General features: G+C 39.9%; 3 protein-coding genes across 5 annotated transcripts; 2 read left to right on the top strand and 1 right to left on the bottom strand.

The window, feature by feature from the left end:
• The first annotated feature begins 8397 nt into the window (after positions 1-8397).
• On the top strand, positions 8398-27991 carry LOC117152845. 3 transcript variants are annotated; one of them, XR_004463375.1, is made up of 4 exons: positions 8398-13209; positions 13961-14038; positions 24762-24815; positions 26376-26394. XR_004463375.1 is itself a non-coding variant. In XM_033325941.1 (3 exons), exons 1-3 carry the CDS (start codon positions 22936-22938, stop codon positions 26606-26608), a joined length of 525 nt encoding a protein of 174 aa, XP_033181832.1. In that variant the 5' UTR covers positions 22928-22935; the 3' UTR covers positions 26609-27991. The 3 variants fall into 3 exon arrangements, 1 of the variants encoding a protein (XP_033181832.1); XR_004463376.1 differs by lacking the exons at positions 24762-24815; positions 26376-26394 and adding an exon at positions 14782-15111; XM_033325941.1 differs by lacking the exons at positions 8398-13209; positions 13961-14038 and adding an exon at positions 22928-23173 and having other exon boundaries at positions 26376-27991.
• A 5835-nt stretch (positions 27992-33826) lies between these two features.
• Positions 33827-46462, top strand: rhpn1 (rhophilin, Rho GTPase binding protein 1). Its single transcript, XM_026346462.1, has 16 exons — positions 33827-34002; positions 34178-34271; positions 36381-36496; positions 40620-40748; positions 41386-41461; positions 41609-41686; positions 41875-41999; positions 42337-42503; positions 42687-42874; positions 42953-43109; positions 43652-43771; positions 43964-44158; positions 44241-44317; positions 44425-44571; positions 44859-45011; positions 45099-46462. Exons 1-16 carry the CDS (start codon positions 33983-33985, stop codon positions 45303-45305), a joined length of 2049 nt encoding a protein of 682 aa, XP_026202247.1. The 5' UTR covers positions 33827-33982; the 3' UTR covers positions 45306-46462.
• A 1510-nt stretch (positions 46463-47972) lies between these two features.
• Positions 47973-51078, bottom strand: atpaf1 (ATP synthase mitochondrial F1 complex assembly factor 1). Its single transcript, XM_026343630.1, has 9 exons — positions 50864-51078; positions 50100-50208; positions 49769-49831; positions 49565-49627; positions 49424-49474; positions 49182-49229; positions 48891-48986; positions 48501-48608; positions 47973-48411 (listed from the first exon to the last, which is right to left on the bottom strand). The coding sequence occupies exons 1-9, from the start codon at positions 51076-51078 to the stop codon at positions 48229-48231; spliced, it is 936 nt and encodes a 311-aa protein (XP_026199415.1). The 3' UTR covers positions 47973-48228.
• Between the last annotated feature and the right edge of the window lie 7645 nt (positions 51079-58723).

Below are 58723 nucleotides of genomic sequence, written 5' to 3'. Positions count from 1 at the left end.
TTTGAGAGCGACTCAGCGTCCCACTGAAGGAGGGATCAAGAGCTGCCGCCACGACCTCTGTTGGTGTCAGAGGGGAGAGCTGCCACTCAGACGGTTCCTCTCTGACAGCTGAGGAGAGCTCGGCCTTATCTCAGTCCTCAGACCCACCTTTCTGGGAAAACACCAGAAAAAGAAGTGAGTTTATCTTCTGTACTGATGACAGTCGTCCAGTTTAACAGCAGTGGTACAATATGGATCTGCTGGACTTTTGTTCTGACTTCAACATCCACTTTATTTCATACATTAAAAACTACATTTTTCATATGATTAAAATGGAAACTGGAAAGTGAAATAAATCACTGACGGATCAATGTGAAGCTGCATATTCCTCAATCATCTTTTACATAGATACGTAGATATATATAGCTGAGATTTAATCACTTAATTTAAGGTATATTTAAATATTCTACAGACTAATCTTTTACAGTAAAGGAAATGTGAGAGATAGGTTTAAACACTGAACACCTGGATTTAACTAAGCAGATAGGTAAGAGCCTCCCACTGGATAATTACTGTATGGATAATTAAGAACTGTCCAATGGAAGAAGGTCATGTTGAGAATAAATGATTGAAATGATGCCACAGTGAATGTTTGCTGTAATCAAAGCTAAAGTCTAAAGCTAATATTAGTTATTATTAGTATATAAAACAGTGTATTGAGGGAGTGGATATTTTTAAAGTTCTCTCTCTGGTATTTATCTGAGACCAAAGGACCCTTCACTTTCTTTATTTTCATCGAACATCTGCAACTGAGCTAGAAGTCAGCTTCTGCACGTGCTCGGCTTTCTTCACTTTTTTAATGGGAGATGAATCATTTATGTCAATTTAACTGGAGCAAAGTGATATTTAAATCATTTTAAGGTTTTAATTTACTAAAGAACCTGTTCTGTTGTCTTCAGCACTTCTGCAGGTCTGGGTGCAGCGAAGTGGTCTTTGGATGGATGTAAGACCTGGAGTGATCACCAGAGGGCGCTGTGACACAAATCCTGTCAGGGACCTGAGGAGAAACAGATAAGGGAAGAACACACAACATTTAGTACAAACAACAGTAGAACTGCAGTGTTTTAAATGGATTTAAGTGAAAGTACAGAAGTGTCAAAAAGTAAAACTAAATGCAAAATATTTGAATCATTCTTTGCCTATAAAAACACACTGGGGCAATTTTTTTTACATAGATTAGTGATTAGTTGAAATCACATAAGATAATAACAATTAAACAATTCTGTAAGAGGGAAACTTTCTTTTAAACCTCAGTGAGAATTTAGCATCATAGCTACTAATAAGAAAATGGAAATATAACTATATTAAAAGATTTGTGAAGACACTGAACAAATGTAGGGCATTACACATTTGATAATGTAAGGACTAACAGAGAAGGCTAATAAAATAAAAGAAAAGGAATAAAAGGTGTAAAATACAAAGAAGAAATCACCCAGCGAGTGCAGGGGATCCTCTGATCTGTACATTACGACGTCTTGAGGTTTCTGTATCTGGGTTTGTTTTCATACTCAGTCTTGTGGTTTCTCAATAAACTGCTTAACTTGTTTGCCGCCTATGATCTTGACAGCAAGTCTGGGCTTTGTATTTGTTCCAGATGTGTTTTTCTGAGCCATGATGTAGAGGATGTGATCAGGATTCCCTAGAGACACACAGACAAAGCAGCAGAGGCAGGAGACGCATCAATCACGCAGCTGATCGAGGGCTGCAGGAGTCAAGCCTTTATTAAACTCATAGACTTGTATCAGGAAAATCTGTTCTCACATGGAGCATTACAGCAAAGCACACGGAGCATTAAAATAGCTTCTCTTCACTTTCCTTATCACATCTCCCTGTAAAAACACCCTTTACTTACATATGGAACTCATCCGTTTGTACTCATTCCCAGTTTTCTGTGACCAACTGAATCCTGTCTCTTGTGTTGTGTCTTGCTTCCATTTAACATCATTTAACAGTATGTGTGCTCTGCATACGAGTCTGCTGCTATTATTCACAATGTGCATGAAAAAGCAGAGGGGAGAGGTAACCAGCAAGTAAAGGTGATAACACTGCTGGTGGTGATAGCGATGGTGTGTCTGACATCTATGACATCGGGATCCTTTGACTGATTATTTAAAGATTTCAAATTTATTAAATCATACCATCACTGTTACCATGGGGACACATTTAATGTACAGTTTTTGCACTTTATGATGGTTTGATTCCAACATAAGCAGCTGTAGACGCAGATAAACTGGGAGATCCGTCTTTAACTCGTTGTGCCACATTAATTTCTGCAGACGGTCACATGTCACTAATTCCCGATGTAAAACAGAAAAATGGGATATGGCTAAGATCAGCATGCTAACATTTACTAATTAGCTCTTAATACAAATCTAAGACTGAAAGAAATGTCACTGTTTTGCATATTAAGACTTTGACATGTTTGCAGCGACGGAGGAAAAACCAGAATTCCCCCTCTAAGAACTGAATAAATGAGATCATCTGATAGAATAAATATTTCATGTGCAGTGTGAAGGTCAATTACCAAAACCTTAGTTATGTATTTAAAGCTTGTTGGTCGATTTTAAGCCTCTGGAGGGCAGAAGAAGTCGTCACATACATCCTGAACATCTTGTTGTAGAGTTGCTATGTCTACAGTTTAGAGATTATCATTCACGCTAATGATTAGTGGTACAGTCCGTCCAGCATATTATTATTCCTTCCCACCTCTGTCCAGATGTCCAGCTCATTACTTTATATGGCTTTGGCTACCAATTATCACGGGAATCAACTGCTTGAAGTTAACTTTAAATTTGCAAGATCGTTAATTAAAAAGATTTTTCTAATTAAATTTCCAGGAGCGATAAGGAAACAGCTTTGATAAGAGGCGTTAGTGGAGATAGAGGGCCTAATTACATTAATTACTCTATACCTGGAGGAGAAATCTGAGTCAATAAGTTCTGCAGCCCTCTAATCTTTTCATAGAATAAAGCTGGAGGTGGACGCTGCCACGCTGCTGCCGCAGCTCAGCCTGTCTCTGTTTGATTTGCAGGAATGAAGTTATTAAACGGTCTTAATAACTGTGGAAATGGCTGCTCATTCTTCACAGCGTTGTCAGTCCCTTCACGTCACAGACCTCTTTAAATGTCTTGCTGCGGCTGAAGTGTGAAAGTCGAACACAACGTCCGGATCATTCTGATCAAACAAGCAGCAACAAAACAGCTGCAGGACGTTTGGTGCTATGAGGAGAGAGGCACTGACGCCAAACCGAGAGCCTGTTTACTGACAGAAGAATCCTCAAAGGCCCATCTGGTGCCTCTGTCAAGTTATGTCCAGTGTATCTGAGCTCACATGCTGCTCTGTATGAACTACAGTCCAGGAGAGAATCCCGGTCAATGTCTGGGAGCAACGAGCTACAGTTTGTAATTCTGCAGGTTCTTCAAGTTGTTGAATGAGACTTTGTATCAGGACGTGAATCCTTCATGTCTGTTTCATATTTTCTCTTAGGGTTTATTCATTGACAGACACCTTTTTGTTGTGATCACCAGTTTTTGTCAGTTTAGCGACATTAACAGTCGTGGTTTAGGTAATTACCCTTTGTTAGCTCCAGAAAACTGTATTTTCTGTAGATGTTGATTAAGTTTGCAAATGTTTGTTTGGTGTAAGTTAAGATGGACAATATGAGTCAGCTCTCAGTCTCTGACAGATCCCACTGCAGCCTCGGTTGTGCGCTTGGCTGAGAGTCTTTTTGCACACAGACCTTAATTGATTAGCAGCCCAATTAAAGAGCAGCGACAGAGGCGAAGGATGGAGGACGAGGTGGCAGAATCACGGCACTTTCCTCTCCTTCTCTTCTGAGTAATTCTTTTACTGAGGATCTAAATCAGGTTTGCCTCAGACTGATAATGAGTGTCTGGGCTATCTAAACATGCACTCAAAAGTCAGTTCAGTCCTTCAGCTGAGACAAAGCAGAGGAATTACACAAAACACATCCTGAAGAGTTTTATCAGGAGTTCTGGGCTGTTTGGATTTGTAGATGTGTGTCAGTGTTAAGAGTAAAGGTAAAGTCATCAGTACATTTAAGAATGATAAATTGATCCTTTAATGGGTCATCCCTGTCTCGTTAACCTTCGCCTGCGTGCAAATGATGTGTTGGATTAAACAGTGGGGTCTGAACATGGCAGGCACTACATCTCCTGACTGGCTGTGTGGATCGACACATTGATCAAAGCATCACGTCCAGGATCTCCGGCACTCCTGCCGGCTCCGAGCCATCCATCACGTGTCACTTCTCCGGTTCAGGTGGCAGAGTCGTCTAACATTTTTATAAATGGCTTCTGCTCCACATACCTGCACAGGAAATATGTGCCATTATAATGTCCTTCCAAAGTCAAATGGACACATGTGCAGGATGCCACAGGACAAAAACACTGGACGTCTGTAACCTGCCGTCCAAACTCCTGAGGCTGTAAAGTGTGCTACACTTGGAGAGATGGATAAAAGGACAACTCACTGTTTTCTGTGAAGTCTGTGCTGAGGGTGACACTAAAGTAATGTTCATGTCGTTACCTCAATCAAAGGGTTTACCTTCTGTTCAGCAGGCATCTCTGTCTCTGTCAGACTCCGCTCTAAGTCATGGGATGTTCATCAGAAGAACAGGAACTTTAGTCAGTTTGATGATGTCTAGAGGCTGAACTGAACGTTACATGGCTGCCGATCTAAACCTCCAACATTTGTCAGGAGGAGGAGGTTGGGATGGATGGATGGGACAACAAAGCACAGGACTTTCCTGCCGGACTCTGGAGTTTGAGTCCTTTATAGAAAAACTGTAGATGATTATGTTTCCAACAAAAATTGAGACGTGGTTGCAAGAGTAAAAACTGAGATTTATGCTTTTTAAAAAGTGATTTTTGTTTCCTAACATCGTGTTTAAGGATAAAACTGAGGTCACTTTATGTCACAAACTCTTATTATGTAGCATTAATTATGTTAGAACAGTAATCCTTAAACAAAAAACAAACTGAAATGAAAATAAACTGAGGAAATATGAAGTTAAGGTAAAAGTTGGAATAAATCAATAGTATCACAGTATTTGTGCAAAAAAACACCTTAGCAACACGTCCACAGATTGAAGTCAGACAGTACTGTGTGTACAACATTTATGAGGCACAAATACAACAGATTTGATAATAAACAGTATATTATTACAGTTTCCACACTGCTGATACTAAAAGGAACCATCCTGGACCTTCAGGGACTGTTACAGTTTAAAGTCTGGGAACTCTAAAGTTCTGGATTCCCAGCTGCAATAGAATGCACCATCCTTATTAAACATATATACTAGTTAAGCTTTGTCAACTTATGAAGCAACAGATGTTGCTCAGTTGTTTTTATCAATATAAACTTTTATTTTTATGACGGTGACTTTGAATCAACACATTGATGGTAGAACATAATCCAGACAGAGGAGTTTGTGTGAGACCTGATCAGTCACCTACTAACGGATGAGACGTGCGGGACATTGGTGACATCCAGCAGCCCTTGTAAATATCACAGGGGCCACGGTGGCATTTGGCAGGGAGGAGGTTGGGGTGGATGAGTGGGTGACAAAACACAGGACAGTTTGTGTTTGGTTGATATTGCTCCTCACTGTCGGGACTGTAGCCTGTGACTTTAATAAATGTTTTTTCTGAAATCTTCCACTCACAGCAGGAGTTCCTACAGCTGCACGTCCCGGAGGTCAAAGTGGAAATCTAGCCCCCTGCTATTCATAAAGTTTTGGTTTTCCTCTGACCTGTCGCTGCGTAGAGATGAACTGACCTCATGTTGAGGCAGAAAACTAAATATACAATGAGAGGTGATAATAATAAATCAAAGGCATGTATCAGTACAGGATTATAAATCTAGGCTGCAGCGTGGCCATGCCTCTCTATTAGGGAGGTGTCAGACGTGATAGGAGGGCTCTGCTCCGCCCTTCAGGGAGCTCGAGCAGCAGCAACACTCCACCCACACTGTTCCCTGTGTTAAAATGCAAATTGCTTTTTCCTGACCCCTATGCAGTGGACAGGGGGGGGGCTGTAGCGTTCAAAGTGACCTGCTGACAGGACGAGACAGCTTAGCAGATACGATCGGCCCTGGAAACAGAACAGCCGGCAAGAGAAAAACACCAACATGTACCCTGCCATAGCATGCAGTATGTTTAACCCTGAGCAGTCCAACTCAGCTGTGACCTAAATATTTTTAGAGGTTTTCATGCTGCTTTGAAAAACCTACTTCTGCTTCCTGGTGTTTGCAAAGATCTGTTCAAAGGTTGCTGTTCCAGTTATCTTCATTCTTTATGCACCGTTCACCATTTAATCAAAGGCATATACTACTATACAGTACTGCCCTAGTGGTTGTAGGTGGTATTGCAGCTGTTGTACATATCATTAAGCACTGATGACATCAACTCATCGCAGGCTGCATGAGGGAGATGACCACATAGTTAACAGCAAGTATATCCCCAGCCTCACATTTAATCTGTTGGTTTCCTAATGGCCTGACAATTGCTCACATCCAAGACCTAATCCAGATCAGAAGAAGTGCTGGAAGGTGAATTTTGTTTCCTTTAGACAGCCTAGCTGGTGGTTTCCCTGCGTTTCAGCTGGATGACTCACATTTACCTCAACAAACAAAACAGACGAGCTGTACTCATTTTTATCAAACTGCTCCATTAAATTTATGATGTTAAAGCCCAAATCACACTTTCATTTAATTAAATTTTTATTTAACAGCCAGTTTAAATAAATGTTGCGCTATTAAAACTCTAAATGTCCTTTTCACACAGTAAAATTATGACTTCATGGCCTTATCAGACTTTATAGTGCAGATAATTTCAGATCATTTGTATTTTTGACACATTTTTAAATAAAACCAGAACATGTTGCAGAGTTGCAGCATTTCACTATTAAAGCCAGCTTCCTCAGAGGGATACAGCCCAGATTGCACAATAAAATATTAAACTAACACAACATGTTAGTGGGGTGAGCCCGGAGGAAGGCTCCGGCTCACAGCAGACTGACGTAAATCTGTTCTAAATTTCTGGAGCTGACAATCATCTTCAGCAGAGGGCCTTTCTGGGCTGCTTCTGTCGCCTCTTATCTGTCTGCCCGAGGACACCCAGGAGACTGACACATATAATAAATGTGTGAGTGCAGAGTCTATGCGTGTATCCCCAGAGACTATTTCTGTGCAACTGCACAACAAAGCCGTCCTGTAAAATAAGAATGACGACAGTAAGAATACAATGGAATTAGGATGTGTGCACTTTTGCTGATGAAGTGTTCAAATTTATTTAAATCTCTCTGTTTGTAAAATGGTTTTAAAGTTATAAATTTGCCAATAGATTTGTTTATATGCTGCTTTAACCTAAAACACAGTTTACCTGTGTGCTAGGGTTGAAGATGCTGATCTGGCCATCAGGTTAATGAGAGGGTTACATGATGATGTCAGCCTTTGAGTTTAGTTTACGCTATGTGTAGCAGTCTGTATATAGACAACCTGGATTAGGAAAAACCTTCAAAACAAGAGGTTAATGCTCGTAGAACATGTTGTGATGGAAATGTGATCACATTTGTGAATTTATGGGTTTATAGTAATGAGTTGTAGCATCTAGCTGTTGCTGATGCTAAAAATCTAATTTGTAGGAGACAGAACTGGATGTTCTGCATCTATAGGATCAGTATTTACACATATATACGATAAGTCTAAGAAGATTAATGAAATGAATAAGTAAATAATTAACTCCTTTCTTTAGGTTGCTGCTGCAGAAACGCGTACTGAACTCATTGAAAGACATCAGTAGGATAAAAGTGTTTATTCATTTTTGGCCAGACTAGTATTGAACCACATTTGTTCTCCACTTTAAATTCCTCCACTACTGTATCTTCATGCTGCTTCCATGTGAGACTGGACACATATCGTTTTTTTCCAGGGCAGTCTTGAAATTAAGTTTCACACAAATACATGTTTACTTATGTATCATTTTGTATTAATCAATTAAAACCCTGGTTAGTCAGGTTAATTATAGTCATGGGCTGATTTTATAATATTAGAATCTACCTGTATTTTAAACATTTAGTATTGGAATAAAGAAATGCATGATAAACTGGACAGAGGGAACAGAGATACTTTAGTTTTGCTGTTCTGTTCTCTCTTCTCTTTTACTCACCCCAACCGGTCGAGGCAGATGGCCACCCATCCTGAGCCTGGTTCTGTTGAAGGTTTCTAGTTGTTGGGTTTTCTATATAATTCTGTGTACAGTTATATTTTATATGGTGTTAAACCTTAAACACTGTAAAGTGCCTTCAGATGACATCTGTTGTTATTTGGTGCTTTATAAACAAACTGAATTGAACTAAATACAGTTTTATTAACAGCGCTTTGTTAGCATTGTTTAGCGAGCGTGGCTTGTTGATCCTGTCTCAGCATCTTTTCTAACGTCAGGGAAAATGTGCTTCACCAGAAGATGATACTTCAAACTGTGCTTCGGTGAAATAGCAGTTCATCAGTGCAATGTGTGGATACAACTTTGGTTTTATTCAAAACTTAATCTGTAAGCATTTTATAATGAAGCAGGCTGAAGTTGATGTCTCCTCAGTCGTCATTTTATCTGAGTTTTACGCATAGACTAAACACATGCCTTAACACCATAGCGACAGCAGCCGTGTTTATTCAATAGTGGCAGATAAAACATTGTCTGACCTCGATGTGAAAGAACAAATCTTCACCTTCACAGTCAGACTGTAAACAAACTCAATTTCTTTTAGCAGTTCTTCACTCTGGACTTTAAATAATCACCAAATCCGTTTATTAGCTCCTTCTGTCCAATCAGCTCCAAGGAAGAAACTGCTCTAGAAGAGATTATTTATCTGCTGTCAGGACAGTTGTCAGGTGACAGGACAACAAACGGCGACCATGTGTACTCTGAGCGTCCAGCAGAACCTGCTGGTTTGTCTGAGGGGGAAAAGGTTAATAAGGACATTTCTTCTTCACGGGAGAGACGGTGCCGTCACTTTGCAAGTGAGGGAGCCTCAAACAGGTCTCTGCCACATGCAGCGAAGGAATATTTTAGAATATTAATTGCACACTTAGTATGCTGTTGTCATATGGCTTTTAGTAGTATTCCATCAACTCAATGAGGCGTGAAAGGGCCAGATGCTGTGTCCTCATCTATCCCACATCTCTTCTTGTCTTTTGTCAGTTATCAGTGCAGTGAGTGTCAGTGTGCTCATCACTTCAGTGATCTGGTGTCATGTATTTATTAATTGGACCAGTGAGTTTAAAAATGGATTAATAACACTCAGGTCTGATCTACACTATCAACGTGGGAGTGTAGAGTAAAGACACTGACAGTTCATACTCTTGACACAGTATTGTTGCACTTGTGAGGATATTGTTGAGACGTATGAATTATCTGCAGACTGATCCTTACATTACATCCTCTGTACCTAAACACAGATTTCACTCTGGCCATAGCCAGTGGAGCATTGCCTGGTTTAACCTGCTGCTGATCCAGGCACAAACATGGAATAGTGCCCACGCTTCAACAACAATATATCTGCTTTACAGTATGTGGTTCAGCGCCGCCGCCGTCCATCTGTCCGGGTGTACGGACACCCGAATGTTGTGAACCAATATCTAAAGTCAAGGGTCAAAGGTCAAGGTCGTAGTGACCTCACCTTCATCCAGTCCCTGTGAACTGATACATCAGGAATGCACTGAGGGTCTTTGTTTAACTTTGCCACAAATGTCCACTCGGACTCCATGATGAACTGTTTCTATTTTGGTCAAACGTGAATCTCACAGTTCCCCAGTTCTTGTTTTTCAGTTCTTGTGAGTGCAATATTTCAGGAATGGCTGCAGATAATTTCATTACATCTGACCCAGTTGTCCACTTAGAGTGATGGATAAACTAATTAGAATATGAATTGCATGTAAACAGCAACGTGACTGTTCAGTGGTAGAGCTGTAATTCTACTTCTTTATTAATGAGCCTATAATCTCACCCTGAATGCTGTGAGTGCCTCAACCCAACAATAAAAACATAAGTAAAGCTGTAATATATCAGTATGTGTGACAGTATGAAGTTGGCCTTTATTTTCAGCATATCGTTAAAGATTATTATTGATTTTAATAATCTACTTTGTAAAACATCCTCCTTTAAGCTGCTGCTGTACAATAAATGAACTCACATTTCCATTTTTGTTCAGCACTTTATTTCTTAGCTCCTTAAACCTCGTCTAAGTCACAATATATAATCTTTAATTGAGCTGGAGGAAAGAATCTCTTTGATTCCATTTTAGCTTTTATTTTTATAGAGCCAGTGAAGAGAGCGGCTGGATAGTGTTGTGGTAACGTCACCGCCCTCAGAGCAAGAATCTCTCCAGTAGAGGTCCTTAGGAAAGACCTCCTCACGCTTACACTGCCTGCTGTTGTACCGTCCCCTTGGATAAAAGCATTACGGGATGAAGAAGTCCATCATTCATGGCTTTTTGGGTTCAGTAATATTTCTCTTTTTTTATGTGATGACCTTTTTGTGCGTTGACGTCTTGTTTAATTACTATTTTCCTGGAGTTGACACTGTGTCTCTCTCCGGCCGTATAATTGGGTAAGAGAGACAACAAAGTTTTATTTTGTTCACTTGTGCACTTTGGAACTTAGTGATTTACCTCAGTTGAAGTGACTTTTACGACTGTACTGGAGGTGAGAGTCAATGAAGCACATGACTAGAGGTCTTCAATAACATTATAACTCTCTTTTACTGCACTCCAGAGCTGTGAGCTGGTGGCTGAGAGCCAGGCAGCGGGAGCAGCACCTCCCTTTCTCCTTCAACACTGTCACTATCACAAAAATGTTCACTTTCTCCAGAAGAACTGATAACCAATTTGATCTGGTCCTCCCTCTCTGATGCTCCATCTCATCATTTCTCTAAATGAATTAAGAAATGTGTTGGACTGTAAATGAAACAAGAGGTTTAGGTTTTAGATTTAGTTTTAATGGAATTACATGATTTTTAATAATATTAGATTTATTCTGGGAGTTGTTCATTACATTTTGAAGATATGTATGCAGGTTATTATAATAATAATATGATCTATTTTTATATCTATTTATAAGTCAAAAGTCATAATATTCAATTTACGATACCATGACACTACTCTGCTTTGCTGAGCCCCTCTCCCTGCTTCACTATGCTCTTCTACTATCTCGCCCTTCAAAGTCCTTCATGAATCAGTTCAAAATTACAATTAATAAGTAGCTGCAAAACTTCATAATCAAGCAGAACTTGTTGAAATCTGTGATTGTTCATAAGGGCGAGCAGTTTAGAAGTGAAGCCACTGTTCTGAGTTCGACTTCACAAAAGGCATCAAAGGTTCCTCCACATAAAAAATATTTTTATTGGAAGATATTTCAAATAATTTACAGGAACACAAACAAACTGTAGCTTTAAAACATTTGCTACCTTCCCTCTTTTATGTAATTTTGAACATCTGAAGACGTTTCCTTGAGCTCTTGAACATTTGATGAGGATATTTTTTCCTCTTTTTCATTTTATGCCATTTAAAATACTGCAGTGCAGTGATTTGAATAAAAACAGGAAAACTTCATCAGAATAATATGAAACATGCACATATAGTAGATTTATTGTCTTTACTCATCTGAACTGTTTCCAAGTGTTTTTTATTTTATTTCATATATTAACCCTTCCACAAACTCAGTGATGGTGGAAGTCCCTCAGTTCATTAGAGTCTAGATCGGAATCTGTGGTGGGTTTTTTGTGGTGCTGTACTTCAACCTCTGTAAGATTGGAGAAGAGGAAAATTGAAACCACAGGCTGTGTAAAAGCAGACATTTACGGCCTTGTCAGTGAGATAGGTGTCCCCGGCCTTGCCAAACCCTGATGGGCAATTCCATCACACACTGCACACCTCCCGTTTAAAACAAAAGGAGATGTGGAGAACAGATACCAGGGGAGGATCCTCTCAGACACAGCAGAGAGTGAGGCTGTTTTTTTTCTAAGTCTAGGTTGAGATCATTTTAGGCAGAAGGTTTTTCAGGCAGGTTGTTGCTGACACTTTTACAGCTGGGAAAAGCCTGGGAATAGTTCAGTCCACAGGCCGACTTGAAATAAAAACATTTCTACCTATAGCACTTTGTATTAATGTCCTCATTATGTCTATAGAAATCCTAATTGCACTTACTTTGCCCACACAAACATATTCGTGATGGCGGTTTAGTTGTATACAGGAGCTCAAACGAGCCTTTTTAGTGTCAAGGCCAAAGCAACTTTTTAAATTTGAAAATCGTATAATCTGGTGTCAGTGGAGCCCCAGAATAAAAAATAACCCCCAAATTAAGCATAATATGGCCACTAATTAAACTCATAGCCTGTCGGCCCTTCTATGACTGCCAACTGTCCATCAGCTCTGGCTCATGGTGCATCCTTAAAAAGGCATTTGGAGGTTTTCCGTGCGCAGAAGTCAAGGTGGATCCTTCTACTTCTGGCATGTGGCAGTCAATAATGTGATATTTTGTTATCACTAGTTACAGTTTGTCCTCTAAAAGCAATAATTAGAATAGAAGAATCCCAATGAATGACTGAACATGAGCTGTTCACTCAAGGTTTTATAAACAGGTTTTTTTTTTTTCCAAACTGGTTCGTTCCACTCAGCTAACTGAGATAATTTACACCTTTCAGCACATCATCTGCCCATTTTGGTGCATATCTCTGCATTACAAACACTGAACACAGCACATGCAGCTCACACGGCAATAAAATGACAATGTTAATGGTTGTTGGGTGGATCATAGCCATTTATGGCTGTGGCTCCAACACGGAGGCAGGGATCCAATTTTAGTTATATTCATGGTCACGAGGTCGGTGACAGTCTCATGCAGGCTGGAAGCTATTCCCATCAGTGTCACTGTAATAAAATTAAATTAATGTGATTGCTGCGAGTAAATCTATATTACTGAACATCATATTTTATTGTCCTGACATCCTGTTCTGTGTGTGCTTGCTGTTTCTGTCTTTCCCATCGTTTGCAGAGATGGAACATTAAATGACAGAAGTCAGAGGAGCGCGTTCACTGTTCACCTCCAGGAAATCCGGTCTGAATGACACGCAACAGCTATGATGACTGCAGGAAGGTCAAATGTTCATGCACATAAACACAAACTGCTGTGAGATCAAATTGATGCAATCACTGTGGTTACGTAACAGTTAGACAAACAACAATAACGTCCTTTTTCCTGCAGACATTGATGAATGGCATCATTATGGTGAATGAATTGAAGTTATATTATAAACAAAAAAAATAGAAAAAGATCTCCCAACTAATTGGAAGGGGACTGTCTGCTCCCTCCTTCAGCTTGCTGCTCTGCTCAGATCAAAAACGCTGTCCCATCGTTAAACATACTTTGCATTTGTTCATGTGCTATGTTCTACATTTTAATATCAGCATGCTAATGTGAACACTGTGACAATGCACGCGCGACACTAGATGAAAAGTTCTTGTTGTTTGTCAAAAACATCATGTCTGGACCATGAATGTGCACAGTTTTGCACTAACTTGTTTACTAGATGAATTATCAGTGGACTTTTTACCTGCTGATGGTGTAATCATTGGAATAATTCTTTGGCAAACATTATAAATAAATTCATTACAATCCATCCAGTAGCTGTTGAATTATGTGTCTATCTACTTGGCCAACAATGAATTGTTAGTGTATCTGGGAACTAACCAGAACCACACTATTTGGCACTTTTATCTAAAGCAAGGCACAAAGCAAAATGACTAAAGGAGATGAACTTTAAAGTAAAGTGCTCTAAAAACAGCTGCTTCAGTTACATTTGGTATAAGTGTGAATATGTATAATTATTATTATTTTTATTTTTTAGGTGCAGAGAAAGATTTGGAAGAGTTTGGTTTCCAGCAACTCTTTGAAAGATGAGACTGAGGCAGCTGAATGTGCAGAGGTGGGTACTGTCGGTTGAAAAGCTGAAAAGCTTTGTGTGTTGTGTGTAAAATGTTGTTTGTTTACAAAGTGTAGTGAGTGAGAGGGATTGTAGACCTGGATGAGGGGGTTCAGGTAGGTCGGTGCTGTTGAGTTATCACTTTGTAGGTAAGAGTCGGGGCTTTGAACTACTTTGAGTTGTGGTGTAACGTCGTTTTTACTGATTAAAAATGAGACGTGCTGCTGCGTTTTGGATCATCTGGAGGTTTGATGGTGCAGCTGGTGACACTGCAGTAGTCAAACTGAGATATGACCAGAGCCTGAACAATGAGTTGTGTTGTATAGTCTGAAAGGAGGTATGGTCTGATTTTTGTGGGTACTGAATAACAGATGGAACTAATGAGACTGCATCTTGAAACAAACAAAACACACTGATTTTTTAAGTCTTCAGGATTTTAAGACTTAAAATTAAGTAACTTTACTTATGATTCTACCTCATAGGATTATGCACAGCACTGGCCAATGTGGGCAGAGTACTACTCATCCCAGCCAACAGTTTGATCTACCATGAATCTTAATCATACGCTCAGTCTGCTGTTGGCAAACTGAGGTGGTTCAGTTTGCTGTCTGTGTGTTGGAATTGGGGGAATCTCCCTCTGTAACCCGACAGAGAGGCTGTGTCTGTGCAAGCCCTCACTCCTCCAGCGCACCATTTGTGATAATTAAATTTTCAGAGAGCAGATTTTGTCTTTCTGACACATTCAGGGGAAGCTGTGAAAAGACCATTTTCCCTGCGAGGACGTCTGAGGAGGGAAAACAGCAGAAACAAATGTGTTTCATCAGGGGAAAGACTGGGAGTCTGGACAGCTTATTCAAAACAAGCCTATTTGCCAGTGGTTTCCATTATCGCATCTGTGATAGAGGATACCAGGAGGGATGGGAGAGCACAAAATAAATCCAATCTAAAGCAAAACTGCATGAAGAAGAACAATATTGACATTTAACAGGCGAGAAAAGGGTTTTTATGGTCACTAATTTCTAGTTGTATAGACCCTCCTGGTTATAATTAGTCCACAGTATGTAAAGACTTTTCAAAGCAGCACCTGTGTGTCTAATTAGTGTGAATTAGATTTTTATATCTGCTGATGAATTTAGTTTCAAATGACCTGGAAATCACATATTTAGATTTTATTACATTTTGGAAAAAGTCCCAACAGGAACTTTCAGGGAAACCCCCCCAGCTTGTTTTTCCGATGCTGCAGCAGAAGAGATATCGACTGTTTAATGATTCATGACGGTAGCGACTGAAGAACCAGAGTGACTTTGCTGAACGGGCTGAGACATGTACCCTTGGAGACCACAGGAAGGAGAGAGCAGGAGGGGAATGCATTAATGTGGTATTGATCACAGTCACATGACTATCAGCTGAGATCAACAGAAAGGTGGCAGCCACTCACTCGAACATGTACAGTAGATCAGAACGGTTCAATTATGAGCTGAAGCCATTTCTGTCTCATCAGACAACGTGATTCTTGTTTAGCTCGTGTTCTCTGTGCGTTTCTCAGCCTGTTGTGACGTTGCCACCTGAGATCTTTCTTCCAACAAAATGTCTTTGCAGCTAAATGTTTGTTTTTATTTTTGTTTTTATTTAACTTTTAACAGATGCATGTGATTGAAGGGATCTACAGAATTGTCCAGACAGTATTAAGCACGTCACAGGTTGTGTTGTACAGGCTGTAAAAAAGACTTTGCAGTGTACAGTTTGGTCACTGAGTGGAATTATTATATATGAATATATTCAAACATAGTCTGGTGATGAGCTGGAGACACGGACAGAATATTTTTCTTATTCAGTCCTCGTGAGGTCCTGATCTCTGTCTCTTTAAAGTCTATAAAGTAGTGTCACTTGACATGTGAGACTTATGAAGCTATAATTGCTCATCCACTGCAGGTGTTGGAGATCAGTTGGTAAACAGACATGGTTCGGATCATTAGCTTGCTGAGGGGGACTCCCTGTGCCAGATGTGCTGGGCCTTTGGTTCAGCTGTGGGACAGACACATCTGAACATTAACTCACACACTGACAGCGACACTTTATTGCTCATCACTGAGAGTAATTACCTCTGCCGTCCTGTAAAACCCTCTGGGAGCACAGTTAGTAAAAGAGGTGAATCCCCACTAATGTTCAGGTAAAAACTTGTTTCTACCCCCCCCCCCCCCCCCCCACCACACACACACATTTGACATTTGAATGCTCGTGTTTATTCAAATGTTTCTTATTAGACAGAAACTAATAAATGCTAAATAAACAAACGAATTAATTTATCACACATTACATCACAGATATTAAAAGTTTAATGGCCGTTCTGTTCTCTCATTCTCTGCTCATCCGATCCTTCAGTGCACCGCCGCTGCAGCTGGCACGAGGTCGAAGGTGTTTGCAGTGATACAAAAGTTCAAAGGTGAACAGGGAGTTAGGTTTTTCCAAATGTCAGCTGGTTCCCTTCATGAAACGACCACCTGGCTTTAGTAAAAGGAGTCGCCCTCGGCAGTATAGAGCAGTAAACCAGGACTGTGTGATCTGAGTCTGATAAATACAGCAAACGGAGGTTTCATCTCAAAAAGAATTCACCTCCTAATTCATAATCACCTTTTTTCCATTTGGAATATTGAGACACAGGATAGAGCCGTGTCCATTTTTTAAATTACACTCCACCTGAAAAGGATTGTCTGCTCTGATGTTATTAAAGTAGTCGCTGCTCATCAGATCAGATCAGAACGATTGTGAGAGTTAAATCCAGATTTTCTGTCACCGGTAGCTTTTCAGAGTCGACATGTGCTCTCACAAAGACTAATATTCACTGTCATCATCAACAGTATGTACAGTAAATCACAGTATGTACAGTAAATCACAGTATGTACAGTAAATCACAGTATGTAGATCTGGAGAAACCTCACTGCTTTGACTTTCACACTTTTCTCCAATATAAACAGACTACTATACAAACAGCCAACTCTTTACTTCCTTTTTGACTATTAGTTGTTATTGACAGCAAACCGTTGACACCAGGGAACATTGCAATGATACATATCTGAGCCCCTGGAGTGCTGGGACAACCTCAGAGTCTGTATTTCTGCAGCTCGCACTGCCATGTGAAAGAAGCAAAGCACAGGTACCCAGAAAAAATAATGAAATGCATTAATGGATCTTAAGTTAGAGCTAGCATTGGTATGAGTCTGCTCTGTGCTCTCTACTGTGCTCTGCTACGCTCTGCCACACTGTGCCCACTGCTTCACGTAGTCAGAAAATGGGAATGCCCCAAAATTTACTAATCATGCTGACTGGTTGAAAAGTCTCACTCAAACATTTAGAAGTTCAGTGATTGAACGCTCCTGTCAATATGAAGAGAAGGTCTGCAGCATATGTCTATTTAAACCATGCTGTGTCTTTAGGATGTGTATTGTCGCAGTACTATTTACTGGTAATGGCGCCCTGTAATGCTGTTTCTTGCTGAAATGCCTCTTGACAGTCGTAGTTATAGCAGAGCATGTGCAGACTTAACACCTTCGACTTCGTAGAAAGAAGAATGTTTTCTAATGCTGTTCTTTAACGCCCATGCTGTCAACTGAACCTGTAACATTAAATGGGACTGACTGCAGATGGAAATATCTCCTCCCACAATGCAACTCTGCTACTACTTTTTTATACTACTGCACTTTCAATTTCAATGCAAATACTGCTCACATCAAGATCCCTGCAGCACACAAGAAGAAACTGACATTCAGAAGAAACCAAGCGATCGCCCACGAGCAAATTGAAGACTGTCATAACAGCTGACTGATATTACCAAGCACACAAACGCTGACCGGCCAGAGCTGAGTCATCTAATCACAATAAACCTATTAGCAAGAGCAGGGAAACCTCCGGAGCAGCCAAAGCAGGTAGGTCCCCCCCAGGGTAGAAGCAAACAGAAACCGCAGTAGTACAATCTGATTTTAGAGAAAAAGAACGACTGAAGAGCTGATGAGGTTTGATGTCATCTACATGGAACAAAACCTGCGTCACACTGCAGCATAGAAACACTTAAAAAGGTCACAGAGGGTGTTCTGCTTTGTTTCACTATTATTTTCTGTGTGTTCATACATTTTACTGGTCAAATTACAGAACAGGCTGCAGTGTAAGGAGACAAAAGTCCCTTTGACCTACAGTTTGGAGAAGATGCAGTGGATTTGATAGAGGGACTCAAAATACATTGAGCCAATTTCATTTCATTGGTGGAAAATCAATAAGGCCCAGTGTCCTATTTACCTGCAGAGTTTCCAGGAGGGATGGAGGAGTAGATGAAGGTTGGTTCTTTCCTGACATAATTACACAGATATCCTCCAGAAGACTCGACTGCGAGGCTCTTTGTAAAAATACAACTCTGAGAAGAGTTTTAAAATTTAAATGGTGTATGTGTGTTAATTTGGGGCTGAGCTGCAGATACTACAAATTAAATTTCTCTGCAGATCTGAAGCCAAGATATTGGTCTTGTTTGGGTTTCGGGAAACATGTCAGCATGAAGTCAAATTGCAAGAGGCAGTGTGACGAGTTGTATCTTTGTGCTTGTGTATCTTGTGTGTTGTCTGATTGATGCTTTGGCTTCTGTTACTTTGCTGTTGTAGCTGTAGTGAGTCATGTTTTGGTGAATCTGCTCGTCCAACTTCTCAGATGTGAATATTTTCTATATATAATACAGGCTTCCTATTGCTTAGACTAAAAAAGACATCTGAATATGTCTTGCTGGGCCTTGGGAAATTCACATTTTCTTAACAAAATGATTCATCATGAAGAAACTCAGATACTTAATAAAGCTGAGTTCAGTGAAAATGTCATGGAAAAGGGCAAATGGTTTGGCACGAGTATCCACAAGAATGTGCACTCAAGAGTGTAGAGTTCCTGAGACTGGGCTCACCTAAGGGTGGCTGAGGATTAGGATCTGTCATGAGACAGAGAGACAGTGACCTTGATGGTTTTCGGGAGACAGAATGACTTTTCGTCACCATGCTGCCTGTGAGGATGAGCTGCGATGAGTGACAAGAGAGCTTAATTCAGCCCGCAGGATGGAGGGAGGGGACAGAAGATACAGAAAATGGATGAGCGGAGAGGTGGAATCAAGCATTTGTCTGGCTCAGGTCATATCTGATTAAAGTATATGAGTCCAGTATGAGGGGTAATTTTCATCAAGCAGCCAGATAAGCCAGAGCCGCACAGATACTGAATCTTTGTTATTCACCAGGACTCGATCAAAGGCGTGTGTCCTCCGCTGCCGCCACAATCCCTGCTGATTAACACGGGAATAGGGAGGATGCTCTGTTCCTATTTCTCTTTCTTTACCCCCCTGCCCACCTCTCAGCCCCCTCAGCCCCTCTCTGGTTTCTAGTCTCCTGTCTGTCGTTCTTTATCGTGCGTCGTGTCAGGACAAAGGAATTCCCTCATACTAAAAGTAAATCTTTAAATTGATTCATGTGCCCAATCCATTTATTCCATTCTCTCAGTTCAGTTGACTCTGCCCTCGATTGACTCAATTATTTAGCTCCAATGATCAATTTGTATGGTTCCATCAAACGAGGCGTCTTCCAGACGTATACATGAACATATGGTTTCCTTCGACACTCTGCTTTTTGGTAGTTTGGATTTAATTTCTTCTGATTTTAGATTGAGAGGTGTGGATGAAGGTTCAGGTTTTCATCTATGAACATGAACCACTGTGGTTTATTCTGCTGTTAAAAAACCTTCAGTAAAACAGTCTTTGTCCTATAGTCCTGTTTGTTTCGCCTTTCTTGTGCAGCATTTTGTCGCCTTTCATGACAGAACTGAGAGGCTGCTCTGCTGCAGTGCTTTGTCTTGTTACTCTCCACAGTCTGTCTCTGCCATGTCGGAACAAACACACACAAAAGTGTGAAAAGCTCTTGTTCTAAATCAGACTTGTGCTTGATTACAGCTCCGGTTGGAGTGGATCATTTTTTTGGAAAATCAACTGGAAGTTTGTTGTAGATTATCATTTAAAACACTACATGAACCTGTGTACATACAAACAGAAATGCATAAAATATAACTACTATGAATATAAAATCTCCAGTGCACCTTATCTTAACTGTTCCTCAGGGACAAATTATGAAAGTTCTCGGTAGATTTATATTTTGCATAAACCATTTTCACATTCCCGGTGGAATCATCAGACTGAAATACCTTCAGAAACAACTACCTTGTAAATGAAGTGTGACAAGAAACCACAGTGTATGGATTTTTTAAAGGAGGAAGGAGTCAACACATGAGCGGTTTCATGGACGGCAGCTGTTTCTCATTATTATGAAGATGAATATGTGATCTGCAGGTCAATCCTGAAACACAGTGAATGTACAGTAAAGACTAACGCCACCATCCTACCTGCAGTCTACTCTCTTTGTCCTTAACAACTTTAAAAGAACTTCGAGTAGGAAGATGCCTACACACCAGAAACTAAAAACAGAGGTGCTAGCGTGCTGTAGACTTGTTTAAATTTGTCATCAGAACGTTTCTTAATAAATGTTTGGTGAGGATAAAAGCTGCTTCACTGCAGGTGGAAGCTAGAGAAAATGCTCACTGTGGCTAAATTTAATTGAGAGCTGTGCTTGTGATGCTAGTTTCTACATTTACTTTGATGTTTTCCTTTCAGAGCGTCCTGCTTTAGGACATGAGCAAATTTAATATTTCACCACTAAACAAGCAAAGCTGCAACAAGAAGACATCCATTTGAGGCTACTGACGCTCGATGTTGATCATTTAAAAAAATTCCCCTCGTCACTCCTGACAGATGAACCTCTAAAGGCAGCGTCCGCAGTGAATCACTGGACGCTATGATTGATTTAAGGGTCACTGAGTCCAATATATTTCCTCTGAGCCGAGCTTTGAACAGCTGATGTGATCTTAATTGAGTCTAGTTCATCTTCCCAGGAAAAAGAGGACGGGAGACTCACAGCCCTCAGATCCACAGAGGTCCAGGGAGTATCACAGAGATACCTGCACTCAGATCAAATCTTGAGCGTGTCCACATCCTGATGGTTTTTTGTCTAAACTCCAAATGAAAGAAGCAACATTATAGCTACACAGACGTCATCTGCTTCATCTCGTGGTTATTTACATACGTGTATCTACATACATGTGTTTTTATCCCGTGTTGGTGGGATGACAGTGTAGGTCAGTCAAGTATTTCAGCTGCTGTCATGGTCCAGAGAGGATGAATCCTACTTTCTTTAGCAGCGCCTGCAGGTCACAGGTTTCACTGCATCAGTTAAACATCTCCACGTGTACAAGATGAACTGGTAATGTTAATAATTCTAATGTTCGGACTTTTTCTCTGGTGCCATCGTCAGGTTGAAGTTTTATTTAGTCAAATACAAAGATGTAGAGTTTTTTTTTTTTTTCTGAAAGGTTTCAGATAAATCAGATAAATCAGAATAACATTATTTTTCCTTTGTGCTACTTATGTGAGATATTTTGGTTGCTGGCTTCATTTGAATCCTGAAATTAAGGCAGAACAAGCAACTGAATAGTTTCGAAACTGGATTTTAGAAGTCATGACTATGAATATCATCCAGGCCTCTCTTCTATAAAGAACATTTGAATTTCTACTCATTTCACAAAAGTTCATCTCAAGTTCCTGACCCCAACAAAGATACCTGGCCACTGGTCAGACCTTGACCATCTACGTGCACAAATTTGCTTCATACAGCAATTTCACATTCAATATGTTTTTTTACATTCTCATTCAGTCAATGGGCTGCTCAGTGCCATCTCACCAACAAACATATTTTTGATGCAGCACTGTTGCTTTAGGAGTATTTTTTTATTTTTTACTCTCTCAGGACATATTTAGCTTTTTCATGCATCTGCTTTTAAGCTTTATTTAAGTTCCTAATTAAACTGAGCTGTATTGAATCAGGAGGTCCTGTCCGACCACACAGCGCCATCTCACTCATCTTCTTCAAACAGGATTATTTTTAAATCACCTCAACACGAGTCGCCGTTGGATTTGTTCAGTAAAGTTTGAAACACTAACCTGAGGCAGAACAAAGACATGAACTCGCTTCACAAACTCACCGTGTGGAGGCGAACAAGTGGCTCCCAGGTTCTTCCACCAGCCGCACATTTCAGCTCTGGACCCCTCAGAGCAGCGGAGGAGGCATCGTGGCTGCTGCAGGACCACCACTCTGTCCGTGTTGCTTTCACCGGGAACAGGACGTCGCATTGTGTGTAATTATCATCTTCTCATCATCCCTGCATGTGATATCCGCGGCAACACCGGGTCTGCAGTCACAGACGCTTGTTTCCTCCATCCACCAGTTTGCGTTTTAGGGTCTGGAGGCAAATGATGGCACATTTTCTTTCTTTGGATTGTTCTTTAGGCTGATGTATTTTGGCACCGTATTGTTTTTATTCCATTCTTGGACGCACAAAATCGTTTCTTTCTTCGTGCGTAAAAGCCGCTCCGCCCGTCAAAGAACGACGCCGTGTGCGTGTCATTAGAGAAAGTGGGGTAAGTTTTTAGAAGCACTGATGAGTTCCTGTCGGATGGAGTCTTTGGTATCTGGAGGGACCTGTTGGATTATAAAAAACACACTCTGCCTTTTTCAAGGACGACAAGTTTGGAGAGTCTGGTGCATCTGATTGTGTTCAGCTGATATTTTGCGCCTTGGTGATCCAGTGAATTCGACCCTTTCTGTGGGGATTGCATTCTAGAAACAATGTTTTTATGTAACATGAGTTCCATTAAGGACTGGAGCTATTTTCTGTCTCAGATTTTGCCCTTGATGAATAAAACCACAGGGTTGGTCAATATCGACAAAGCGGAGGCTGTGACCACCACCATGGTGACAGCTCTGCAGCCGGACAGCGCCATGAGCGCCAGTAACCCGCCTCTCAACTCCAACCATACCTCGGGCATGGAGCACGTCTTTCAGTACTCTTACTCGGAGAGTGACCTGCTGTATACGGACAACCGAACACCTGCACGGGACACCTCCATCCCGCTGCCCAAGGCGGTGCTTTACCTGGTGATGGCAGCGCTGGTGGTGGTGGCTGTGGCGTATGCGATAGTCGGACACCTGGTCAAGGATGTGGTTAATGACTTTGTGGGTATGTGACCCCGTGTGTCTGTGTGTGTGTGTGTGTGTGTGTGCATATATATTCGCTGTTGGTTTAGGAACATTTGGAATGTGGTAAAAGTAAAGTAAAACCATTCAGTTAATTACTAATGTACAGTTTTGCTTTGGAGAAGTAAAATATAAGTAAAGACAATATTTTGTTTATTTTGCATTTGGACGCCTGGAACCTGTTCAATGCCTTTTCTCAAGGCTTAAAACGGAGCAATACGTGCTTGACACCATCAAAACAAAATCCAAACATCTTAATTAATAGATGAACAAGGTGATTTAGAGGCTCCCTGAAACAGCAACAGACATTCTTTATTAATTAAGGAGGAACAATGACAGTGGTTCAGGGAATGCAGCCAGTAAACAGGAGAGAGCGCCTCCTTCAAAACAACCAAACAAAAAACTCAAGGAATTCTAATTGCACAGTGGCTCTGAGCTCATATGGGCCAATGACCTTGTGAAGGAGACATCCTGCCAAGCTATCAGCAAGTGTCTGTATGAGAAATGAGGAGGTGGTCTATTGTTTTTCTATTTTTGAAGAGCTTCCTGTGCGTTCTACATAATGAATGAATGAAGGAAATAATGAGTCTATTTTAGGACAGGGTGTCTTCTCAAAGTGCTGACTTGACCTGATACTGAGCTTATTACAATGATTTAAAGCCAAATAGAAGGTTCCTCTCAGTAATGTCTCTGCAGGGACACATCAGGCCAGAGACCAACATCAAGATGCATGGAGCCTTTTGAAAAGGTGCTTCCATTTGACTCCTGGTTATTTTTCTCCTAAACTAATTTTAAACAATTAAAAATCTAAATGTTAGTTTAAGTATAACACAGCTGAGGCCTCTACAAAAAATTAACAACACATTGGATGCACTGTCATACATTTTGTGTTGATGACAACACGTTTTTATAACAGGGAACCTGCAGCATGTTTATTAAAAGAAAATGTGGGATGTTACATCACATTTATGGATCTGAGGGTAATATAACAGCATATTTGAAGGTTTTTACAGCAAAGATATGGTTTAGATTTGATTTGTGACATCTGGTGATTTCATGACATTTCTGGAGCCACAACTAATTCAATATGTGGGATGAGATTTATTCTTTTTCTGCAGTTATTGCTGATAGTTACACAAATAACAGTAGTTCAAGTGTCTTTAGATGAGCCTCCGCAGTTACTGTCTTTACCTACAGTTCCATAAAACAAGGAACATACAAGCTTGTATAATTCTGAAACAAACATTACTTTGGTTCAACCATCAACAGTGTTAGAACCAACCTAATGAGTTAAACCCATTACAGGCACAGTTTAAGAAATGGACCATATTTATAACTTCATATAACGTGTACATTGTTTTAATGTGTTTTAATTTAGTGAATGAAGGACTAAACGGTTCAGCCCACCCCGCTCCTGGGCATCTTCATCACTGAGTCTGAGTCATGTTATCACACCTGTCCACTTGTGTTCAAGCGACTTCTGTTGCTCTGTATTTATTATTTAACAAGTCACGGAGAGAGTCTGTGTGCAGTGTCTCAAACATGTATGTTCTCTTGCTCACTGCCTGCAGGTGGAGGCAGGTCGATTGTTGCTGAAAGTGACGGCGGAGAAACCAGTGAACCAGGTAAAAAAACAAAGCTCACGTGGGGCACAGTCTGCAGCACTTAGCTTTGCCACAGAGACGTGACCCCCTTCTTCCTCTGGTCAACTGTAAGAGCTCATCTGTCTACCTTCACCTCACCTGACCCCCCCACCTCTATATTAAAACTCTGACACACACACCGACACACAGTGTTTGGGCTCCTGGGCGCTTCTGCTGAGGTGTAAATGTGGAGGATGTGTGTTTTGCAAGTGGAAGGTTGAAAAGACGCTTGGACAAAGCAAGATGCTTCAGTCTTCTGACATGGTGCAACATCAGAAAAGTAAAACAGCATCGATGTAAGACAGAAGATAATTCAGTTTTATTAAAACATCAGTGTGTTTGACACTTTAAAACTTTTCTTTTATAAAATCACGTCCAGTCCCAACATCCAACAAACTCCTGAATCAGGTAAATCCTCCAGTAAATGTTTGTTGCTGTTGTTGTTGTTGTTTAAAGATTTAATCCCAGTAAATAACACCAAGCTCATTGTTCACAAAGAAAAACACCATCAGACTAGTTTATGTAGGATTCATTATTAGATTTCATTCACCAGTCAATAGATCCAAACGAGCACTTTGAAATGCAGCATTGTTGCTGTTTTACTCATTTTCCGCTCAGAGACTTCAGCCCCCTCCACACCAGAGCCTTCGATGCGCCGTTTGATGAGGGATGGCAGCGGCGGACATGGTCTGGTCATGTATCAGCTCTGTGGGTCTGAGGAACCCCGTTCTGTCTTCTGTCTGCTCTCCACACTCACGGCTGCCAGCATTTATCTCGGCTCTTCATCTGACAGAACAATGATTGATGTGTCCCAATTCAAAAAGGGCTCCACCACACATGATGGGGCTGCAGTGCAGCAGACATCTCCCCGAGAAACAATTTTATGGTGCTTTGCCTCTAATGGAATTACAGAGGCTGAACCCATCGTAACTTTCTGTCAGGGGAGCTTTGCAGCCTTGTTCTGTGCGTGTTCTAAACACTCAGCTTGCTTGTTTTTGCCTCACGTGTGAATGTTCTTTCATGTATGTGGTCACGCTTTATACTGTATTTCCACTTTCACCTCTTTTACCTAGTTTGACACCAGGTTTTAAAAGCAATGCATTAACAAGTGTGATGGAGAGTGAATAAAAAGTAAAATGAGTCATTAAGACAAATAATGTGAAGTAGGAAAGAGCGTTATCAGTGTTGACAGAGAAGTTATGGTACTTTTTGAGTAATATGATGCAGTGACATGTAGTGAATTAGATAAAACTGTTGTCTTCCTTATTTCCTTACACAAATGTTTTGTGATATTTAAATGAGTTATAACAGAAGCATCTCTAAATGAACAAATAGTACAACATTAAATCATTTTCTCTGCAGATCAGGAACAATTCTTGTTCAAACTAACTCATAAGCCTCCTGCAGTCTCTGTATTCCTATTAAATAAGTCGTCAAACCAACACAATGTGTTAAAAGAGGTTGGAAGGATCATAATATTATATAATATATATCGTAATAATGATCCCACATTAACACCCTTATTATCCTTTTGTCTCTCAGATTGGGTGTTTGGCTCTCGCCGAGTTCCCAACCGCAACAAGACAGAGATAAACTGCATCACCAGCGACGTGAACGAGATGAGCGAGTTGGGCGAGAGGCCGCGGCTGGTGGAGATGAACTACATATCTTTGAACCACACTAACTGTCTGAGCTCCAACAGGATGGAGGAGATCGTGGTCACTATAGACGAGACCCTACAGCAGCAGCCTCCAGACACTCACTCTGGGACTTAACAGTGAGATTCTGACAATTGCTGAGAGAAAAATGAAGCAGCGTTATTTGCTTGCGTTTCTTATTGAGGTGGATTTACAAGTGGGTTGTGAATTGAAGCTCTATCCACTGTTTCATCACATGCAGGTGTTCGTTAATACCTGACTAACGTTGGCGCTGAAGGGATTTTAATCGTGAACCAGTGCAGGACCATTGGAGGCATCCGATGCTGATGCTTCTATCTGGTTGCCCTCCTTCCTGTGGAGATGACTGGAAGAACAGCTGCAGCTTTTTTCTGGACATGCAGTCTGATCTTTTTGTTCAGCGTACAGCCCTCGTTTTTTTTTTTTATATGTGAACCCTGAAGCTTTAATGAGATGATATCACTCTGTTAATGTGACACCTGCAGTTCACTATAACCACAAAGAGCATGTAATCACTTTAAATATACCATAAATGTTGGTCACTGCTTCTTGTAAGACTGCTGCTACCCTTCGATTTTTCTTGATGCTATGAGACACTTAAAGTCTTTTTTGTAATGACAAGCACGTCAAATAAAACAGGTCGATGGTAAATGTTAACACCCTCCCTCTTTGTGCAATAATCCTGTATTAACTGGAAGCAAAAAAAAAAAATGTTCACTACGCGATGAGAAAATAAAAGTATTTGTAGTTTCATGTTATTAGCTTTAAGTGAAAAGTGCTAAATCACCTTTAAGAGCTCTGGTTACACCTGATAGCAAAAAAATTGAATCTAAAAATCTCAGCCATTGGTTTATGGTTGTTTTGGTGTTCACCTTTCTGGCCGTTAGTTTTAACATTTACACAGTTTCCTGTTCAACATTTCGTGTGAAGCTTTTTTTTTTTTTTGTTAGTTTGTTTTTGACCTTTATTACCTCACTGTTAAGGGCTACGTACCACTGCTGATGAGTGTGTGACAACTCATGGGGTTTGTTTTTCAGTGCATGCTATGATGATGATACTCTGCATACAACGTCTGGAAAGACTGAACTGAACTGAACAAGGACGCAGTGAAAGATTTCACTCTTTACCACAGTTGTAACAGAACAGCTTTGTCTCTTGTACCTGAAACTGTTCGTGTCTTAACCATAATTTAAAACATCATTCATGTTGTTATTTTTGGGAAACTGAACTGGAACATGAATGTAGTGGTTTTCAGGGCAGTAAATAAAGCAGGGTTGAACTTGAAAGCAGCTATTAGATTCAAGATTCAAAAAACGTTATTAATCCCAGAGGGAAACTGTTTATTACTTGTAAGTTCAGAGTCTGAACCTGTAAAAGACAAGCTCTCCTTTTCTTTATGCTGTCAATCACTGTTTTCCTTTCAAGTCGTCTAATAAAGACTCATGGTACAACGTGTTATTTTAATTTCATGTTTAATGTCATTTACCACACTGACTTTTATGTCTGGTTATGTGCACATTGTGTGTTTTAGTATTTTGACCCTTCAAATCTGTACAGGACACAGAGCATCTGTTAAAGGTCAGAAGGTGGTGTCTCACTCAAAGACCTTTCTGTGAGCTTTGACGGGAACATAAGTGAAAATAAAAGTCACACACTGGAGCTTTAAGACACAACTTTATAGTCATAGTTTTCTTCATTTGATTTAAAATTCACAGGAACAGTCAGGTGCAGTCTTAAATGTCTGTTTAAGGTCAAAGGACAACGGAATAGGAATTCTGTATCAGTTGTGTTTTCCTGAAGCAGTAAAGCATTTAAAATGATATTTTCATTTAGGAAACAGAGTACAGTACAGTACAGAGGAGAAAACCACTGACTTACAGCTCGGATGTTATTGTGAAGCCACAAAATCAGACAGAACTGGTGCGACGTGACCTTTACACATTCATCCCTCCGTCAGGAACTTCCTGTCTCGGAGATTCTTTAATGCAGAGACCAACTGCTGTGACGATGCAAGTGAAATACTAATAAGCACAAACCACACCGGAGGGGAAAGGACATCCTCACATCCTAACATGCTAAGCTAAGAAGGTGAACATGAGAAACAGCTTCATTTGAAAAAGGAGAGAACAAGACAACATGAACAGATGAATTTCATCTGAGAGACATGAAGTGAAGACTCTCACACCTGGGACAATTGAATCTGCAACCAGGCTAACGTGTCTCCGAAGAGGAAGTCTAGCACAAGATGTCATTAATTTGACCCCACATCACAATTAACCCTCATCCAAAACCTCCATCACCCTAATGCACCTTCTCAGGCTGAAGTATTCCTGCCTGCCTTTGTCTATTCTGAGGACAATTAGCATGTTAGCCACACCGCCAAGTGCTGCTGCTGCCTGTCACCTGCCCCTCCCGTTAAGGAAGTACATGACACAGGAGCTAATGAAGAGAAAGGGCAGCTGGGATTGCCCGCGGCCTGCCCATCCAGGTAACCATCTGTTCTAGAAGCCTTCCCCGTGCTCGCTCAGTGAGACCTCCTGTCACCTCAGCAGCTTCACCCCTAGAGCTGTCACCTTGCTCGACTAGTCCTGCTACCCAATGTCTGCCTCCAGCTTCCTCATCAGCATCCAACAGGTTCATCCATGGATGCTTACTGTGAGCATGAATCTAATAATTCATTCAGTATATGAGACTGGGGCTGGTTTGACACTGTGCATCCAATCTTTTCTTATTTACATCAAAATCACAAAAGTAGAAATTGCTGTTTGATTTTAACTCATTAACCTGAAAATACACCTTAATATACGATTATGTCTTTTCCTTAATAAACCTGTTTTTTTGTAAAATACAAAACTTTGTCAGAATTTTTTATCCAAGAATTTTGTGAAATTGGCAAGAATGTTTTATTAAGTTAACCTAAATATCAAAATTTTACATTCACAAGCTAAAATTTTTCATTTTATTGACAGAACTTAAAAACAGAGTTGTTGTGAGTTGAAGTCTTAACTCATAATTTATTATAATGAATGATGTGTTAAATAAATAAATTTCAAGTTCATGCTCTTCTTCTTACTTCTTTAAAGAAAATAGTCATGGTGAAACGGTTTCTTAAGTATATCAACCAGTTCTTTATATTATGTTAACTGCAGCACTGTGTGTTAGTTAGTAAAACAGAGTATTTTAAATATTAGAACAAACAAGACAAACAGGCAAGATGTTTAAGTCTGAACAACTACTCTTTGTACAAGTTAAATGAGAGGATAGATATTAGATTCAGAAGCCAAACACAGCATAAAAATTCACCCAGCGATTCTGAATATCCACCATAACAATCGGAGTCTTCTGGGGCTACAACTAATGCTTTATTGACTGTCCCTTTCCATGATGTCCTATTGTTCAACTATTACTAATACAACAACAAAACTGTCAATATGTCTGTGCATATTCTTCTTCATTTAGTGGACTTTTTTGATTAAAGTGACCTCCAAGTGATCCAGAAAATCTATTCCATCCTTTTCAGCCTCATTGTTCCCACCTGACTTTGAGGAAAGCTTTAACTAAACAGAGACATTTCTCACTGTGACAGCATGTCCTCCTGATTGTTTGTGCTGAAAGCGAGAGGAAAGCACACTAAATTATTGATTTTTGGAAAATGTCACACCGGCTCCTGTACTAGCGGGGCAGTGTGTTAGTGAGAGCAGCAAAAAGTTAGAGTCTGTAAGCTCTCTCAGTTCAAATGAAGTAAATGCCATGACTTTGTTTGACATCGATTTTTAGTGTGAACATGAAATGTTTTGGTTCACATCCATCAAATGTGGCTTTCACTCTGCTCTCTGTGACCTTCAGAGCAAACATGTTCACATATTCCTGGATTTTTCACATCTTGCAAAGTAAAACATTTAAACATCCAGCGATGGAGCTAATGATGCCAGCAGCAGAAACCAGTGTGGAACTGGCTGTGTGCAAGTGCCCTCAAGTGGCCAAACAGCAGAACGCTCCAGAAAAGTCATTGAGGTGAACCTATGGAACAGTTGGAACATTTACAAACATGCACTTCACTTAAAATAGTTTTTAAATTGAAACGTATAAATATAAAAATATTTAGTTTAAAAGAAATGGGCACGTGATAATAGGCACCAAACAAAAATATGATTTATATGAGCATGAAGATAAAGTCAGTATTATCCCGACAATACTTTAACTGCTAATAGAAAATGTGTTTTGTTAAATATATGAAGAACTAATACTTCTTTTACTTTTCCTCCACTACATTAACTGTTGTACGTTTTAAAATTCTTGAGTGTTATTATGGATGAAGCAGCTGTAAGTAGACACACACAGTATGTTAAAACCAGCTCCATGTTTACCTGTTGCTGTTTTGGTTCCACACAGATCCTTGTCCTTATTTTTTGACATTAGGAATTCTTCTTTGCCAAAGATTTTCACTTTTGAAAGTTTGTAAAACAGATTAGGACAAGACTGTGCTGTGCATTGTTTTCTTAGTGTCCTATTGTACATCCAGTAAAGTGAATTTAAAGCTTGTAGAACATGAACTTATAACACATTTGAAGTGGTACTTCTACTTGTATTAATTAATCAAAAACCACTTAGAACACTAAAATTATGTTAATGTCAGTATTAATAATCCAAATATTATGAAGTGTAAGTACTTAAAATTAAAATTGACACAAGCACATGATAATGTTGTCATGTCTGTCAGACAACAACAAGGAGCTCAGGTCACTTCACTGTGTTCACACCACCTTTGGTTTTGTCTCTTAAAATAAATTGGATCAGCATCATTTAGTACAGGAACCAAGTGAAAGGCTTTTAAACTGAAAGTGAGGAGACAGCATAGGATGATGACCAGATCACACAGAGAACAGGGTTGGGTGTAGAAATGTTTTAATGGGATGTTAAACTCAAATTTAAAAACCTTTTCACATATGATAAACTACTGTATGTGTTGTCTTTATATATAAAGAAGTACAAAGTGCCAAATATGCAGCAATGTGTATTGTAAACTATGACAAAAAACAAAAAAACATTATGGTAAAACATCTGGGGAAATGTGAAGATGACCTGCATCTGTATGGGCTAAATACTAAAAGACCAATATATCAAGCTAAAATACTAAAAGACCAATATATCAAGCCAAAATACTAAAATACCAATATATCAAGCTAAAATACTAAAATACTAATATATCAAGCTAAAACACTAAAATACTAATATATCAAGCTAAAACACTAAAATACCAATATATCAAGCTAAAACACTAAAATACCAATATATCAAGCTAAAATACTAAAATACCAATATATCAAGCTAAAATACTAAAAGACCAATAATATCAAGCTAAAATACTAAAATACCAAGATATCAAGCTAAAACACTAAATACTAATATATCAAGCTAAAATACTAAAATACCAATTTATCAAGCTAAAACACGAAATTCCATATATCAAGCTAAAATACTAAAATAACCAATATATCAAGCTAAAATACTAAAAGACAGACCAATATATCAAGCTAAAATACTAAAATACCAATATATCAAGCTAAAACACTAAATACCAATATATCAAGCTAAATACTAAAATACCAATATATCAAGCTAAAATACTAAAATACCAATATATCAAGCTAAAATACTAAATACAAGATATCAAGCTAAATACTAAAATCCATCAAGCTAAAATACTAAAAGACCAATATATCAAGCTAAAATACTAAAATACCAATATATCAAGCTAAAATACTAAAATACTAATATATCAAGCTAAAATACTAAAAGACCAATATATCAAGCTAAAATACTAAAATACTAATATATCAAGCTAAAACACTAAAATACCAATATATCAAGCTAAAATACTAAAATACCAATATATCAAGCCAAAACACTAAAAGACCAATATATCAAGCTAAAATACTAAATACCAATATATCAAGGTAAAATACTAAAAGACCAATATATCAAGCTAAAACACTAAAAGACCAATATATCAAGCTAAAACACTAAAAGACCAATATATCAAGCTAAAACACTAAAATACCAATATATCAAGCTAAAACACTAAAAGACCAATATATCAAGCTAAAATACTAAAATACCAATATATCAAGCTAAAATACTAAAAGACCAATATATCAAGCTAAAACACTAAAAGACCAATATATCAAGCTAAAACACTAAAATACCAATATATCAAGCTAAAATACTAAAATACCAATATATCAAGCTAAAACACTAAAATACCAATATATCAAGCTAAAATACTAAAATACCAATATATCAAGCTAAAATACTAAAATACCAATATATCAAGCTAAAATACTAAAATACCAATATATCAAGCTAAAATACTAAAATACCAATATATCAAGCTAAAATACTAAAATACCAATATATCAAGCTAAAATACTAAAATACTAATATATCAAGCTAAAACACTAAAAGACCAATATATCAAGCTAAAATACTAAAATACCAATATATCAAGCTAAAACACTAAAATACCAATATATCAAGCTAAAATACTAAAAGACCAATATATCAAGCTAAAATACTAAAATACCAATATATCAAGCTAAAATACTAAAAGACCAATATATCAAGCTAAAATACTAAAATACCAATATATCAAGCTAAAACACTAAAATACCAATATATCAAGCTAAAATACTAAAATACCAATATATCAAGCTAAAATACTAAAAGACCAATATATCAAGCTAAAATACTAAAATACCAATATATCAAGCTAAAATACTAAAATACTAATATATCAAGCTAAAATACTAAAATACTAATATATCAAGCTAAAATACTAAAATACTAATATATCAAGCTAAAATACTAAAATACTAATATGTCATCTCCACCAACACTGATCCATTAGAACCTGTAGACAGATTTCTGTAAACAACAACAACAACGACAAATAAAAAACAACAATTACACAACTAAATAGTCAGAACTAGTAGTAAAACATAATATATGTATTTTTTTAAATCACATGGTAAATTTCCTCCTTCTTATTATTAAATAATAATATTATTTATTCAAGTTTTAACCTTTTAATTCGTGTTCAGGATGAAACATGGCGCCTCTGAAGCCCTGGCGTTGCCATAGCAGCGGAGGGAGGGGGGGAGGCCCTTTAAACGACTCGTGATTGGTCACATTTGGCTGTCGCTCTGTCCTAATTTCCCTTCTGATTTGCTACATGTGCTGTCGCTCTTAAAAACCGTCACGTGATTGGCTCGTTTCCACAGTGAGGCCCGCCCCTGCGATAAGCCCCTGCAGCTGCACACAAGTTGAGAAGAAGAAAACGCGAGCGGAGGACGAGCTGGAGGAGTTAAAGTCGGTCCACACGCTGCTTCACCGGGGAGTTCACGTTTACTTGGAGTTATACAAAGCTGGGAGAAGATGTAGGAACTTTCTGTTCGCTGTTGTCGCCGTTTCACGATGGAGGAACCTGCTACAAGGCAAGTAGTTACCGTAACGTTAGCTAACTGAACGTAAAGTAACGTTCACTGTTAGCTGGGCCGCCTGAGAGCTGGACTTAAATACGACAGGCAGCTGTTTTAAAGCCCAGAGTGATGTCCGACAGGAACACCGACACTTTGGAGTGAACATACTAATGTTTACTGCCCTCCACAGAGAGTTTGACTTGTCCCTGTCGGACGGAGCCTCGGACGACGACATGCCCTTAACGTTACCCACAGAGAGCAGCCTCAGCGGGAGCATCCGAAAGGTGAGACCCGCACAAGTACTGATCCACCTACAGTCACCTCAGGTGTTACTGGAGGTCCCAGTAAGTAAAGTACAGACTGTGGAGTCCTCCCTCTTATACTGTCTCCATAAGCACATAGGGGGGTTTAATTAAAACATCAAATAGCTAAATATATATAAATATATCTCCGCAAAGCAGCATTAGATCTGAACTGTGATAATAACAACTGTCTACAAACAACAGCCCAGCTGATCAGATCAGCACATTTTTACTGAACTCTGCAGGTCTCTCATGCTAATATTATGAGTTTTGTTTGTGGATGAGCCTCTGAAATTTCTGCTGCTGTTCAATGAAGGTGATTCAGTTTCTGTATGTTTTGACTGCTTATCTCTCAAAGCTCTTCAGCATGGTAGATACAGGTAAAGCCTTCTGTGTGTAGATCAACAGAGATACTCTTTAATGTTGTATTATACTAGTTCACAGATTTGTGTGTTGTGTGCTGTTTCCATGTTATTTTGTTTTTCTTCTCTTTCATTTGATTTAGTTGTAAATAAGAGTTGGTGCCATGAATTGTGAGTGGGAAAATATGTAATTTGAGTCCACTAATCCTTTAATTACCTTGAGCTACTGTGAGTGGGTTGAATTACAGGCAACAGTGATGGGAATATATGGATAATGACTTTATCTTGAATTATTTGTACACCTGTGGGAATATTTTTGGTTTGAGAAAGAACATAGAACAGAATAAATGAATGATTACAGCCATGGGAGACTTTGAGTAAGGCATTTCATCAAGTGCTGCTGAACTGAGTCAGCTTCCAGGTTTGCATGCTTTATTCTGTCTTGGAGGTGAGCTGCTATGCTCAGGAAAAGTGACCTGCACAGGTTTTTGACACAGGCTTTGAGACTTTATCTGCACAGATGTCGAACATTCTCCATCCTCCTGCCCTCCTGATGCTAGAGCAGAAACGGGAGCTCGGCTAGAAGCCTAATCCACATAGGCGCTCTGAGGATTACTAGACATATGAATGCTAAACAAATACCTTTACTGGATGAGAGGGAAGAAGAAGGATTGGAAGACTGAGAAAAGAGATGTTTGTACAGTGTACAGTTTGGCTGTAGAAGGGATAGAGAAGGTGATGGAAGGAGCCAATGGGATAAGGCAAATGAGTATTTACAGTAGAGTGCTTACAGTACAGCCGCTCCATCTGTCATGTTGTTGTACATCTGTTTACCTTTTAAATGTGAAGCAGTGGTGGACTGTTTGAGAGAATGGTGATTTTAGTGAACAGACATTTAACAGTCAGCTGTGAGGACACTCCCTCTTTTGAGATGCACAGCTCTTAGATATTACCAGGTCCTTTTTTTATTAAACGTCCCGCTTGGAAGACTGTTCTACTACCCCACCAAATCATATTTTCCCCATCTAAAATGATCTCCTCTGTTCAGCAATTAGTTTCTCCACTTCTGTGACTCGCTGTTTGACACACCCTCAAGCATGCTGCTCTATCCAGCATGAACATCTTTCCCTGCATTTAGTCTCCCAGGCAGCTTTCTCACCAGCCTCTGCTATATTGTCACCAACAAGCTCAATATATGGTATGGATGGACAAAGTTCAGGTTAAGGTCATGGTATGGAATGTAAGTACAGTTACTTCTGAAATAGCTGGTGCTTATTCCTATCAGAGATGGAAAAATTGACTTTTAATTCCAAGTAAGAAAAGTTTCTCTGAAACCCCACTAACGCAGTTTTTACGGAGATCCTGCTATTCGCCTGTGTTTTCTTATTTAGGATTTCTTAAGAACAAAATCTGCACACTCAAGACCACTCTCCAGCAGATTTATTTGGCAGACTGTGTAAAGTGACAGTTGTTTTCCAAAGTACTCATAAGACCATATGGATATATTCATCAGTGTACCACGTTCCTCATGCACTTTCAACATTGGTTTCTGTCTTTGGCCTTTCTGAGTCCATGAATCTTTTCACAATATTATAACTGCAGATGATGAAAGACCTAAATAATTAACAATCTTTGATCTGATTGTGCCACATTTTGTCTGACTGTCAAAGTGGTGAACTATGTTAATTATGTTCTCTCTGTACCTTTTTATCTTCCACTTTTCTGTCAGGGATGTGATCCTTTTGCCCAGACTCAGCGGAGTAAACTTCAACACAGGCGAGCTCGCATCAACCAGCAGATTAACAAGGAGATGCGAATGAGAGCTGGAGCAGAGAACTTGTTCAGGTAAGGTGGAGAAGCCACTTCTCCTCTTTCTATTTATGGTAGTAGCCATTTTATGATGCACTTAGAACTTGCATTAAAGTATAAACCAAAGTATTTATGCAAAAAAATAAAGAAGTAGTCAGTAGTTGCAATGTTAACTAAATTGAAAATTGAAAACAAGTTGCATCACTTCATCACCAGGTTTCCTTTCAGATAACGTCCCCTGGTAGATTCACATTCTTCTAGTAAAAGTAAACCTTCAGGTGGCATTCATTTCAATTTGAAAGTAAAAATCCTCTCCTATATCATCTTCATAACCTCCAAACTTGGTGCTGGTCCAGAGTTGGTTCAAATTGCAAACTGTCTTAGAGCCAGTTGTGGTTGTAGTTCTTTAAAAGCGTTGCTTCTGACTTTGTGAAGCTTCTCTGACTTCTGAACTGTGCTGCTCTGATGCATATGTGCTGATGTGCTGCTTGTTTTGCTCAGTATGTTTTCGTTGTTGGTAAAACTCAATGTAGGATGTCAATCTTAGCTTTAGCCTTTAGCTAGCTAATTAGCATGAATTATAATTTTATCAATCCCAATACAGTTGACCAAATAAATAAATGGTACACTTATTTATATCTTAACAACCAAGCTTTTGTTGAATTTGTTGAAATCAGCTATCCCCTGATACAAGCGGTTGTTGATTCATGGTAAAGAGTTGGTTTCACCCTGGAACCAATTTTCTTGGTCAGAGCTGGAGAATTGTTTGACTGTCGAAGAACTGGTTCAAAATAAAGTTGAACAAAAATAAGGCACTGCCTCCAAACCCAGCCCTGGAACTGGACTGGTGGAAAAGGAGTTGAAGATGTAGTAATAAATACTCTGTGTTGGTTGCTCTTTGTGAATGTGTTGACTCCGTTACGTCTGTGGTACTGTCCAGTGATGGGAAGGTCAGAGATCACTTCTCTTCAAAACGCACACGTCAGCACCACCCAGTTTTATGGCTCTGTTTGTGTTCACCGTGTGTCAACATGCAGGATTATATGTCTGTCTCCTCTTCTTGTGTTTGTATCTCCTTTTCCTGTTTGTTACCATTAATATATTTTGTTTTTCATACTAGTCTAGAACATTGGCACCAACAGGTCTAATCAGCCATATGAGCTGACTTGGCTTTGTGTTTTTAAGCAGCCTGCTGTCATTCACACAGCTCAATAAAGTTTTACTAGTAAGGAAATTATGAAAGTAAAAAAAAAAAATGGTGGCATAGCATCAAAGTATTCTCTCTAAAAACATTAGCGTCATCTTTATCCTCCCCAGCTTCTCTCTCTTTGATTTCTCATACTTTTCCTCTCTATTTCTCAGGCTCTGAATGTTTATCCGTATAGACGGTAGATTACTAACGGGCAGAAATGACATATTTCATTTAGTTATACATTTGCTCTACGTTTTTGTTGTGGCACTTTTGAGAACATTTACAACATGAATAGCTCACTCTGTAAAATCTGAAAACACACTTGCTGTGGACTCCCTCATAAAGATTCATCATGGGAGGAGGAGGTGGAGGAGGAGGAGGAGACACTTAATTAAAGTAAGGGGCTACTTTCTGCCTTGTTAGTGGTGCGATGTTGGAATCTAATTAGATCAACACAACTACAGCTAGTTAAGTTTCAGAAAAGGGATAGATGGACTAAACATAGCACTAACTATTCTCAGTGTATTTTCTTTCTATTCTAAAAATGATCATGTAAAGTCGCTTTACCTTCACATTTTAAAAAGCTGGAATCTTAACATTTATCTTAACATATTTATTTAATAAATAAATGGCTACAATTAATTATCAGAGTAGTTTCTAAAAGTTATGTTTATTGATTAATTGACTAATTGCTTTTGGACAAGTGAGTGGACACACAGAGTAACTCATTCTTTGACTGGCTGTTATCCTGGACAGTGATGACTCAGTTTAGGGGAAATAAAACAAGTGCTCCTGCTCTGTGTGTTTGGATGGTGGGTCACAGAGACAAAGAGGACCCCCACACAGCCTGTCGGCCTGTAATCAGCTGGCTTTGTGTCTGCCTCCCGTCCTGTTCCCATGCAGAGATCCCCAACGGAGCCCTGGAAAGCTCATCCCCCACTTATTTGTCTGGCACCCACACATTTTTTTGTCCTGCCCTCCCCCTTTCAGGTCAGCTTCAGCACAAAATGTCTTGCTTTCACTTCACTCACTCTGAAACTGCTGTGGAACTGGGTCGTGTTATGAGTGCTAGTGGGTTGGATGTAATGAAGGGGGGTTAAGATGCTGATTAGTTGGAAAAATGGGTTGTAACTTATCAGGGCTTGTGATTGGCTGTTGAAGACATCATATTGTGTGCTGCCTACTGGGTGTTTTTCTCTGGGAATTCAGCTGACAGACTCTAACTAGTTTAATCATGGTCTTTATGGAAGCAACCAAATGTTACGTTATTGAAAAGAAGCATCTTATGTTTCAGCAAGTGCTTACACTGAGTAAGAGCTACAAAAGCTTCCTTCAAAAGCTACAGCCTGTTGTACGTGCAAGTGGGCATGTGTGAAGGGGAAATTTGGCAGCCTGTTTAAAACTGAATAATCAGATTACCTTTGGCTTGATCCTAGATATAGGTGTGTGTGAGAGAGAGATTTAGATTGGGAGTGACAGATGAAGAAAGAGGTGAAGGTAACATGGTCTAACTGGACAGATTAACATTATTTAAAAGGAGCTCAAAGGTGAGCTCCAGCTGAACGTCTGAGCCTCATTTGGTCATGTGTTAAATAGTCACATTTTTCAGTTTCTCCATTAGTCAATGATTGTCAAGATAGAGGAAAACAATAGCACACTGTTACTCCCCAACATGAAAAATACTGTTTCTGCATTATAAAGTCTATAATTTAGCATGTGATTTATTGTTTGTGTGTGTGTGTGTGTGTGTGTGTGTTTGTGTGTGTGTATAAAGGTAGGCCAGAGTGAGGTGGTTTGGACATGTTCAGAGGAGAGATTGTGAACATATCGGTAAACAGATGCTGCCGGAGGAGCTGCCTCCTCTCTAGAGGAGACCAAAGAGGAGATTTATGGATGTAGAGAGAGGACATGAAGGTAGTTGGTGTGAGAAAAGAGGATGCAGAGGACAGGGGTAAATGGAGGCAGATGATTTGCTGTAGTGACCCCTGATAGGAAATAATAGAAAGGAAAAGAAAAAGGTATAATCAGAATGATACTGTAAACAGATTCACTTTAGAAATGATCAGTGTTGAATTGTCTAGTTGGGCCATTTTCAGCTGTACCAGCTTGTGACTGAAGTGAAGTGTTTTAGCTGAAGTACATGATTTATCTATGACCCAAAAACATGACCAGTCATCAGTCTGTTAATCAGTCAGTAATTTGTCCTTGTCTGTTCCTTGTCTGTGCTTTAGACACACAAATGTTTTATCTGTGAATTTTATTGGTTGCATGAGCGAGGGGATTTCCTTACACTGAGTAAGCCAACAGCAGTCACAATGATGCCTCAGATTTCCAGGAACATTGACCCCCCCAGCCCCCTTGGTATTGTGAGCTGGTTTTACTCAGCACTAAGGCCCTCCCCTTGTGTTTAGAGGAGTCTTGGACTGAATGAAGACAGAATGGTGGAGAGAGAATAAAATAAAGGACTTTCTGTAAATGCAATCATCAAATTACATCAGCAACATGAACAACACGTCAAATGATGCATATAGATGTGGAACACTTGGTTTAAACTTTATAAAATGTCAGAAATTTGGAAACATCGCTTCTAATAATTTCCAAGAGCCCACTATGAAACCCAAACATATTAAAAATGAAAAGTGGCAAATCTTCACATTATACAAGTTGAAAATTTCTTGTTAAGTTATATATGTTATACACATTTTTGTTAATCGACTAATTAATGGGTCAAATAATCAGTAACACAATGCGTTCTTCTTTTATTACAGTATAATGATGATATTGTTCTCAGTATGTTTCTTTGTTAGGGAACCTTTATGGTTTTCCTTTGGAATTTGTTAATACTATTCTGACTATGCTGCTTCAAGTAAAGTAGAGTAGCTCAGCTTTATTGAAATCACTATATCATAGTTTAATTGTTGATAAGTTGATGATTGTGATCTGATGTGTGTGTGTTTTGCTCTTCAGGGCAACCACCAACAACAAGGTGAAGGAGACGGTGGCTCTTGAGCTCAGTTTTGTCAACTCCAACCTGCAGCTGCTCAAAGAAGAGCTGGAGGAACTCAACAGCAACATGGAGGTCTACCAGACAGACAGGTAGACTGCTCAGACACACAGACTGAGAAAAACATGGTTCATTTTATTTGTCACATGCATTCCAGGTCACACTCATTGGTCTAATGAGAATTATAATTGATGAAAACAAGCATCCGCTACACATACACTGTGCATACTTCTGTGTTTTAGACTTTGAGCAAAATAAGACTCAATTTCTTAAGTGATTAAAATACAGTCTGAGTGTTAAGAATAAGTTAATTTTAGAAATACTAAGGCATTGTGTCATAGACGGGTCCTTACAAGTGTAGAAGTACAAATGCGTGTGTTTAGCCTGCTGCAGCCTCGGGTCATGGTAGGGATAAATCCCCTGATTAGAGTGTTATTAATGACCCCGTGGCGTGTGTGCATGTTTGTGTTCATTGTGAATGGGAGGAGGTGACTGTGGGGGCTTTAAGGTTAATACTTGGCTTTAGCTTTGCTTATTAGCAGAGCTGGAGCCAAGTACTAAGCTGTACTACACTGAAGCATTGAACAGTGTGCCGTGTGCTGGGTTTGAAGACGAGCAGATGGTGAATTGATAGTTATTACCTGCACTGTGTTTGCATGTGTTTGTCTTCAGCGTAACATGTGAAAGATTACACAAAGACACACACAAGTTGTTTTTTTCTCTCTATAGTGAGGCTGTCAACGTTCCCCTGATCCCACTCGGCTTAAAAGAAACCAAAGAGATGGACTTTACTGTTGCTATCGAGGTGAACCTTCATTTACAGTTGCTATTTCAGCTTTCTTTTTAGCTTTGTACAAATACTTTTTTTTTTTTTTTTTTTTTTTAATTACATGCATACCACATTTATTTATTAGCTGAAAACAAATTTAATATCCATCTGTCTCCCCTTCAGGACTTCATATGTGAGCACTATGGAGAGGACAGCTCCCCCTACGACAAAGAGATCAAAGAGCTTATGGAGCTCAGACAGGTTAATAAACGTCATAAAATAACAAGAAAAAACATTCACCTGGTCCAGCAACATCTGTTTTTGTTAACTTTGTGGTAGAAATCAGTGTAACTCTGTCAGAAGTAGAAAATGAGGAGAAAGGGATCTTGAAATGTTCATATACTAACTTACATTCTAATGTGGGGAATATATCTCTCTGTTTGGACCAGGCCATGCGGACACCCAGTCGTAACCAGGCCGGTCTAGAGCTTCTTATGGAGTACTACAACCAGTTGTACTACCTGGACCAGCGCTTCTTCCCTCCTCACAGGAACCTGGGTGTGCACTTCCACTGGTAAGAGCAGGAGCATGTGTTTAGCACTTATTAGAGGAGCAGTCTATTTCTGTGGTCAGAAACGCTAAACTAACAGATCCATGAAGCAGCTTTAGGATGTCAGGAACACACAACACATCATCACAAATGGATCAATGATACTAAAGAGCAACACTCTGCACTCAAATACTGTCAGAGCTTGGACAAAAGAAACCAGTAATATTTATAATGTGCGAGCTCTGTGCTTCAGTGCTAAGGTTAACTGTTAATTTGATGGTACATTACTTTAGAAACTGTTGCCCTTTAATACAAACACCAATGTAATGCACAATTTCATCTCCTTTCACCTGTTCCTCAGGTACGATTCTCTAACCGGCGTCCCGTCGTCGCAGCGTGCGTTGGCCTTTGAGAAAGGAAGTGTGTTGTTCAACATCGGCGCTCTGTACACACAGATTGGAGCACGACAGGACCGCTCTGCAACAGCTGGCATAGACAGAGCTATAGATGCCTTTCAGCGGGCTGCAGGTACTGAACCAGCAAACACATACATGTGAATCCTCCAACAGCTCCAAATTACTTGTTTGTTGGATAAAACAATAAGGATGGTTCACACATACAAAAATAATACGATGTATAAGTTAAATCATATCATGTTGGATAAATATCCATATTATATCCTACATATGAACCATTTCCTTTTATGTTTAGGTGCATTTAATTACCTGAAGGAGAATTTCTCCAACGCTCCCAGTCTGGACATGAGCGGCCCATCACTCTGCATGTTGGTTCGACTGATGGTAGCCCAGGTGCAGGAGTGTGTGTTTGAGCGTGTGACACTCACCACACAGGACACAAGTTTCACCTCACAACTCTGCCTGGCACAAGAAGCTGCACGGGTGAGTGCACGTCTCCAGCTTAGCTGCTGCTTTGCTACTGATGTCCTGTGATTCTGACTCTGTATGTGTCTTTTGTAGGTGTCAGACGTCTACTTGTTAGTGCAGCAGACCATGACACAGCCACTGATGAAGGACTATGTGCCATTTTCATGGGTGTCCATGGTCCAGGTCAAATCGGAACACTTCCGTGCTCTCTCACACTACTACGCTGCTGTTGCACTGTGTGACCATGTGTGTAAGTAATAAAAACAAACAGTGCTTTCACACCATTTCACTAAAGAAGGAACAAAAGAAAATGTAGGGAGGTAATGAAGAGTTAAAGAAATGGAGTGGGAGACAGAAGGGGTTTTGGAATTTCTCCTCTGTACACCAGCACATTGAATTTGAAATTAAAAACTCAAGATGTGATCAAAGTCAAGACGTTCAGCTTAAATTTGAAGGGTCTAGCTTTTTTAATGTTAGATTGTTCCATCATTTAAGAGCCTCCAAAGTTGTAGGTGTGTGTATAAAACTTTCCCGAATGGTTAATGACACACCGTCATCAAACCTCTTGACTTAAATCTGGATGTTTGTTCACAGCTTGACTGTTAATTTTAAATTCAGTGCAATTGTTTAAAGAGGTGAAATTCCAGAACACGTATTCCAAAATTTATGGACCGAGGGTGAGGAAGAAAGAGGGAGATGGGGGTTGAGAGCTAAGTAAGAGAGGAATAGAGAGAAGACAGAGGGTCCAGGTAGTTCTCCACGTTTGATATCTCACTGTCTTCTGTTGTGTAGCGACTCCTGAGGAGGTTGATGAGGAAGCAGAGAAGACCTTCCTCCAGTTCTACGTCAGCACTCCAGCAGGAGCATCACTCAGCCAGGTTTTAAGAGATCCTGAAAAAAGAAGAAAGCTTGGTAAGTTACCACACAGCAGGGACTTCTCTATTTGAAATATAGTTGAAGCTGAGATCTGCTGTCACTAAAAGCACCAGTTAGCAGCTTTGGGTAAAACGTAGAAATTAGAGAAGTAATGGACATTTACTGAAATTAGTATCTTCTGTCAACTAAACTGTTCTGGGTATGAGTTGCATGATTACATGTTTACAGGTAAGGCACACCTGCGGCGTGCTGTTATCAGACACGAGGAAGCACTGCGTGTCCACGGCCTTTGTAAGATCCTGAGGAAGATGGACATCCTGCAGGATGTGCTGTCTCTCACACACAAACGCTCTTTGGACAAATACTCAGAGTTGGACAGGGAGGACGACTTTGATGAAACTGCAGAGGCTCCAGAAATACAGTGTAAGTCCTTTTTAAAATTCTACAGTCAATAATACATTAATGATTGAAATGACTGCTAGTAAGGTGCGGTTTCCTTCAACAGCTCACACACAGCAGAAGCCAGACGTCACTTCACCTAACTTCTCTACAGTCCAAGTTACTGATATCTTCCAAAGACTGGTGAGCACCTCAGGGAGTAAACACACTGAAGACATTCATTTGGTCTTTAAAGTAAACGCAGCACTTACCATCACTTGAGCTGAACATCAACTTTTCATGTTGTGCAGGGGCCCCTGTCAGTGTTTTGTGCAAGAGCTCGTTGGGGCCCGGTGCGCGTGATCTCTCTGCAGAGGGGAGAGGGCGGACTGGGCCTCACACTCAGAGGAGACTCTCCTGTGCTGGTGGCTGGAGTGGTACCTGGAGGATGTGCAGCAGTGAGTCATTGTTTTTTTTATGTACATCATCTTTTACATCAGTGCAGATGATGTCCAACACATTCTGTTAGTCTGTGGAAGTAGGTTCAGTCATGTATGAAAATATAAATATACATGGAGGTTTGTTAAAATAGATTTTACATGTGAGCCTTGAAGCTATAACACTTGTGACCAGTAGAGGGCATAAAGACACCAAAACAATGCTGTGTGTTGTGAGCGAGTGAAGAGGCAGCAGCAGTGACCAGAGGTGTAGACTCTCGGCTAATCCTAATCTTTGTGTTGTTCAGGAGGCGGGACTGAGAGAAGGAGACTACATCGTGGCGGTGGACGGACAGGACTGTAAATGGGCCAAACACGGTGAGGTAGTCCACATGCTGAAGAGCTGCAGCGACAGAGGAGTGGAACTCCGTGTGGTCACATTACACTCACACGATACACAGGTTAGTGCACGATAGGGATGTCTGGCTGCTTCTCAATGTGCGAGTGCTCACCTGTGAAGTCACTGTAACATCTGTGTGTGTCGGCAGGTGGAGAGGAGAGCCATCATGGTGTCCCACAGCGATAAAGAAAACACTCGGCAGCGTCTGCTCAGCGGAGCCAAGGGTCAGAGCTCTGCCTCCCTACTGAACTGGAACAGGAAGAAGAAGAGGGAAGGCAGCGGGATCACAAAGAGACTAGGAAGCACTTTCAGTTTGTCATTTGGAAGCATCCGAGACTCTGAGGCCATGTACTGAGACATGACTGCAGAAGAACCACTCAGGGAATCACAGCAGTGGAGCAAATGGTACGAAAAGGACTGCATCCAACGTTTAGTGCTAATGTTTACTTTGCATGAGACAGAAGGAGGGATTTACTGTTGCTGCGTAAGAGACAGGAAGGTTAGGACACTGGCGTGATTTGAAAAATGTTCAACTTGTGTGGAAAAAAGAAATGCACATATTCCTGAGCTTATAACTGCAGAAAAACACTAAGTGTACTATGAAGTGCAGGATTTACTTAAGACAGTAATAACAGACAGGAATGAGTATGAATAACAGTTCATACTTCATGTCTCTACGTTCATGTGTAACTCCATCGTCAGTTGCACTAAGATGATTAACTTTGAATTTTACTTTAAAAGGCAAAATGATGATAACATTACATAAAATTATGTACTGTGTAAAAAACTAAGTCTTTTTGTGTCTGAGGCTGCAGATTGATCACTGAAGTGTTCAGAAACCATCTTCATGTGTCAGTGTTGTTTCAGTTCTTGATGGTTGAAGCACTTCAGACGTTCTGTTCTTTTAATGCACTGTGAATTTTGAAAATGTTGAATCTCTTTTTAATAATGTTCTAATTCATAACTTAATGTTGCAATAACGAACATGAAACACGTCGAGAGGAGGAACGTGTGAAATAAAGAGAGTGAGACCCTGCAGGAAGAACCCGACACACAGTGTTGTAGTTTTCAGTTTTTGTATTCACTCTGACTCACGTGTTAAAGTCCTGTCGAGTCAGACGTTACTGTGTTTTTATTAACATTTGAACTTTTGTAAGATTTTGATACAACACTTGTAGCACATTTAGTCCAGATAATAAGAAGTTTATGTTTTGCCATAGCTTTGGTTGTGAGTATGGAAAGCCGGAGGAGACGAACGTCATGATCAGTTTTTACTAATTGATGATTTTAACTAAACAAACTTGTGATGTTGTGATCACAGTGACTTTGTCGTCTCTGACTTTCTGTACTCGGATGTTGTTGTCTGCTCTGTGGGGTGTTTGTTTTGGGTTTTTTTTTTTGTAGACTCTGTTTTCGTCCTTCTGTGTTTTTGACTGAATAGTAAAACGACTCCCAGTGTCTGTATTTGGGGATTTGCACTGTGTAATTTCATGTATAAAAATAAATGAAAACTACCAGCTACATGTGACATTTTTCATCTGTTAGTTCTGAGAAGTACTTACACGTTAATTTACACAGTACAGTGAAGGTTTCTGCTGACAGAAGAACTCGTCACCTTCCTCTAAACTAGTTTACACCAGGATAAACGCAGCTTCTTTCAATTTGACCAAAACACAAACACATGCACATTATTCAAATATTATTTCAGTGTGAGGTTTTGTTTAAAACTATTGGTAGTTAAAGTTATTTTGGTTCATTTGACTTTAATTCAGAGTTAAAGCTGAGTATCTTTTACACATGTAGCCGATAAATTCACTACTACTACTACTACTCTGTTTTTAACAACATTACATTAGGTGAGCTCGACAGGAGCAGCAGTTTACACCGAGTTACGTTGAATTTAGAGTCTAAAGCAACAGGACCAGATTTATTCTGTGAATGAAGTAAAATGAAGTCATTCTTACGTTTCAGTGGAGCTTGTGGTCGGTCTGATGAAGACGATGACGTCTCAGAAACAACCTCCTGCTCCTGAGAGGAAAGAAAAGAAATGAATCAACCGTCAAGTTCAAAAGTGTAAAAGATTTCTACAGGTCAGAGGTCGCAAGAAACCGAGTACATTTACTAAAGTACTGTACTCAAGTACAACGTTGAGGCACTTTTACAGTTCTGGAGTATTTTCACATTGTTACTTTTACTAGATTACACTTCAGAGTGAAGTACTTTTACTCTACGTTTTACTCACTACATTAGTTTGATAGTTTGTTACTTAAGATTCTTAATATTAAACATAATCAACTAATAACTGTGATGTGATCGTTAACCAGGTGCCACCAGGTTAACTAGTTAAAGTTAACTTTACCAACTGTGCTGCTTTTTCTCCTCATTAGTGAAGATTAGATGAGTAGTTTGTTCTCAACAGCATCATAAAACCACAGTTTTCTTAGTGGAGTACTTGTACTTCAGGTTCATTCTAGAGCGGGTACTCTACATTTCAGCTCGAGCACATAACTGAAAGCATGATTGTACTCGTAGTCAAGTACTTTTTTGACAATTACTTTTCACTTATGAGCGCTGAGTTCATGAACTAATTCCTTGAACGTACCTTCTAACTCCTCATTTACCAAAGTCGGTCGTGTCCAGAGGATTTCTGGTCGTCACATCAACACGAGCACCTTCACCTGGACACATCAGACGTCCAAGTCAATGCAGGTAGAATTTAAACAGATCCGACTCTGACACCCCCCAGTGTGGTCAGTCAGGTGGTGCACGCTGCATCTCAGCTCTCAGCAGCAGAGTGGTGAAAATTAAACAGGAATTATTCTGAACATGCAGGATCAAGTCACAGGATACCGTGTGGTAACAACCGTGCACCAAATGATCCCCAGACTGCCCCACAGTGTGCCACCCACAGACAGACGAGACGTGATACTTGCCTGTGTTGGTTCTGAACTTATTCTAAGCAAAAGAAGAACATGAAGAAGTGTTTGGTGTATTTCAGCAGGAAGTGAATCAGATTTTAAAATCAGTGGTTTTGAATATTATTTATTGAACATCGGGAAATCTGGGGGAAATCTGCAGCAACAGTCCTTCTGGTCCAGGACACAGAGTTATTTATTATTCAACTCATTATAACCACATTATTCTCCTGTGGTTTCATGTATGTTCAGTGAAAGGTGAGTAGCAGACGTCTGAGAACATCAAGTCCCAGACAGAGTTCATGTTCAAGTTCATTTGCCTCGACTTCAAACTTCGTACACTTCAGTCCACCTCTGGGCCCTTTATGATCCTCTGGGCGCGACAGCTGGGCCCAGACCGCTCTGTTCCAGCTCTGCTATCACTGACATGTGTTTGAAATCTGCCGGGTGGTGGTTAAACGTCTCCACCAATCGGTACGTCTCTTGTCGCTGTGTGCTGTAGAACAGCTGCACCTGATTGGCCAAACACTGCGCCTGGTGAACGGTCTGGGAAAGAAGAAGAGGGACAGACTGTGGGGAACCTGTGCAGCCAGGTGAGACCACAAAGGTACAGTGAGGCAACAGTGAGGACTTACTACGAACTTGGGGTCCATCTCCGCCGTCATGAGGACCACGCCCTTCTCCTCCTTCACGTCTGGGTAGTGGTAGAGGATCAGCTGACTGGGAGCGTTCTCACCCAGCGTCTGCACACGAACAGGACACAAAGCTGCAGTTAACACGGCTGTTTATAAAGGAACAGCAGCACCTGGTTCTACTGGTCATTTTCTGTTTTACTGATTTAAGTTTATATCAGCGGTTTTGTAACAGATTAAATCTTCAGTCAGTTCGTACAACGAGACACATTAGTTCTTTTATTTTTACACCTAGAACTGAATCCACGTTTAACTTCTGCTACGTCAGAACGTTTCACCTGTTGTTGCTGAAAATGTTAATGCCAGTCTGATTTGAAACTACCAGATCTTCACCTGGACGTTGATGAGGGAGGTGAAGTGCAGCTCGTGCCCAGACCACTGACCCACGAAGAACTCGTAACCCTCCTTCTGAGGTAAAGCATATAGGAACTGGGAGCAGGAAACCACAAAGAGAGAGTTCATTTAAAGAAAACATGTGAAGCAGAAACGCAGCAAAGAAACGAACAGATTCAATAAAGAGCCTCATTATCAGCTTATTAATTAAACTGTATCCTATTACTTTTAGGTATAAACATAGTTGTAATACTCATCAGCACGTCTCAGTGTGAGCAGCAGTGATCTTACCATGGGGCAGGACTGTGATCTGCTCAGGATCACCTCGTAGGTCTGTGTCTGTCATGTAAGGAGAGGCAGGTTATTAGACGCCGGAACGTTTCCCCAACAAACCATCACAACAATAACGTTCTGTGTGGTAGATGGATTTTGAGTCATTAACTAAATCAAACTAAAAAGACTAAATAAACCCACAGTAACTTAAAACGTATCCCAGCTCTGACAGGGATCAATGTAAATAGTGACAAACTCACCGGGATGACAGCGCTGATCGTGTCCTTGGTCGAGTAATATTTCATCCAAAGCTGAGAAAAGACAGAAAGTCGAGACAGACGTGATGCGACTGTCACAGTGAGGCTGACGTTAGAGCGACCGGCCACCTCTCACACACTCACCTCTCCAATCTCCTCCCCCGTCTTGTCCCTGATCATGTCCAGGTTGAGGATGGAGCCCAGAGTCTGAAGAGCACACACACTATGACTATGGTGCCATAACAATTAAAGGAAGCTGTATTACTGCGTGATGTTAATAATAAAATAATAAAAACCCATCAAAACAAGAGAATCAAGAGCAAACTCAACAGGAAAACTGTGCTTCACCTTGTTCTTTGTGAAACCTGCAGATGCTCCATCGCTGGCGGCCTCCTTGTCTCTTTTCTCCAACTAAGAAAAATCCACAACATCACATCTGTTCTCGAGAGCGTCACCAGAAATTAATCAATAAAAACCAGAGAAGCATCTGATAATAACTCAGATTTGTTCTCCTGATGTTTCAACACGTGACCTGTATGAAGGTCAAATGTCTGGAGAGGATCTCAGTTTATTAAGTCCTGACGAAGCGTTTTAAAGATGTGTGTGAACTGGGGAGTGTTTACATCGTGACCTCAACCTGTTGTTTCAGAATCTATTAATGGTTTTCATGATACTCCACCTCCTGCTCCATGAGTCTGATGAACTCCCCCTGCTTCGACTGACCGACCTCCTCCTTCTTGGCCTCGTGTCGTTTCTCCAGTCGAGCTCTGAACTCCTGTGGTTTGGTACTAAAAACAAGTCAAAGGGATCAACTCCGTCCACCGTCCACATCTTTACTTTGTGCTCGAATTAAAAATGTGTGTCCCCTTACGTCCTACATTACCCAGAATGCCCTGCAAATAACTCAAAGCACAGAGGTTTCTGTAAAAGAGCAACTTGAACAAATCCTGAGCTTAAAGTTGAAGTGATTCACTCTGATTAATCATCAAAAAGTTTCTGTGTCAACAAACTGAACTGAACTGAACTAACTGAAGTAATTAAGGCCTCCAGCCTCCTCACACACTGATTTGAATTTTAGCATCACTGGTTTTCGTTAAGGAGAAATAGACTCCAAAATAAAAATAAAAGATAAGTCAAATACTTCAGTGTCTTCCTAAACACAAATGTTATTTAGCTTTCTACTATTTTTAAAATCAAATTAGCCCCGAACTAAATGGAAATCAAATCCAGTTAGGGTTACGGTTTGGGAATAAAAGTTCAAATATGTTTATATGTGGTTAGATTTGATTGTTTAAATTTGACCCGAATACACATTTAGTTCGTCAGAGTATTGGTGGAACCTTTCTAATCGTCTGAAAAGAATTGAAACGTGTCGAAAATCAAATTTATTTTAAAAACAACATGTTTTCTAACGGAGATTCGGATTCTGCGGAGCTCACCGACCTGCGCAGCTTCTGGATCTTGTCCTGGTACTTGCTAAAGAACGGGTTCTCCTCCAGATCCGGCTCCTTGCGCACCGAGAAGGCTCGGAACTGCACCGGGACCAGGCCCGGGATCAGCGTCCTGATGCCGGTGGCCCTGACCGCCAACATCCCGCGGTACAAACATGACATTTGTACCACGGCCGCCGCCATTTTTCCATCACTCCCGTCCCACATCTATAACGTTCCGGTGGGAAACAGGTTTTATATTTGTTCCGAGACGAAAACGCAGAAATAATGAAACATTTATAATTTGAGTATATTAATAAAATGATCCATATAAAAACAATAGCTGAGTATTTTCTATCTTATTTATGTTATTTCATGAACATAAAATAAATTTTTTAAACCATTAAACAAATAAAACAGGTACAGATACAGTAAAATAAAATATCCCACAATCAAATAGTTTACATTTCAGGAACAGCGAGGAAACATAAATCTAAGATTAAATACAGAGATCATTTGTCCACTTGGGTTTCTTTAATTTATAAACATTAAATTAGCAAAAATAATTACACAAAAATAAAGTTAAAGAAAGAAAAAACATCCATATGTTATATATTACTGTGCCAGATATCAGAAAATCAGAGACCCCTGTCCCCCCTCTCTCTATCCTGAGGAGGTGAGAGTCTTTTTTAGACCACAGATACTCAGGAATCTGCTTGGACAATAATTCTAACAACACTTTACAGAAAAGAACTGAGCCGACTGTATTTTCTGTGGAAGCTCAGGACTGAAAGCAGCTGCAGCACCATGCTGTGTCTGTCCGAGTCTTCATCAGAAACAGATGCTGCTGGGTGCTGAGGTCTGGTTCGGCTCTTTGAAGACCAGTAGAGGTCACTGCAGACTCTGACTGAAACCTGCCTGAACATTTGGTTCAGTTCATTGTTAAACTGTCATCACAGCTTCTCTACTGAGAACTGACAAACACCACCACTAAACACAGTCAGAGGCTGAGGCGGCTGTAAATTTAACAACGTTTGTGTGTATGTGTGTGTGTGTTTCCCCTCATGTCAATCTGAGTGCTTCTGTGTTTACTTTCAACAACCAATCATTTTTCAATCACTAATCACACACTCGTTCAGCAGCAGCATCACAGCAGGTGATGATGCTGCTGAACGAGTGTGTGCAGCTGATCTACACTGTAGAAATAAATATACACAGAGCGTGTACTGAATGAATGATTTTTAGTGCATGTGAACATGTGTGTGTTTGTCTGGAAGACTGTGGGAACAAAGGCTGTCAGGGTCACGCCAAATTTAGCACTAAAAGATGTTTAGTCCCTGGTTTGTTGCTGTTACAGTGTTAGAGGCACTAAAAGATGTTTAGTTCCTAACCCTAACCCTAAAAGATGCTTCCTCTGTAAGTGATTTCCAACAAAGTCCCTGTGCAAAAAAAAAAAAAATGTAAACATTTATCTGAACAACAATAAACGGTGAAGTTAGTTAACTAACCACCACTAACTAAGTGGTAGCTGTTTGACAGGTTCATAAAGAAGGATTGACAGTAAGATGAAGAAGCAGTTAGACAGTAAAGGAGACGCAGCGTGTGGAGAAAAACAATTCACTTAATCTCAGTGTGAAGTCAATTCCAGTTTTCTACATGGAGACAGTTCAACTGTTACTATGAGCTGAATATATAACAGAGCACAACAGTCAATCAGTGTAACTGAAAGAGAAGAAGAAACCAGGATGACTTCTGTTAAACCTGGTTTACCTTCTTCTGTTGCACCTGACCTACCAAAGTACCGCAGGTGCACCCAGGCTCCACCCAGGCTCCACCCAGTGTAACGTCCTAACACGACGGATGTCTCATCACGAACAAGACATTTGAACGAGACACTGACGAAACTCAGCTGACAGGTACGAAAATTCATGAATCATCATAAATTAAAAAATAAACACAGTTTAACTGATTCACAGAAAATGTTGAGAACTTCACTTTGGTGTCATGTGTTTGATCTTCATCCTCTCTGCTGACTGACGTCTTTAATCTACTCTGTGCTTCTGTTTTTCTCTCCTCTCCTCTCACTGACCTCCTCCTCCTCCTCCTCCTCTTCCTCCGCCTCCTCCTCCTCCTCTCTCTACATTCTCTCGCTCTCTTTGTTATGGGGGTCCTGCATGGAGGATGTATATTTTATGTGCGGCTCTGGAGGCTTTTACCATTAATTATAGAGAAACACTAAGCTCTCCATTTGCTGGACAGATGTTATTTTTTACTTAAGGAGAGAAAGGGGACTGTTCCATAATTCAGGGGTAATCCCGTTCAGCAGAGAACAAATAAATAAATGAATAAATAAATAAAGCAAAAGCAAAAACCACAAACATTTGCTCCAATGCTGCTGAGACGTGTAACGCTGCAGCGACACACAGATTTCCTCTGTTCAGCCTTTAAGTGCCTTCTATGTAATAAATATGGAACAGCTGCTCTATGGTTTCATTTCTTATTCCATCTCCAAAAGTATTTCATAAAATCACACAAACACACACTTAACGCAGCCTTTTACAGCTCCACAACAATAGAAGAAAGTTTTTCAGAGAGATCATTTGACGCGAGTTAAAAGAGAAATAAAGAAAAGTTGGTGACTGGATGGAAAAAAACAAGTTCAGTCTGAAATATTTACACAAATAAATGTTTGAAATGGACTCATTAATCATTGGAAAAGTAATTTATCAGTTAAAAACCAGTTGGGAACCAGCAGCGGAGCCGTCTGTAGGTTTTAGGATTTAGGGGAATTTGAGACAGGAGTTCATGTATAAAACATTGTTTTTAGAAGAGATTCTGATTAAAATAAAGGGAAAGACTGAAACAACATTTAGATATAATCCTATAATAAGAACTGAATATGTAAGTAAACAAATACAATGTGAAGCGTTTTAAATACAGCGCAGACAAAGGTTTCATAACGAGGTTCTGCCCAGGGAAACCTTTAATATATATATATATATATATATATATATAATACACATTTTAATATTATATATGCATATAAAGTGATTAACTGATTGTTTAATGAATTAAATCTGATTTATAAATATACATCTTTGACATTTTTTAAATAACAGAACTGTGTTAAAGTGTTTCACTTCAATTCCTCCATGTTTGATGCTGTTGGTATCAGAACTAAATCATGACCATCAGTCCAGAATCCAGATTTTAATATCTGTTTTACACACAATTAACCTCCTAAAATCTTGATTTATAGACTAAATGAGTAAATATCTTAGGACGTATCTTTCTATATATCCTGTGATATCCACAGTTTCTTCCTAAGCTGGTTCAGACTCTGCAGTAAATCAAGACGCAGCTGAAATATTCAAATTCAAGACGGTGAAAATCTACAGTTTCACGACAACGCAGCAAATTTTATCTCAAATTTATTATATGTAATAAGATAAAAAAAAAAAAAAACTACCACAGTAGCTACAAAGTGGACAGTGTGAGAAGTAAAAGTGTTTTTATGGTATTTTTGGAAATGTTGAATTTAAAATCTGTATTTTGAAGTTTAAATTGTAAAATCAGAACATCGGGCTACAACATGATGTGAAGAGTGAACGTCTTCTTTTGGGGACATAAAATACTAAATGTTGGTGAAGTCGTACTAAACATGGTGGCTGCATATTTCACACAGCGTTAACACTGATCTGTGTTGGAACAAGTAGACTTTGAATAAGTGAAGAAGACTAGTTTCCTAAATTTAATCAAACACATAAGGAGGAAAAACAAAGGTCAAACATCTGAAAACGTTTTTTCCTGCGTGTTCACAGCAGCTCAGATGTTTTCATGTTCAATCTGACCGAACAACACTCGTGATGAGATTTGATTTCAAGCCTTGGGGTTTTCGGGGTCTTGGGACCACTCACGTACCCTCCCTCTGGCCAGCTGAAATCGCACCCCTGGGCCGGTGGATGACCCTCATCCACACCTCCTGCTCACACACACACACACACACACACACACACACGGCTAAGTGCCCGCTCACGTGCACACTCAGTGAAAAGGGGTCAGCTTTGTGTGAGGAATCCCATCGTTTTAGAGAAGGATCCCATTAAAAGTGCATGAGTGTGTCTGTCTGGGAATCAAGACACCTGCTATTCTGCTGCTCAGCTGATAGCTCCCTGTGTGTGTGTGTGTGTTATTTATTCATACACAGAGTCGTTAGGGAACCAGGCTTCACTCTCTTTACTCTCTACTGGACACACCGGGACCAACGGCAGGTTCGGGTTTACTCATCATTTGACCTCTGACCCTTTATTAGCAGCTAACAACCTGAACACACAATCTTCAGGGTTCATGTTCAAATACAAAAAGCAAACAACACACTTTGCACTGATGCTGAGTTTCAGCACGGTTCAGACTTCTCTGCCTGTCAGGGATACGGAGCTGCCTCGGACCAGAAATTTGAAAAAGAAATCAAAAATCCGTAAAGATGCAGACACTGAACCTCCAGCTCACACAGCACCAGAAAAATGAAAGAGGATTTTAGAAAAAGAGAAACAGTCTGAAAACATTTTCCTTCTGCTGCTTTTGTTGTGCACAGGTTTAAACAGAGACGCAGTATTATGACAAATCAGTTAAATGTCTCTTCAGAGTCAAATGAATGAATGTTTATGAAATAAGGACAAACATATAATTATAATAATCTTTAGACATATTTATAAGTTTAATGATGCCAAGATTATTTTTATAGAAAAAATTAATACATTGAACCAAATTCATTGAATTGATTAATTACATAAAAATTTGATGACTTAATACACATGCTAATTATTTTAACTAGAATAATAATTTAGAATTACACTGATGAACATCACCTCAATATATAATCAAAGACTAAACATAAAGTTTAATTTGTTCTCACTACACCTTATCTTTCTCTATTTAACTCAGGCACAAATAAAGTGGATTTAAAGTCCATAAAACTGCATCCTCATCAGGCTCAGTAGAGATACTAGTGATAATATCTGGCTGTGTCTCACCTCATCATCGTGTCGTCGCTCAGACTGCGGCTGGATGCTCCTGCGGTTCCTCCTGTGAGCAGCAGGCGGCGCTGCCCGCACGTAAACCGGGCGGAGACACAGAGCAGCAGGTCCAGAGATGCAGCACCTCTCACATTCAGGTTCAGGTTACTGAGAGGAAAACGGCTTGATGGGGATTTATTTATTTTAAAACCTGCTCCACTTAGTTCCTGCCTTACTTCCTTCTCTTCTTTCATCTCCTTGCCTCCTCTCTAGCTCTCCTTGCCTTCACTTTGATGTTTCCTTGCCTCCTCTCTAGCTCTCCTTGCCTTCACTTTGATGTTTCCTTGCCTCCTCTCTAGCTCTCCTTGCCTTCACTTTGATGTTTCCTTGCCTCCTCTCTAGCTCTCCTTGCCTTCACTTTGATGTTTCCTTGCCTCCTCTCTAGCTCTCTCTCATCTTTCATCTCTTTGCTCTCTGATTTTTTTCTAACCATTCCCTCATTGGTTTCCTCTCCTCCTCTCATCTTGTTTCCTTCCTTTCCTTCCTAATTTCCTCTCCTGCCCACTTTTCCATATTTACCTCCTAATTCATCTTTTCTTCTTCTTACATCCTCATTCCTCTCCTGTCTTCTTGTCTTTCATCCTCCTTCACTTTCTTTCTTCTTCTTCTCTCCTGATTTCCTCGTCTTTCATTCTATCTTCTCACTGTTTCATCTCCTTCTCTTCTTCTAAGTCCCTGTTCTCCTCTCCTCTGTCCTGGCCACGCTCCAAGGACGGATGGAGGGGGAGCATCCGGTGCACGCTCAGTGGCGCTGACAGCTGTCACTTTGGCTGGTGCTAATGCAGCTGGGCTAACCTGAAACGAGCAGGGACAGGCCTGAAGCTCAGCGTCATTGACCACCTCCTCCTCCTCCTCCTCCTCCTCAGGGAGGCAGCAGTAGGATATGTGGTGAGGGCTGAGGTGCAGGTGCTGGGGTGCTGCGGTGGGTTGGGAGAGATAAGGCAACGGATATAAGAGGGGTCAGCAGGGTCACGGTGTGGTTAGCACCGACAGCACGGCTCTGAAAGCGATCCAGCAGCAGTGTTAATGCAGAGGCACCAAACAGTGGAGGAAGGAGAGGATGAGGAGCAGCGATATGGTAACTGAGTAGTTCCCAACCTGGAGGCGTGTGAGCCTTAATTTTAATAATGTTTGAATCATCAAATCCCGGTGTTGGAAACAGCAGTGGACCAATCGAAGGTCAAGAACGAACTGGTCTCAACTTTTAAAGATGTGAAAACCTTCAACAGTCCAGGAACAAACAGGAAGTTCAACATTTGCAGCGTTTCTGTGAGAAACTGAAGAAATTTAATTATTTTATGATCCTTTAAATTTAGAGAGGAGCTGAGAGACAGAGAGCATCAAGTGACTGTTGTGTCTAAAAGGACCCGGCTCATTATACGAGCTGGTGTCAGTCTCTTTCCTTCTGTGTATCTATGAATGTCAGATGTATGCTCACTTTAACTGTGTGTGTGTGTGTGTGTGTGCGTCCCACTCGGTGCAGATCCACAGTGCGTGCTGATTCAGCTCGTTATCTGATGGAGCTGCAGACAGAATGAGTTTAAACCTCAGCATCGCCGCAAGCTCTCGCACAGCTTCATCTACTGTTCGTAGACACACACAAACACACAAAGGAAAACTATTTCCCAAAAGTAAGAAAGAAAAACATGTTCTTTTACAGAAGCCTTATGAAGCTTTAAAGAACGTCGTCCAGCTTTTCCTGCAGCTCAGACGGAGTTTAGAGAAAGAAAACTGGGCTGTTGTAGTTGAACTCTGGTTGGAGCCTGGTCAGATACGATGAACGTGCTTTACTTCAAATTATGAGTTAAATGAATGAACTTCACTCAACCCGTTAAATTACTTTGATAAAATACAAAACTAATTAACAGATTAACATCCCAGCATGCATTTGTTGAGTTAATGCTCTTAAAATATTTACAGATAATAATCATGGTGGAAATTAGCTTTGTGTCTAAAACATTCACACATTAGATTAAGGTTGTTTATTTTCACACTAGTATAAAGTACTGAACTCAGTCCCAGTAAACTTTTAGTTTATTAAAACCACTGGATGCAGTTTAACACTTATTTAGAGTCTCTAAATCTAGACATTTACATTTAGGTTCACAAGCCACCTCATTACGTAACTGCAGCACGATTGATTCTTCAAATTAACTGAGAACATTAAAGTAAAAAAAAAAAACATGAGTAAACTACACAGGTTTAATTTTACAGTGCAGTTTTATTACTGTGTCCCATTTGAAATAAACGATTGAGATGTTTTGTTTTTATTTATCGCAAACATACATTTGCTTTATAGATAAATAGAATAGATTTTCTTTCAAACTTTGAATTTGACTTGGCTTCAAAAATCATTTCAGTGTTCTCTCATTTTTTACAGTGTATTCCATTCAGATCTACAGACATGTTCCAGTTCATCCTGTGTAAAGACGAACAGTGATGTTGAAAAAGGAAAGGGACAAATACAAACTGCTGCCACAAAGCACAGTATCCAGTAAAACAGTTCAATTCAATACAGTTTCTTCATACAGGTTAAAACCTTAGAAAACCCAGCTCACACAGCACCAGGCGACAGTGGAGAGGAGAAACTCCCTTTAACTTCCAGCAGAACCAGGATCGAGGTGGGCGGCCATCTGCCTCAACCGGTTGAGAAAAGTCTAAGTCTGTAGCAGCATAACTAGGGTCGGCCAGACAGAGGCCGGTACTGAGTTTGTGCTGCAGTATGAGAAAGTAGAAGCAGTACTGACTTAGAGTCTCCAAAGGTGAAATCTTCAACTTGTGTCTTTGATTGAAACCTA

This window comes from Anabas testudineus, chromosome 4 (assembly GCF_900324465.2).
Source record: "Anabas testudineus chromosome 4, fAnaTes1.2, whole genome shotgun sequence".
NCBI classification, from domain to species: Eukaryota; Metazoa; Chordata; class Actinopteri; order Anabantiformes; family Anabantidae; genus Anabas; species Anabas testudineus.
This window is presented reverse-complemented; position numbering and strand designations above follow the sequence as displayed.

Excerpts from the sequence above, each read along its gene's own strand:
- LOC117152845 (XM_033325941.1), top strand. The coding sequence starts at position 22,936 with ATGAGCGCCAGTAACCCGCCTCTCAACTCCAACCATACCTCGGGCATG. Across the intron at positions 23,174-24,761 it reads TGTGGTTAATGACTTTGTGG|GTGGAGGCAGGTCGATTGTT; the intron begins GTATGTGACCCC and ends CACTGCCTGCAG. Across the intron at positions 24,816-26,375 it reads CGGAGAAACCAGTGAACCAG|ATTGGGTGTTTGGCTCTCGC; the intron begins GTAAAAAAACAA and ends TTTGTCTCTCAG.
- rhpn1 (XM_026346462.1), top strand. The coding sequence starts at position 33,983 with ATGGAGGAACCTGCTACAAG. Across the intron at positions 43,772-43,963 it reads TGAAAAAAGAAGAAAGCTTG|GTAAGGCACACCTGCGGCGT; the intron begins GTAAGTTACCAC and ends ACATGTTTACAG. Across the intron at positions 44,159-44,240 it reads AGAGGCTCCAGAAATACAGT|CTCACACACAGCAGAAGCCA; the intron begins GTAAGTCCTTTT and ends TTCCTTCAACAG.
- atpaf1 (XM_026343630.1), bottom strand. The coding sequence starts at position 51,078 with ATGTGGGACGGGAGTGATGGAAAAATGGCGGCGGCCGTGGTACAAATG. Across the intron at positions 49,832-50,099 it reads TCAGACTCATGGAGCAGGAG|TTGGAGAAAAGAGACAAGGA; the intron begins GTGGAGTATCAT and ends GATTTTTCTTAG. Across the intron at positions 48,609-48,890 it reads CCTCCCTCATCAACGTCCAG|ACGCTGGGTGAGAACGCTCC; the intron begins GTGAAGATCTGG and ends GTTCGTGTGCAG.